General features: G+C 44.4%; 3 protein-coding genes across 3 annotated transcripts; all 3 read left to right on the forward strand.

Moving 5' to 3' along the window:
- Positions 1 to 20,547: 20,547 nt before the first annotated feature.
- On the forward strand, positions 20,548 to 24,079 carry LOC127348896 (clathrin light chain 2). The gene is made up of 3 exons (XM_051374761.2): positions 20,548 to 20,940; positions 23,029 to 23,182; positions 23,280 to 24,079. The coding sequence occupies exons 1-3, from the start codon at positions 20,630 to 20,632 to the stop codon at positions 23,724 to 23,726; spliced, it is 912 nt and encodes a 303-aa protein (XP_051230721.1). The 5' UTR covers positions 20,548 to 20,629; the 3' UTR covers positions 23,727 to 24,079.
- A 1,717-nt stretch (positions 24,080 to 25,796) lies between these two features.
- LOC127330879 (putative F-box/LRR-repeat protein 9) lies at positions 25,797 to 27,643 on the forward strand. The gene is made up of 2 exons (XM_051356951.1): positions 25,797 to 26,185; positions 27,025 to 27,643. Exons 1-2 carry the CDS (start codon positions 25,797 to 25,799, stop codon positions 27,641 to 27,643), a joined length of 1,008 nt encoding a protein of 335 aa, XP_051212911.1.
- A 4,754-nt stretch (positions 27,644 to 32,397) lies between these two features.
- LOC127348908 (dehydrin DHN4-like) lies at positions 32,398 to 33,384 on the forward strand. Its single transcript, XM_051374770.2, has 2 exons — positions 32,398 to 32,698; positions 32,788 to 33,384. The coding sequence occupies exons 1-2, from the start codon at positions 32,489 to 32,491 to the stop codon at positions 33,121 to 33,123; spliced, it is 546 nt and encodes a 181-aa protein (XP_051230730.1). The 5' UTR covers positions 32,398 to 32,488; the 3' UTR covers positions 33,124 to 33,384.
- Positions 33,385 to 72,089: the final 38,705 nt, after the last annotated feature.

Consider the following 72,089-nt stretch of genomic DNA (forward strand, 5'->3'; position numbering starts at 1 on the left):
CTGTGCTGCATGCACACTTGGTGACCTGCTGTTGGGCATGCACACTAGCTGTGTGAGCAGCTAGTGTGTGTGTGTGTACCAAGTGCTTGGTACCTGGTCTGGTGAAAGGATCAGCTCGGCAGAGCTGTGATATTATCCACCATTTTCACTTTCTTTTGCTAATCTGCCAAGTGGCTTTGCCACTTGGCATAACTTTTGATTTGCTTTGTTGGTGTGCAGGGATCAAGATGATGATCAAAGTGAAGATCAAGATCATCATGCACAAGCATTTCCTGAAGATTATTTTGTAGTTTAGGAATTTCATTAAATTGTAATCTTCTTTCTTTTTCTTTTTCCATTTTGCTGATTCTTGTAATGTGTTGTAATATCTTATATTCCAAATGAATATTGTAAAGACAGTGTATCTTGTGTGATTATCAATAAAGCTCAAATTTTCTTTAATGAGCTTTACTTAATATTTGTATTGTTTATATTGATTATTATTTATAATTTGGTTAATGAATTACCTCACATTTGAATTATGAGATATTCAATTGATGTTTGAACTTGAATTTCAAATGCAACTTAGGTTTGAATTCAATCATGCAACTTAAGTTTGAATTCAATCATGCAACTTAAGTTGTGATGCAATATCTCTCCTCTCTTCTCAAAACCCTAACTTAGTTGAATGAGAAACAAGTTTGTCGCACTCTCGAAACCCTAACCCTGTAAGGTGTCGAGAGAGAAACTTGCCCCCCTTCGATGCAGTTTTGTTTTAAAAGCGCGAAATTTCCCCAGAATTTACGATGCAATGCACATCCCTTTCTAAAATCTACCCCTCGATCGTCTCTAAACCTGGGACATTACAATGGAGCTCAATTTAATCATGCTCTAGCTTATCTGGTAACCAATGAATTATCAAGATATTTATGACAGAGTGTGGTGACCCTGCATACCACTGCATGTTGTAGTATGCCAGTCGTTGATATAACATTCACGAAGTACCATTCCGCAAATGTTACACCCCTCAGAGTAGTACAACAGAACATAGCAGGTCCATAACTCATTCACATATTATTACAAGTAACATACACATATCGTCTCGGAGCTCCTCTTGGGTCCTAAGAGGATCACTCCTGGGTTCGAGGCGAACCCAACTTAACTTACAATACAAGAGTCTCATTAAACTAAACATTTATTTCATCGAGCAGCTAAATACTAAGAGTTCGGGCTGCTCGGTTACTACTACTCATCAGATATCTCTAGGCTTGTTCTCCTCCGGAAGCCTCCCCGGATCCGTAGACTATGAGATAGTCTACGCCTTCAACTCCTCCTGAGAGGTCTGGTTCCTCGTAGCCGATGATCTCGGCTCCTTCATTGTTGTTGTAGTCCTCCTCCAGATGATTCAGACAATCTAAGCATGGGATTTAAGAGTGGTATGAGTACGAGCGTACTCAACAAGTTCATTATAGATAAGAGGTGTTTAATGCACTAACTACGATATTAGACCAGAAAGTCTAATACCAATGCAAGTTTTGATAAACATTTCTTCAAGAGATTGCTTTTATTTCAAAGAGCTATGTCCGTCAGCCTTCACCGGTTTACTAGAACTTCATGGAGCTCCTTTCCGGCCGCGTTCGCAGTTCCTCAATCCCGGAACAGGGAGTGACAGGTCACAGTTCTTTACACTCTGCAGAGGTGTGTTGCTTTACCCATAAGAGATCTTAACCTTGGTGCCAACCGGGCAGCTTTCCCGTCCACACTTCCTTTGGTGTGAGGCCCGGTATAAGGTCTAGCCAATCATGTTCCTCCGCTACCTCGAACACCCACCCTTTGTTGCATACTCCGACCCTGGGTCCACGCCGGCCCCATTATTCCCATATATTTCAGGGTGGACTCCGACCACGACGTCAATGCAGGGCTCTACCATACATTCCTACGCCGGCAGATGCAACCCATCATAGACCTCATTACCGTTGGGACTTCTACGGGTTCCCACCCCTGCATCAAGTCTCGCAAGATCATGAGCACCCGGTAATGAGCATCCGTTGATGAACGAGAGGTGGAAACACTTTTGACTACTCCGTCCCACTCCGGATCTTATGGTTAACACGGGTATTACGGCACAAGAATCACTGGCGACATTTGTTGTTTAATCCTAGATGGATACAAACCCGTGCAATGGAACCTCCACATAGTCATATTCATAGTTATGAAAGTAGTGGTTTTGATTTTTGTGCAATAGTGATAACCATAATACTTTGCAAGTAATTTGATAAAAATACTCAAATGACATGAGCAAGTGATGAACTTGCCTGAACACTGCAAAGTTTTGCAGTTGGAAGGTGTGGACTGACCCTTGTCCTCTGTCTCTGAAAAATAGCATCATTGTCCGATAAGGGCAATGGTTAAAGAAGCAATTATGCATGATTCCATTTTTAGGGTTTGTTTCCCCCCTTCCGATGTTGTTATTATTTCATGTAAGAGGTTAATACTAAGAATAATTTGAGGATACTTGATTTATAGTAAAATACAACCTTGAAATGTTGTCAAGGTGTTTTTAAAGTCCAAATACATTAATGGACTTATTTTCATTATAGAAAATTAGGTATGTGATTTAAATGATTATTTAAATCATCAAAATAGGACTTATTCTTAATTGTCTTCAAAAATTCTCTTTGATATTTTATTTAAATAGAGAATTTTATGCTGATCCTTTTTCATATTTTTAAGTTATTTTTAAGAGCTTTTAATAATTTTCTATTGAATTTCAAAGTTTCATGTTTTTGTTGAATTATGAAAAGTCCTTTTTGCCCACAGGCCCACTGTCGAGTTGGCCCAGTGGGTTGGGCTAAACCAGCTCGGGTCCAACCGACCCGAGCGGTCGCTCACTCGCCCACCACCTCGCGCCACCTCGACCTAACCCTAATCCTCAATCTCGCTCTGGCGACCCGCGTCGCCCGCATCGTCGCCGGCCGATTCCGGCGATCTCCGGCCGCCATGGCCCTCGCCATGGGGCGCATCTGCACCGCCACGCGACGGCGCACGGATCCACGGCATCGATCTGGTTCTTAGCCGCCCCTTCGCCGATCCCCCTCTTGTTTGACCGCACGGTGGTGCGGTGCTCACCGGCGCCTCAGGCGTGATGGCGCCGCCGGGCCTTCGCCGCCGAGGTGCGGAGCGCTGCGGCGCTCGTCGAGCCTGGCCTGGCCTGGCCAGGTGCCGCCGTGCCTTCGGCGCGCGCCGCCGTGGCCGCCACGGCTACGCCTGCCGTCTGCTCGCTCCAGGTACATGCGCCGCCTCGCTCTTACCCTCTGTGCTTGTTCTTCCTTCCCTTCTATGTGCTCTGGCCATGGTTTTCCTCCTTGTGGAGGTCCGCCATCTTTGTTGTTCTTTGCTCTGCTGCGCTTAGCTCACTGCTGCTACGTATGCTGCTTGCTGTGTTACTATTGCCATGCTTGCTCATGCTGTTCATGATACTGCTGTGCATTTGCCATGGATGCTGGCTACTGTGCTATGCTATTGTGTTCTATAATTTGCTGTTGTAACTCATGAGCTCTTGCTCATGAGCATACTGTGATGCTTTGCTTGATTCATTTATTACTGCTGTTGCTATCTTGCTTCTGCCTCTCCTGTGTGTGCAATTACTTCTCCCTGGCTTGATCATAATGCATGATCCTTGCCTTTGGCAAGTGCCAGTGTTCCTGGTGTGCTATCTCTGTGCTTTAAATCATGATCATGCTCAATTGAGCATTGTTACTGACTTGGCAGCTCCATCCTTTGATGGAGTGCTTCTGGATACAATCATAAAAATGGTTTATGGTTAGTCTGTGATTCAATTGTTGCTTATCTGTGGCTGTTTATTTTATGTAGTTCATGAATTGATGTCAGGTTTGTCTCTGACAAGCACTTGCTTAGTTTGACAAGCACTGATGATCCAGTGATCATCTGTTGCATGTTATTTTGCTCACTATCTACTGTCAGTGCCTATTTGATGCTCCTCTTGGTGTCTGTGTGACACACATACCTGTGCTAGTGTGAGCTGTGGTTGGCTCAAGCAATTACTATTGCTTGCAGTGATCAATTGGATCCACTGCAAGGCTCTGGTGTATTGATTACTGATAAATTCATTTATCTGTGTTGTCTTGCTTGGCTAAATGGATAATTGATGTGAACTGCTTGCAGTTGTGATCATCTGACAGTTAATTTGATTGAGCTAGAAGGATGCCAACATCTGTTGGGAACCCTGGCTCCATTTTGAACCCATCTGGGTGATGATATTAATGCATAACTTCTCTGTGGGGTTTGGTAAAGTGGTTGAGGTGGCCCTGTCAGCAATTCCTTGCTGCAAGGGTAGCTCCCACCTGTGTTGGCTTGCTGTGATTTGGGAAATATCTCACTGGAAGAATCCTTGTGGTTTTTCCAGTTTCCTTTGATGTTGATAAACAAGAATAGACACTTTATAGTCTATCTGTCTGATGGTGTAGTGGCTATAGGTGCTAAGTGAAACTGACTAGCTAGATAGGATTATCCCTTGTTGGATTTCTTTGATTATGTCACTGGTTTGGCATAGCCAATGTTCCCAGGGTGCTTTCCTATTTGTTTCTCTCTTGTTCACTTGCACCAATTTGGCCAGTAGCCATATGATGACTCACATATAGGGTTTCTACCCTTGTGGTGTGTTTGAGATCATGCCTGTGCAATTTATGAACAAAACCATCTGGTTTGTTCATGATGAAGTGTATACCTCACTCCAGCTCCTAGATTAAAGTGTTGTTGTAGAGGATTTGCTTCTGGTGATTTGCTTGACTTGCCCTGCTCCTCCTTGTGGCTTGTGATTCTTGGTTTGGTTCAGTGGTGAGGTTGGACAGGTTGAACAGCACTGGCTGTTCTTCTTGTTCTAGCTGTTCTTGGTGTTCTTGGTGACTTACCCTGTTGCTGTCGTTGGATGAAGCAAATGGCTAGGGTTTGGCTCTGAAAAGTTTAAATATGGTGCTCTTTTGCTCTCCCTGGTCGACAGCTTGGCCTGGTCATTTTGGTGACTCTCCCCGAACATGTGTATGTCTTTGGTGGACATGCACACTGCCTTGTGAGCTGCCTGTGTGGTTCCTGGTTGGAACTTGGTCCATTTGGTGGATCAGCTCGGCTGATCTTGATAATATCCTCTCAACTTCTCATTTTATTGCTAACCTGCCAAGTGGCAATGCCACTTGGCATAACACTTGTCTTTGGTCTTTGTTTGTGTGATTACAGGGAACAATGTGATACTCTGGATGAAGATCAAGATCCTCTTGGCAAGATCTCCATGATGATCATCTTGTGTAGTTTAGGATAGATCATTCACTTGTAATTTTCTTTTATTTTCTTTCTTCTATTTTTCCCATTTATGTAATGTGTTGTATTAATCATTTATTTCTCTTAAGAATATTGTAATGACAATGTAAATTGTGTGATGATCAATAAAGCTCAAAGTTTTCCCTAATGAGCTTTACTTTATTTTAATTGCTCATATTGTTTATTATTTATAATTTACTTAATGAATTTCCTCACAATTCATTATTTAGAGTAATTATTTAATATTTGAATTTGAAATTCAAATTCATCATTGGTTTGAATTCAACCATGTCACTTTATTTAGAATTCAATCATGCAAACTCTCCCCTCTCTTCTCAAAATCCTAAACTAGTGAAGTGAGATGCAAGTTTGTCGCACTCTCGAAACCCTAACCCTGTAAGGTGTCGAGAGAGAAACTTGTCCCCCTTCGATGCAGTTTTTGTTTAAAAGCGCGAAATTTCCCCAGAATTTACCATGCAATGCACATCCCTTTCTAAAATCTACCCCTCGATCGTCTCTAAACCTGGGACATTACAGCCTTTCCCCCTTAAAGAAAACTTCGTCCCGAAGTTGTGGTTGTAATACCTGAACAGCTCGGGGTATGTTTTCCTCAGGTCTTCCTCTTTTTCCCAGGTGGCTTCCCTCTCGGGGTGATGCTTCCATTGTATCTTGCAATACTTGATCGCTTTATTTCTGAGTTGTTTCCAGCTCTCCTCGAGAATCTTGGCTGGCTTCTCGATGTACGTCAAGTCTGGTTGTAACTCGAGCTCATCATGTGATATTGGTTCATCTGGGGTCTTCAAGCATTTCCGAAGTTGTGACACATGGAAAACATTGTGAACTTGAGCTAGCCTTCCAGGTAGATCCAATTCAAAGGCTAAACCTTGGTTCTGACTCAGTATCTTGAAAGGTCCTATATATCTAGGACTGAGTTTTCCTTTTACTCCAAATCTCTGGAGTCCTTTCATCGGGCTTACCTTAAGATAAACCATGTCTCCAACTTGTGGTTCCCATGTCCTTCTCTTCTGATCGGCATAACTCTTTTGCCGACTTTGGGCTATCTTAAGCCTGTCTCTGATAATGTCAATGATTTGTTGTTTTTCCTTGACATAATCAGGGTTGAACTCTTTGCTTGCTCCGGCTTCATACCAACATATCGGTGATCTACACTTTCTTCCATACAGAGCTTCAAATGGTGCCATTTTGATACTGCTTTGGTAGCTATTGTTATATGAAAACTCTGCTAGTGGTAAGTGCTCCTCCCATGATCCTCCGAAGTCTAGGGCACAAGCCCTAATCATATCCTCTAAGATCTGGTTGGTTCTCTCGGTTTGTCCACCGGTCTGGGGATGATAAGCGGTACTATAGTCCAACTTGGATCCTAAAGCTTCATGTAGTTGCTTCCAGAATGCTGATGTGAACACGGATCCTCGATCCGACACGATCTTCTTAGGCACTCCATGCTTACTCACGATCTCTTTAATGTAAAGATCGATGAGTTTCTCTCCTTTATCCTGCTGGTTTACTGCTAAGAAGTGGGCGCTCTTCGTCAACCGGTCCACGATTACCCATATCATGTCCTTCTTTTTATTGGTCATGGGTAGTCCGGTGATGAAATCCATCCCTATTTCCTCCCATTTCCACTCTGGAATAGGTAAAGGTTGTAGCTTTCCTGCCGGACTCTGGTGTTCAGCCTTCACTCTCTGCCAGGTATGGCATTCCGCCACGTATTGTGCTATCTCCCTCTTCATGCTATTCCACCAGAATAGTTCCTTTAAGTCCATGTACATCTTTGTACTTCCCGGATGTATGGAATATGGTGTTTGATGAGCTTCCCGGAGTATTACTTCCTTAATTTCAGCAATATCCGGAACGCAAATTCTTTTCTGGAACCATAAGGATCCAGATTCTCCGCGGTGAAATTCTGATGGTCTTCCCTCATCTATTCTTCTCATCTCCTCCACGATGAATGGATCGTCCAGCTGACCCATCATTATCTCATTCTTCAGGTTGACATTCAACTCATCGGCTACTTGCAACACCGATAATCCTTCATGGGCTTCCTTCTCCCAAAGTTGTATTTGGGCTTGACTTATTTCCTTCCTTAACTCCGGTGATATTTCTTGTTCCACTCCTCCGGTACTCTTCCTACTCAGGGCGTCTGCGACAACATTAGCCTTCCCTGGTGTGTTATTGATTGTCAGGTCATAATCCTTGATCAATTCTAGCCATCTTTTCTGTCTCATGTTGAGTTCCTTCTGAGTGAAGAAATATTTGAGGCTTTTATGATCTGTATAGAGCTCACACTTAGCTCCATAGAGAAAATGTCTCCAAGTTTTAAGTGCAAATACGACTGCTGCTAATTCCAAATCATGTGTTGGATAGTTTACTTCATGAGGTCTGAGTTGCCTCGATCCATAAGATATCACTTTCCGATCTTGCATGAGTACGCAACCCAATCCATGTTTGGATGCGTCACAGTACACGGTGTAATCCTTGCCAACTTCCGGAACTGCTAACACCGGTGCCGTGGTGAGTTTCTCCTTCAGAGTTTGAAAACTCTTCTCACATTCCTCTGGCCACACGAATGGTGTGTTCTTCCTTAATAGCTTTGTCATTGGTCCTGCTATCTTAGAGAATCCTTCAATGAATCTCCGATAATATCCTGCCATTCCTAGGAATCCTCGGATTTCCTTGACAGTCTTGGGTGCTTCCCATTCTAGAACTGCTGCTACCTTACTCGGGTTAACAGCTATTCCATCTTTACTAATAACATGACCAAGAAATTCCACTTGATCTAGCCAAAATTCACACTTACTAAGTTTGGCATAGAGTTGATGTTCCCTTAGTGTTTGCAACACTAACCTCAAATGTTCAGCATGTTCAGCATGTTCAGCCTTGTTCTTGGAATATATCAGAATATCATCGATAAATACGATGACAAACTTGTCTAGATATGGCATGAAGATCTTATTCATGAGATTCATGAATATTGCTGGGGCATTGGTCAATCCAAAAGGTACTACAAGGTATTCATGGTGTCCATACCTTGAGACAAAGGCAGTTTTCGGAACGTCTTCCTTCTTGATCTTTATCTGGTGATAACCGGATCTTAGATCAATCTTGGAAAAGACTCCCGCGCCTCTCACTTGATCAAATAGATCTTGTATTCTTGGAAGTGGATACTTGTTCTTGATTGTGACGTTGTTCAGATTCCGGTAGTCTCCGCACATCCTTCTTCCTCCATCTCTTTTATCCACGAAGATCACAGGTGATCCCCATGGTGAAACACTCTCTTGAATGAATCCCTTTTGTTCCAAGTCATCCAATTGCTCCTTAAGTTCTTTCAACTCCTTGGGCCCCATCTTATATGGTGCTTTGGCAATCGGAGCTGTTCCTGGGATTAGGTCGATAGTGAATTCTATCTCCCTATCTGGTGGCATACCCGGTAATTCCGCAGGAAACACATCCTGGAATTCATTTACTACAGGTATATCTTCTAACTTCACCTCCTTCATGCTGTTAAGCTGTAGCTCAACTTCAATCTGTGTATGTTTGTCGCCTTGGTAGATCATTCTACTTCCATCGGGACTTTTCAATGATACCGTCTTGTTTACACAGTCGATCAATGCTCCATTAGGTTCTAACCAGTTCATACCAAGAATGACATCAATGTCCTTCATCGGTAAAATGAACAGGTCCGCGTCAAACGCGCACTTATTGATCATAATGACTTGTTTTTGTTTGGCATGGGTTACTACTATCGTTCCCCCCGCAGAAAGTATGGTTATGGGTGTATCTAACTTAGTGCAACTAATCCCATGTTTGGTGATGAATTGTTGAGAAATGAATGATGTAGTTGCACCAGTATCAAAAAGTACTTTGCCAGGATGAGTGAGTATCTGGAGCGTACCTATCACCGCACAGTCGAGTTGACCACCTCCTCCCGGCCAGTACAGTTCAGCTTGCCGAAGGGCTTCTTATTCTTCCAGTTGCCTCCGGCGTTTCCTCCTCGACCTCCACCTCCTCCAGACTGTCCTCCTTTATTCCTATTCTTAGGGCAATCCCTAAGCATGTGTCCTTCCTCACGGCACCCGAAGCATATGATTCTGGGTTTCTTACAGTCCTTGGAGAAATGCCCCGTACCTCCACAGCTTCTGCAAACTATTTGATTTGCAGTTTGAAATGCTTGGTTCTTCCTACTACCGTAGTAGTTGCTGTTGTTGTTGTTGTTGTTGTTGTTGTTGTTGTTGTTGTTGTTGTTGTTGTTGTATCTGGGCTTGAAACTCAAGCTGGTATTAGGCTTGTTACTGACAAACCTCTTAGGCTCATACTTGGCCTTCTTCCGCTTCTCCTCCTGCAATTGCTTGAAATCATCTTCCAGAGTGATGGCTGCATCCACCAACTCTTGAAACTCCGTCGCTCTCATCATACGGAGCTGAACCTTGAACTGGGGACTTAACCCCCTCAGAAATCTCTTTTTCTTCTTGTCCTCGGTGTTGACTTCTTCAACAGCGTACCGGGACAGTTTAGAGAACTCCCTGACATAGGTCAGGATTGCCTTGTCCTTCTGCTCGAGACTCTCAAATTCTCGACGCTTCAGCTCCACAATACTTTCAGGGACATTGGATTCCCTGAATTTCCTCGTGAATTCCTCCCAGGTAAATACCTTTCCAGCCGGATAAACGGCTACAATATTGTCCCACCATGATGCGGCAGGTCCACACAGCAGATGTGTAGCATATCGAACCTTCTCTTGGTCGTTACATCCAACGGTGTTGAGCTTTCGCTCAGTATCCATCAGCCAATCTTCCGCGTCCATTGGCTCGGGTGCGTATGCGAAAGATATCGGCTTGGTGTTTTGGAAGTCCGCTAATGTGACTCCCTGGTTCTCAGGTCTCTCCACCCTGTTTTGCCGTAACAAATCCTGAAAGAATTTGTTCTGCTGCTCCAGTGTTACACGCTGTCGCTCCTCTACCAGCTGCATGTACTGGATAAAATTTTGCTGCGTCATGGGTGGTGGTGGTGGTGGAAACTGATCTCTGGCTGCACCCTCAGCCTCTTCCTTTTGTTTTGCTTCGCGCTCCATGCGCTGTGCTTCAGTCTCGTCTCCTAACGTTCCCGACATAACCCCCTAGTTCTGCAACACAAGATGATACTCATAATTACTCCATGCGCAAGTTTTCTGAGCTCAACTTTGTGCACAGAACTAGTCACGCAATGGAAATCAAGAAGCAAATCCAAATCATACAAAACATATACCCTGTATATACATACTTAAGTGGTCTTATTACAATACTCAAGTCGATGTGAGTATGCAAACTCACTTATTAAAGTATATGTACAAATTTATACAAATATTACAAACTATAATACACGTGGTACTTGTGTATTATAGCCTCGCCTCCCTTGGTGGACTCTAGTCGATCTTCACTCCCGGTACATTCCAGGCTTCCGTCCGGTCGAACGTGTCGTCCTCCTGATAGACCCTGGAACATAAGGTCTCCCCGTTGGCTTGTAATCCGAATCAGATGATGATCCTAAGGAGAAATCAGTGTTCACAAACTGATCGTTGAGTGCATCATAGTCCACCCATCGGGTGTACTCCCCTGCAACCCCACCATAAGGGTTACCAAAACTCATACCCGACTCAACCTGTGTCGGATATCCTCCATCCACTCCTTCATTACTAGGATAGCTCTGGTTCTGGGTTGTTGCGTCATCATTCATATCCCCATCATAATACACAGAAGTACTATGGGTTCCAGTATCATCTCCCCAACGCCAACCCCTGGAATTCTCGATAGGAGTCTCGGAACGCTGGTTGTTTCCGGATTCCTCTCCGCCCTCGTATCCCCCATAGGAACTACCCAGATAGTTCCCAGGTGTAACAGGTGTAGGTTCACGTGCAAGTGGATCAATACTGATGTAGTCACCAGCTGAATAAACTGGTGTGTGCACCACATTCTCCATAGGTTCTTTCCCCTACTCTCCTCCTTGGGTTCAGTGAATTCCTCAAGCATCGTATCAATTGCTCCTATCAGATGATGGTTCAGCTGAAAGAGTAATGATATGAAGTTGCGGCTATTATCCATATATTTTGCCGCTGCTATGGGTTTACGTTTAGCATATTTGTAGTGGTTGAGCATGGGATCTTCTTCCTCCTGATTATGAGGAATATGGGAGAACTCGGAATCCATAAGCTCTTTTGTCTTATGTTCCCGTATGTCGGTTATGGCTCTCATAACAGCTATATGGTAGGCTGTGTTGGTTGTCCTAGCTTCTCCAGCTGGCATGACTACGCTCATTCCCAAAGATTCGGGAAGTCGCAGTCCTACCCTGCACTTGGCCAATACCGGACCATCATAGAACATGTATTTCTTTACTGGAATCTGGGGATCGCACCCAAATTCCAGTAACATGGCTCGTAAGATATCTGCAAGTCCTCCTTGGTATTCGTTTAGTGTGGAATCCATAACTTTCACGTTTCTTCCTGGTCGTGAACTTGCCATGTTGGCTGTAGAAATAGAAAGATTATAAGATTAGTAATAATGCATCATAATAGAGATAATAAAGAATTATCGCACTAAAAGATATGATTGTTGTATTCTCAATTGAATATACACCATATTTTTAGAGAATTCTTTACTAATCCTATTTGACTCCAAACGTTTGGTCCCATTTACTAGGTTCCAACCTAAGGTCAAAGCTTTTGCTCTGATACCAACTGTGGTGACCCTGCATACCACTGCATGTTGTAGTATGCCAGTCGTTGATATAACATTCACGAAGTACCATTCCGCAAATGTTACATCCCTCAGAGTAGTACAACAGAACATAGCAGGTCCATAACTCATTCACATATTATTACAAGTAACATACACATATCGTCTCGGAGCTCCTCTTGGGTCCTAAGAGGATCACTCCTGGGTTCGAGGCGAACCCAACTTAACTTACAATACAAGAGTCTCATTAAACTAAACATTTATTTCATCGAGCAGCTAAATACTAAGAGTTCGGGCTGCTCGGTTACTACTACTCATCAGATATCTCTAGGCTTGTTCTCCTCCAGAAGCCTCCCCGGATCCGTAGACTATGAGATAGTCTACGCCTTCAACTCCTCCTGAGAGGTCTGGTTCCTCGTAGCCGATGATCTCGGCTCCTTCATTGTTGTTGTAGTCCTCCTCCAGATGATTCAGACAATCTAAGCATGGGATTTAAGAGTGGTATGAGTACGAGCGTACTCAACAAGTTCATTATAGATAAGAGGTGTTTAATGCACTAACTACGATATTAGACCAGAAAGTCTAATACCAATGCAAGTTTTGATAAACATTTCTTCAAGAGATTGCTTTTATTTCAAAGAGCTATGTCCGTCAGCCTTCACCGGTTTACTAGAACTTCATGGAGCTCCTTTCCGGCCGCGTTCGCAGTTCCTCAATCCCGGAACAGGGAGTGACAGGTCACAGTTCTTTACACTCTGCAGAGGTGTGTTGCTTTACCCATAAGAGATCTTAACCTTGGTGCCAACCGGGCAGCTTTCCCGTCCACACTTCCTTTGGTGTGAGGCCCGGTATAAGGTCTAGCCAATCATGTTCCTCCGCTACCTCGAACACCCACCCTTTGTTGCATACTCCGACCCTGGGTCCACGCCGGCCCCATTATCCCCATATATTTCAGGGTGGACTCCGACCACGACGTCAATGCAGGGCTCTACCATACATTCCTACGCCGGCAGATGCAACCCATCATAGACCTCATTACCGTTGGGACTTCTACGGGTTCCCACCCCTGCATCAAGTCTCGCAAGATCATGAGCACCCGGTAATGAGCATCCGTTGATGAACGAGAGGTGGAAACACTTTTGACTACTCCGTCCCACTCCGGATCTTATGGTTAACACGGGTATTACGGCACAAGAATCACTGGCGACATTTGTTGTTTAATCCTAGATGGATACAAACCCGTGCAATGGAACCTCCACCATATCAACACAATCCATGGTTCCATTGCCCACCACATAGTCATATTCATAGTTATGAAAGTAGTGGTTTTGATTTTTGTGCAATAGTGATAACCATAATACTTTGCAAGTAATTTGATAAAAATACTCAAATGACATGAGCAAGTGATGAACTTGCACAACACTGCAAAGTTTTGCAGTTGGAAGGTGTGGACTGACCCTTGTCCTCTGTCTCTGAAAAATAGCATCATTGTCCGATAAGGGCAATGGTTAAAGAAGCAATTATGCATGATTCCATTTTTAGGGTTTGTTTCCCCCCTTCCGATGTCGTTATTATTTCATGTAAGAGGTTAATACTAAGAATAATTTGAGGATACTTGATTTATAGTAAAATACAACCTTGAAATGTTGTCAAGGTGTTTTTAAAGTCCAAATACATTAATGGACTTATTTTCATTATAGAAAATTAGGTATGTGATTTAAATGATTATTTAAATCATCAAAATAGGACTTATTCTTAATTGTCTTCAAAAATTCTCTTTGATATTTTATTTAAATAGAGAATTTTATGCTGATCGTTTTTCATATTTTTAAGTTATTTTTAAGAGCTTTTAATAATTTTCTATTGAATTTCAAAGTTTCATGTTTTTGTTGAATTATGAAAAGTCCTTTTTGCCCCTGGGCCCACCTGTCAGGTTGGCCCAGTGGGTTGGGCTAAACCAGCTCGGGTCCAACCGACCCGAGCGGTCGCTCACTCGCCCACCACCTCGCGCCGCCTCGACCTAACCCTAATCCTCAATCTCGCTCTGGCGACCCGCGTCGCCCGCATCGTCGCCGGCCGATTCCGGCGATCTCCGGCCGCCATGGCCCTCGCCATGGGGCGCATCTGCACCGCCACGCGACGGCGCACCAGATCCACGGCATCGATCTGGTTCTTAGCCGCCCCTTCGCCGATCCCCCTCTTGTTTGACCGCACGGTGGTGCGGTGCTCACCGGCGCCTCAGGCGTGATGGCGCCGCCGGGCCTTCGCCGCCGAGGTGCGGAGCGCTGCGGCGCTCGTCGAGCCTGGCCTGGCACGGCCAGTGCCGCCGTGCCTTCGGCGCGCGCCGCCGTGGCCGCCACGGCTACGCCTGCCGTCTGCTCGCTCCAGGTACATGCGCCGCCTCGCTCTTACCCTCTGTGCTTGTTCTTCCTTCCCTTCTATGTGCTCTGGCCATGGTTTTCCTCCTTGTGGAGGTCTGCCATGCTGTTGTTGCTGCTCTGCTGCGCTTAGCTCACTGCTGCTACGTATGCTGCTTGCTGTGTTACTATTGCCATGCTTGCTCATGCTGTTCATGATACTGCTGTGCATTTGCCATGGATGCTGGCTACTGTGCTATGCTATTGTGTTCTATAATTTGCTGTTGTAACTCATGAGCTCTTGCTCATGAGCATACTGTGATGCTTTGCTTGATTCATTTATTACTGCTGTTGCTATCTTGCTTCTGCCTCTCCTGTGTGTGCAATTACTTCTCCCTGGCTTGATCATAATGCATGATCCTTGCCTTTGGCAAGTGCCAGTGTTCCTGGTGTGCTATCTCTGTGCTTTAAATCATGATCATGCTCAATTGAGCATTGTTACTGACTTGGCAGCTCCATCCTTTGATGGAGTGCTTCTGGATACAATCATAAAAATGGTTTATGGTTAGTCTGTGATTCAATTGTTGCTTATCTGTGGCTGTTTATTTTATGTAGTTCATGAATTGATGTCAGGTTTGTCTCTGACAAGCACTTGCTTAGTTTGACAAGCACTGATGATCCAGTGATCATCTGTTGCATGTTATTTTGCTCACTATCTAGTGTCAGTGCCTATTTGATGCTCCTCTTGGTGTCTGTGTGACACACATACCTGTGCTAGTGTGAGCTGTGGTTGGCTCAAGCAATTACTATTGCTTGCAGTGATCAATTGGATCCACTGCAAGGCTCTGGTGTATTGATTACTGATAAATTCATTTATCTGTGTTGTCTTGCTTGGCTAAATGGATAATTGATGTGAACTGCTTGCAGTTGTGATCATCTGACAGTTAATTTGATTGAGCTAGAAGGATGCCAACATCTGTTGGGAACCCTGGCTCCATTTTGAACCCATCTGGGTGATGATATTAATGCATAACTTCTACGTGGGGTTTGGTAAAGTGGTTGAGGTGGCCTGTCGGCAATTCCTTGCTTTGCAAGGGTAGCTCCCACCTGTGTTGGCTTGCTGTGATTTGGGAAATATCTCACTGGAAGAATCCTTGTGGTTTTTCCAGTTTCCTTTGATGTTGATAAACAAGAATAGACACTTTATAGTCTATCTGTCTGATGGTGTAGTGGCTATAGGTGCTAAGTGAAACTGACTAGCTAGATAGGATTATCCCTTGTTGGATTTCTTTGATTATGTCACTGGTTTGGCATAGCCAATGTTCCTGTGGTGCTTTCCTATTTGTTTCTCTCTTGTTCACTTGCACCAATTTGGCCAGTAGCCATATGATGACTCACATATAGGGTTTCTACCCTTGTGGTGTGTTTGAGATCATGCCTGTGCAATTTATGAACAAAACCATCTGGTTTGTTCATGATGAAGTGTATACCTCACTCCAGCTCCTAGATTAAAGTGTTGTTGTAGAGGATTTGCTTCTGGTGATTTGCTTGACTTGCCCTGCTCCTCCTTGTGGCTTGTGATTCTTGGTTTGGTTCAGTGGTGAGGTTGGACAGGTTGAACAAAGACCTTTGTTCTTCTTGTTCTAGGCTGTTCTTGGTGTTCTTGGTGACTTACCACTGTTCTTTGTCGTTGGATGAAGCAAATGGCTAGGGTTTGGCTCTGAAAAGTTTAAATATGGTGCTCTTTTGCTCTCCCTGGTCGACAGCTTGGCCTGGTCATTTTGGTGACTCTCCCTGGCTGTGTATGTGCTGGTGGACATGCACACTGCCTTGTGAGCTGCCTGTGTGGTTCCTGGTTGAAACTTGGTCCATTTGGTGGATCAGCTCGGCTGATCTTGATAATATCCTCTCAACTTCTCATTTTATTGCTAACCTGCCAAGTGGCAATGCCACTTGGCATAACACTTGTCTTTGGTCTTTGTTTGTGTGATTACAGGGAACAATGTGATACTCTGGATGAAGATCAAGATCCTCTTGGCAAGATCTCCATGATGATCATCTTGTGTAGTTTAGGATAGATCGTTCACTTGTAATTTTCTTTTATTTTCTTTCTTCTATTTTTCCCATTTATGTAATGTGTTGTATTAATCATTTATTTCTCTTAAGAATATTGTAATGACAATGTAAATTGTGTGATGATCAATAAAGCTCAAAGTTTTCCCTAATGAGCTTTACTTTATTTTAATTGCTCATATTGTTTATTATTTATAATTTACTTAATGAATTTCCTCACAATTCATTATTTAGAGTAATTATTTAATATTTGAATTTGAAATTCAAATTCATCATTGGTTTGAATTCAACCATGTCACTTTATTTAGAATTCAATCATGCAAACTCTCCCCTCTCTTCTCAAAATCCTAAACTAGTGAAGTGAGATGCAAGTTTGTCGCACTCTCGAAACCCTAACCCTGTAAGGTGTCGAGAGAGAAACTTGTCCCCCTTCGATACAGTTTTTGTTTAAAAGCGCAAAATTTCCCCAGAATTTACCATGCAATGCACATCCCTTTCTAAAATCTACCCCTCGATCGTCTCTAAACCTAGGACATTACACAGAGATACTATGATAGAGTTTGAGGAGATACAAGGCTAACCAAAACAAATACTGAAGATAGTATTTAAGTTGATCAACTCATGAAGAATAAAGAATCTACCACATAAGATCATATGATCGTGCGATATGGTAAGCTTTATCAATTATGTTTAATGAGCTAACCATTATATATGAGCCTTTGTGTTTTCTATATGGGTTATGTATTTTTTTCATGGACATGCATCAAAAGTAAGATCTCATATATGTCATAAGAGGATGACATCAAGTGGTGATCGTAATCAAGTTATGGAGCCTTAAGAAACTTCCACTCCTATCCTTCGTAATCTTGGTGGAAGAAACAGAGAGAACCCTAAGAAACTCTCAGCAAACATGTGTGTCCAAAGTGGAAACTGAAATTCATCATAAGAAATCCTCCTCCTTGTGTACCATATTGTCCACATTGTCACTACCATTGTTACAAACTCGTCGTGGATAGTGACTCCGGCATAAGAAACAACTATTGCATAGCCGAGGGGTCTTCCGATCTGCTCATGTGTCCGACCATTTCCTCATTAGCAAGAACCCAAACACATCCATGCTTTTATTTCATCAGTGATCATACTATAGCTTCAACCATATTCATATTGCAGATTGTCAACCACTTGGAGATAGTCTAAAACCACAATGACATGTTGAAGGTGTAAATCAACTGCTAGTGTCATTGCCTCCATGCATGCCATGACCTCGAGGGTCGGAGATGCCCTTGATCGCCAATGTCGATGCTCCACAGAACACACCATATGTCCCCCTAAAAGAGTGCCTACATAACCACCAATTTTTGTGTTGGAAACGACCACATAACATTGATCTTCATGAATCCATATCGCGGTGGTATCTATTTTTGATGGATGTACATGTTTAGCTCTAGTTCTATCATTCAAAATCCTGGTAGAAGAAACCAGAGAGATCCCTCAAGAAACTCTCAACAAACCATTGTGTCGATAGTGAGAATTGGAATTCATCATAAAAATATTCTCCTTCTTGCGTACCCGATTGCTCACATTGCCACTGCCGTCGTTACGAACTCCTCAGGAGATAGTGACTCCAACATAAGAAGCAAGCATTGCCTTGCCGAGGGGGTCTTCCCGATCCGCTCATGTGTTCGACCAAGTACTCATTAGCAAGACCCGAAACACATTCAGTGGCCGTACAATCAATTAATGAGTGTCTTCAAGAATCCTACTCACCACATATAGAGCATGAGCTCGTCTTAGCCATTTGTTGATGGCATCAAACATCTCCAAATGGGAGAGACTCGTGCTCGAGTCGCCATAAGAAGACATTTATAACTTGGCAGCAACCGTGACACCGTAGAGCCAATTGCATCATGTGGGCCAAAACATGTGACCCAAACCAGCCACCTCACACACACAAAATGATTCACGGACATGGCAATTCCATCTGGGAAATGGTAGGCCCAAATTTAAACCAAGTTGACCATAAAACTGATGCTTTGTCCATGGATCCTAAAGATAATGGCCTTCTGGCTCGGCCATTTTAACAAATCGGAATGGCTAGAAATTAGGCGTCTGATTTTTAGTATGTATCAGTCGACGCTTTTAGCCTTTGAATTTTGCCTCGTGATTTGTGCAGAACGTAGTGAGTTACCACTAGGTTGAAACTAAGAATTTAATGAGTTTCAACTAGGTTGAAACTGATAATTAGTACTATTTTTATAAGTTACAACTATATTGAAACTGAGATTTGTCACATGACATCAGCCGACTGAGACCTCAGTCGCCTGAGACCTAGACTCGCCCTTAACAAATATAAATTTTCTTAGAAACTTTATTACTCTCTCTGTTTATTAAATGAATGTATCTATGCATTAAAGTATGTTTAGATACATCTAAATTTAAACAAACTTAAAATATCTTTTATTTAACAAAATTAAATCTAACTTTTTTGGCATCGTCCATCCTCTCTCACTGTAGGGTCGAGTGGGCTACGGCTAAAATCTTTGGTGGTCTTGCCGTTGTACAGCTTGGGCTTCGCCGTTAGGGCATCTCCAAAGGGGCGACGTAAATCAGACGTCCAAACTGGCTACACACGTTTGTTTGCGTCGACCCGCAGACATGAAAATATTCACTTTTTACCGCATGCACGTTTGCGTCTAGAGGTGTCCCAGCGGCCCAACGCATTTGGCCCGCCGAAACAGAATTTAACGTTCAAACACCAAAATAAATAGGTTTAAAGTACTTATTTATTGCATCTAAATATTTAAAGTCTACATGAAAATGAGGTGATATTGATGACTACTCAATGTCTTCGTGGCTAGCCAATACCCGCTGGTGCTCAATTAAATCCTTATGTAGGCATTTGGACATGTTGTCGTCAGTGACTTCCACATTTATATCCAGATAATTCTGCCAGCTTGATTCCCCAGGATTTGGCGCAACCAGCTCACCGTGAAAATCCATATATGCTCATTATGGCCATGAGGACACTCATCCTCAACAATCATGTTGTGCATGATCCCGATGAAGAATTGCGCATCGAGCTTCAAGCACACCAAATACCCACTCTGCATCTTTCCTGGTAGCTTCGTGCATCTTGGCAAACCTCTTCGTTTTTTCCGTATTTGGATTACGGATAATCTTCACCAGTGTGACCCAGTCAGGATAGATGCCATCATCAAGATAATATGGCTTGTTATATGCATTTCCGTTGATCTCTTAGCTCACATGAGGAGCTTTGCCTTCTATAAGCCGGTTGAAAATCGGAGAGCGGTGCATCACATTGATGTCATTGTTGGAACCGGCCATGCTAAATAATGAATGCCAAATCCATAAATCTTGCGATATTTGCGGAACTTCTTGAGCGACTTTTATTTGTCTATTTCCGTGGGTAGCAACTACGAATCAATGGTGGCCTACAATGGCGCCCCAAAATGAATTCGGGAACCTACCGATGCAGTTGTCCGAACAGGTCCTGAGCGGCGAGGCGGGTAGCAGGGAGGTGCCCACCAAAGACGCGGAAGATGCGGTCAAGGGGCTAGAGATTCTACCCGGCTCTGATCATGTACTCCGGCCCGACGAGGGCCGACAGACGTTGGGTATTGCACTGCGGTGCGCCGGGGTGGGGGTGGGGTGGCGGCATCACCAAGGGCTGCAAGGAACGGGAAGAGGAAGCAAATTCGCACGGTCGATTTCGTTATTCCTGTTGTGCGAGGTAGGGTTGGAATACTAGATCACTCGGCACGACCACGCAGACGCATACACGACGTATTTGGACAGCGTTTACGTCTCAGCGGACAACTCGGTCACTATGCGTCGCGCCGCTAAATCTAGGCATAGTGTAACGCATATTTCAACTGCATGGTTTGAAATAGTCGCTCCGCATCCGTTTTGCATCGACCCATTGAATCTATAAGCATCCCGTTCAGCACAGGGAAGAAAAAAAAGAAAGTCAGATCCGTCTAAAAATTTGAAAAATCTTTAATTTTGTGCTGAAGTTTGACGAGAAGAGTGGAATTGTCTCTCCAGACTCCTCTCTCTTCCACGCCAAGCCACATAGATCACCACCACACCACAACCACCTTCCCCTGCATCCGAGCTCGCTCCAGATCCCGACCCGACGCCATGGCCACCGCCTTCGACTCGCCGGCCTCCTCCCCGGCCGCCGCGCCCTTCCACTCCTCCCCATTCCTCAGCTTCGACCCCGCCTCCCCCTCCGCCGCCGACGTCCCGGCCTCCCCCGACCCCTACGCCTTCCGCTCCGACGCCGACGCGCACCCCTTCGGCATGCCCGAGTCCAACGGCAACGGCCACTACGCCGCCGCCGCCGACGACGACGAAGGCCTCTTCACCGGCTCCCACGACGCCGGGCCAATCCTCCCGCCCCCAGCCCAGATGGGCCACGACGAGGGCATCATCCTCCGCGAGTGGCGCCGGTACGCCCCTTGCTTGCTTCCCTCTCTCGTTAGAACCCACGTCTCGGCCGGCTCCGTGGTTTGTTCTGCTAGATCGTGGCGTGGTGGGTTGGTTGGGGGTCCTAGATCTGCCGATCTGCGCGGCGATCTACATTTTTGGTTCACATTGCCGAGCTGCTGACCTTGCTGTAGCGTAGATTCGCTCGATCAGCTATATGATCATGTGATCCAGTGCCTTCGCAGCTTCAGGACACTAGGATCTTGGCTGATAGGTAGCAAATCAACACACAATTTGGTCAGCAAACAAGCTATGCCATCATGTTCCAGATCATGATGTGATCCATGGCAGTTACCGCTTCAATGGACTATGATTTTAGCTGGATAATAGGACCAATCGATGTACAACTGCAATGGCCAGCGCATCCGTGTTTTCTTGCTCGGAAGTAACTGCTGCGACATTTTGCATCATGGCTTGTCAATGCGATAAAATGGTTGAGCTTGCCGCAACATCTTCCCATGGTTCGCTAAGCTTTAAACATGCCATTGAAAACTAGGCTTTTAGTAGGTCCATCCGGATTTGTATGATGAAACCGCAAGTTCGAATGCCTAGGACCCTGTGTCTAGCTGTATTCTTTGTTTTTCGCCAATAGGGAAGTGAAATTGGCCTTGCTAGATCATGGTGGAAAGTACAAAGTCATGTTCATGCACATAAGCCTGTTTTTTATAATGTTAAAGGTTTTCTAGTTTTCAAACCAGGCTACTTTCTGAGACAAATATACACGTGGCTTCCAGTCATCAAATATAAATATGAAAAACAAATGCATAGGTAGTCAAAGTTTAGAAAGTCTGACTACTTTCATGTCCAAAATGACAGCTTTCTATAAATCAAAGAAGCTCTCCTGATTATGTGAATGTTGTTTTTCTCCAGCCGCGTCCCTCAAAGCGTCCCCAAAGGGATTTGGGGCGCGCCGGACAAAAAAACCGTTCCAGCCGCGTCCCCCAAAGCCCTTTTTTGTCCGGCGCGCCCCCATACGGTGTCCGGCGCCCCGAGCCCGTCCCCGTCCCACAGGGGACGCACCGGGCACGCCGGACACAACGAAAAGCGAGGCGGGGAGTGGCGGGGCCGACGCGTCAGCGGCTCGGAAGCCTAAAACCCGTCGCCTACCTTTAGTCAAGCGACGTTAATGGCGTCCCTGTTTTCCCAGGCGACGCAGGGACGCGTCTCGTCGTGCATGGCCGCGTGGCCGTCCGCGCCGGCGTTATTGCGACGACCCCGAGGACTGCCCAGGTCTGCGGGCGGCGTTCTTGGCGTCCATGAACGACAAGGACGCCTGGAGGGGCGACCTCGACGCGGCGATCGCCTTGTCCATCCGCGACTCCGGCAAGCCGCCGGTGGACCTCACCGACGACGGCGAGGCAGGACCAAGCGGCGCGGTGAAGGACGAGCCCGTCGGCGAGCGCGTCAAGCAGGAGGTCGTCACCGACGACATGTACAACTTCCAGCAGTACTACGACGCCTCCGGCCGCCGCAAGTGGTACTAGATTAGGTTTAGTTTAAATTTAGTCAAATTTCGTTCGAATCTATGTAAGTTTGGACGAATCTTAGTCGAATCTCGTTAAGTTTAAAATTTCCGAATTTTTGTTTGGGGGACGCGACTGGGGAGCGACGTCCCCCAAAGGCGGCACGAACGAAACACGTCCCCCAAACGCTCAATCCGGCGCGGTTTGGGGGACGCTTTGGGGGACGCGGCTGAAGATGCTCTAAGTGTTTTGCTTTCTAGTGTAGTTTGTCTTATGTTTCCTGCAGTGGCTCTATTTGTCTATTTTAACCCATGTGTACCAAGATTTTTAGTTTGCTCTAAAGCCATTAGGAAGTAAATTATGAGATATAGATGTGAGATATGACCCCAGTTCTGACTTCCGGACCACAGATTATTTCCATATAAATTGTTCTATGCCTTATTCTGTATCCTGAACTGCAATACCGGTGCTGCATTAATGGTCTTGCACAGACGTGGCTACTAGAGAATAAATACTGCTGTTTTTATTGCTTGATTTCATCTGCCCTGTGCAAAGTAGATAGATGCTAACACCAACAACTTTGAACAGTCAAAACGCAATCCTACTGGAGGAGAAGGAGAAGCACGAGAAGGAGCTGAGGAGCCAGATCATCCTTGAGGCAGAAGAGTTCAAGAAGGGCTTTGTTGAGAAGCGCAAGCTAAACCTTGAGACGAGCAAGGATCAGAACCGCGAGAGGGAGAAGGTAAGCTATGTCTTAAGATCATGACCTCATGTACTCTCTCTAGCTGTTTGTCAACAACATAGTTACCTGACAGTTTTTTTTTTCTTTCACATGTCAGCTTTTCCTATCCAACCAGGAGAAGTTCCACAAGGGTGCAGACCAGCAGTACTGGAAGGCAATCTCGGAGCTGATCCCGCACGAGATCGCCAACATCGAGAAGAGGACGGGCAAGAAGGACAAGGACAAGAAGCCCGGCATCGTCGTGGTGCAGGGCCCCAAGCCAGGGAAGCCCACCGACATGGCCCGGATGCGCCAGATTCTGCTGAAGCTAAAGCAGACGCCACCCCCGCACATGAAGCCGCCCACCCCACCTGCCCCCGCTGCGAAGGGCGGGGCCAAAGTGGCAGCGGTGCCTGGTAAGGACGCCCCTGCCAACGGTGTTGTCACCGAGACGGAGAAGGCTGCCGCTGCTGCAGCTGCTACCCCCGCGGCTCCAGCTGCTACCCCAGCTCCTCCAGCAGAGGCTGCTATGGCACCGACAGCTGAGCCCAGCGTTGCTGCTTGAGCGAGGAAGTTGAGCTCGGTTGGATGATGATGGTTCGCTGTGTAGTATTGTATTTCGGTGCCTGTAGAGTTGTTCTGGAAGAGAGGAGGAAGGAGGATGAAGAAGGGTGTATATGATAAGAGTTGTTCTGGCATGGTGGGGAGACTACGCGCAGTGTACTGTTAATTTGAGTTTGTTATTGTTGTTATTAAGAGGACTGACAAGCTTTTGTTCCTTAATTGTTATTGCATTTTGTAGAAAGGAAGATATTGGAAAAAATAAGATGTACGGATGCTGTATTAGAGGGTGTGTTTGGATATTTGTAAAAACCTCATCTTTTGCATATATTATATCATTTCGATTTTTCATCTCAATTTAGGTGATTTTTTTTTTTTGCTTACAGCTAAGTACTTGTATTACTCTCGCATTTACCTGGTGGAAGTTCAGTAGCATAATGTGTTATGTTTGCCATTTTGCTCTCGATTGTACATTCATGCCAAATCTTCCTGCTTGAATTTGATCATCCCCTTGCATATATCCTTTAGAGCATCTCTAGCCGCGTCCCCCAAAGCGCGCCGGATTGAGCGTTTGGGGGATGTATTTCGTTGGTGCCGCGTTTGGGGGACGTCGCTCCCCAGTCGCGTCCCCCAAACGCCGCCCCCAAAATTTAAATAGATAGAATAAAACTCTTTACTAATATTTAAATCGGTTCAACATAAACAAAATACATATAATACTTCGAAAAAACATAATTAAATTACATATAAATTATTGTAAACTACTACTTCTTCTTCTTCGATGATGGCCCTGCCTCGTCGTCGTCATCACGGTGGCGCTTCCTGCTCGTCACCTCTTCCGAAGAGGCGGTGTCGGCCGACGCATCGGAGTCCTCCTCGTTGTCGCCGGTGCTCGTCGGCTGCGCCTTGGCCTTGGCGGTATTGGCCTTCGCGTCCACCTCCGCTTTCGCACGGGCCACCGCCGCCTCCTCTGACCCTTGTTCCTCCGTGTCCTCCTCCACGCCCAGCCATTCCTCCGCGCTGTCAAGTGGCGGGAGGGAATCGTCACCGCTGCTGGGCGTCGGAGCTTTCTCCCACCAATGGCGCCATCCAGCAGGCTTTCCCTCGCTGGAGGTGTCGGACGGGAGCTCGGAGATGTAGGTCATCGTCGCTGGAGGTGTCGGATGCGGCCGGTGAAGATCCAAAAGCGCCGACGTACGGGTCTTATTGAGCGCGGGACGGTGGCGCGGAAGTCGAAAAGAGCAGCGGTTGCTCTTCCGAGGAGTCCCGACTCCATTCCGGAGGTTGCCGCGTCGAATGCGACGGTTCCGCTTCCCGCCAACTGCACCGTCGCTACGTAGGCGGTGGCTGAGCTTCCGAGCCGCTGACGCGTCGGGCCCGCGTCGGTTCGCCTCGCTTTTCGTTGTGTCCGGCGTGCCCGGAGCGTCCCCTGTAGGACGGGGACGTGCTCGGAGCGCCGGACACCGTATGGGGGCGCGCCGGACAAAAATAGGTTTTAGGGGACGCGGCTGGAACGGTTTTTTTGGTCCGGCGCGCTCCAAATCCCTTTGGGGGACGCTTTGGGGGACGCGGCTGGAGATGTTCTTAGAATGTGTTGATCTTCCTCTTGCATATATTCTTTAGAGCTCGTTTGGTATCCGGCAATTCATACCAGCCTGTTTGGCAAATGTAGCAACCTGTTTGGGAATTGGCCTTTGTTACATTTGCACTATTTGTTGTAATTTTCCTTAAACTACATAAATAAGACAAAAGATGGTCTTTGTTACCTTCGCTACCGTTGTGATGTTGTCCCACTATAATCTAGAGTACTACTTAAGAAGACAAAGAAGATCTCTGTTACCAAAGCTGCCATAGTCGTGATTTCCGTTAATCTAATGAAGAAGACAAAGCAGGCCATCGTTACATTCGCTGCCACTGTCGGGTTTTAATCGGCGCGCGACGCTAGCTTTCAGACAACCCAGTTTCCAAATCGATCTAAATTCAGATTACTGGATAGCGGTCGGGGATGAATTCTTGTCTCTTGGGTCCCTAGAGACCAGAGTCCAGCGGTTCCCGCCATCACCCGTCGGCGGCCATGGCTCCCGGTGGTCGCAGGAGAAGATCCAAGAAAGCCCTGGCTCTCCACATCTCGGTGTTCAACACCATGTCGTTTCCATGTGGAAGGGACTGGGCGGAGCTGCCCAAGGACGTGCTCCTGCACATCCTCCACAAGCTGGAGGACCAGGTGGAGCTCCTGCTGGGCGGCGCGGCGGGAGTGTGCCGCTCATGGCGCCACGCCGCGCGGGGCGAGCCCGAGCTGTGGCGCCACATAGATATGCGCGGCCAATCCGTCCCAGGCTCCTCGCCGGCGGTCAGCTTGAAGAAGATAGCGCAGGCAGCGCTGCGGCTGAGCGCGGGACAGTGCGAGTCCTTCGCGGCAGAGGATGACGTCAACGACGACCTCCTCCTCTTCATCGCCGATCAGTACGATTTCTCTTCTTAATACCATGCGCCATCCACCGTAGGGTTTTCATTTAATAACTCAGTTGATCAACCACAGGAATGATTCCGGAGATTATGTTTACCGCTTCACATGCCAACAATAGGAAACATATCCCTGAAGATTTCTTATGCCAACGTTCAGAATTAATTGTTGCAGGCTATCTTGCAGCAATTCAGGCATAACTAAAACTTGTTTGCATTTTTTTTTTGATAATGAACGCTTTATTACTCATAAAAAACAATTACACCCGACCTCTGCATAGCTAAGATGCACACAGCCGTTCAAAGAGTCTCAACAAAAAAAAAGTAATGTCTTATCACCTTCGTTCCAAGATACAAGGAGTATTTCGATTGCCTCCGCCAAGCCTTTGAAAGCACAACAAAAACTTATTTGCATAGTTAAAAAAAGAGTAAGGTCTTTACGACCTTCGTTCCAAAATATAATGAGTATTTCGTTTGCCTCCACCAAACCTTTGAACAATAATTAGTCTATCATTACGTACTTTATACTATGTAAAGTTGATATCATTGTATTCGTATCTAAAAGTACATTACTTATGATTATGATTTCTAACACAAACACTTGTTAAATGAGTAATTCTTGGACAAAGCCGTAGTCCAAACGAAATAAAATACTCCATATATTTTGGAATGGAGGTTGTACGTGGCAAATGAGATGAAATTGAATCATTCGACTATTTTTCTTATTCGTTCCTCAACAACAAAATGAGGAGATATTTGCACCCTTCAAATTTTATTCAAAGGGGGAAACATTGCTTCTTCTATTTGAATGCCATTAATACCATGTGCCATCCTTGCAGGGCACCTTTACTTAAGAGCCTTCGTCTGGTCTCATGCTACCGTGTATCCAATGAAGCATTTGTAGAGGCCATACAGAAGTTCCCCCTGATTGAGGAGCTGGAGCTGTCGTCTTGTGTCTGTATCAATGACACCGGCTTACTCAAGCTTGTCGCGAAAGCATGCCCACTGATAAAGCACTTAAAATATTACAAGATAGATGAAGCAGGCTATTCCAGCGACAATGAAGCCTTGGCAATTACAGGAATGCCCAATCTACGCTCCCTTGAGCTTTACAGCGAGGCTGTTAGGAATGAAGGTCTGTTGATCATCCTTGAGAACTGCCCTGGCCTAGAGTATCTTAACATACGCGGTTGCCCTATCAACATGGATGGCAATCTACGAAAGAAGTGTGCCCGAATAAAAGTGGGTGACTATGAGCACTTTCCACGCAACAAGCCAATTAGATTATTTCGTTCTACAAAAACATCTTCAAGTAGAACATACATTAAAAACTCCGGCGAACACGTTAGCGTTCCCCAGTCCCACTACGTCTGCAGGCATGTCAGTGGCAGTGATGATGAGATTGAAGATCAAATGAGGTTTCTTGACATCAAGAACATGCGTAGGTACGCGAGCTAACTTGCAGAATTAGAACTGTTGTGGATCGATCTGATGCATATTGTGCTGCAATTACATGCCTCGATCCGGTTGCTTCCCCCCTGGAATGTATATATGTCCACTCGCTGTGGACCGCCGGTGTTTATTTGTTGCTTCAGTTGTGGCATGATTTTGTTCTTGGGGATTCACTTTTTTCCTTGAAATTTTATACCCTTCTGGTTCCACTTTAAGCTGGAGTATTGCTGTCGTGATCAATAGCTGACCTCCGGAACATGTATAACTGAGAGCAAACAGGACCTGGTCACCCAAGGATGATATTTACTGAGAAAACATTGGAAGTGGCTGCTATTTGAATCGAGAGCCTTCCCAGAAAAAAAGACCTAGTTGACCGGTTGAGCTACATGCAGCTTATTTTTTTGGTTTTTAAAAAACAATATTTTAAAGTTTCAAAACATTCTGAATAAGATCCTGAATGTAGGCAATGATAGGTTCTATAAATGTTCAAAATCTCAACTCAAAGTATCTTGTATTCTTGGTTGTGCAAAAATGACAAATGTGAGAATATGAAGTACTGAGCAATGCAAAATTTGTAACCTCCAAATTTGTTAGATTGTGTCATCAGAAAATGAAAAGGCAAAAAATAAATAAAAATGAAGATGGTATAAAAAAGAAAAATAGAAACATAAGAAAATCGTCAAGACAAAAAATCAAAAGAGAAAAGAAAAAACGAAAAGAAGAAAAAGGTAAACATAAATAGAATGTAAAACATCAAGAAAAGAGCAAAAAAAAAAATACTACCTTGCTAGACTGGCCTGATCCGTAGGCCCCCTTGGTTCAGTGCCTACATGACTACATGTACATGCACTGTAAATTGACTTACCAACTTTTTTGGGTGCTCTTAAAAGATTTGCTTCATAACTTTGAACATATTTTTGACCCGCATTCCATTGTTAGCTACAGTTGAGAAGGTTGCATCGTGTTAGACAGAAACTCAATTCGGCTCCCGGGTGCGTATGATCCCTCTACCATAAAAACATATTTCCAAGTGTTAAAAAATTTTGACAAAAAAATTTACATGTACATCTCCATAACATATGTGTATTCGTCAAGTTTCACGAAAAAATGATATTTTTTTTAGTCTAAGCGAAAAAGAGAAAATTTATCTTGTGACAAGTCTTTGTTTCAGCACCGAATTTTGTCTTTTTTACACACGCCACATGACATGTGGATTTTTCATGAAACGACTTTGTGAGCGCGTAGCACATGAAGATGTACGTGCGAAATTTTTGTTTCAATTTTTTTGACATTTTAAAATGTGTCTAACATGTATTTCAAGATAAAGGGAGCATACGCTCCCATGTGCCAAAACATCACTCCCCGTGTTAGATACCTATTTCGTTTCTTGGGAAAACTGAAATTATTAATTGCACAATATTGAAATTTTATTACCGAACTATGATACATTACTATGTGTGCGTCTGAATATGACCAAAATAATTCTGAAATTATATTACCAAAAATTCCATTTCGAACATTACATTATCATACGTGTGAAAATAAAAAACTAGTGCAAGACCCACACCGCTAAAGAAAACAACCGAAGGGCATTAGCTAGTAAACGATCTGGCAGTGCAGCCGTCTCGTTCCTGCCCACATGTGCACGTCTACCATATAGAGTAGAGCCCAACATCCCCATTGCGGTCCCCAAAACAATGCCCAATGCACATCGATATCTCCCAACACGCCAGTGATGAGCTTCGTACACTAGATCGATCTGCCTCTCCAGCAACCATCGTCGTACAACATGATCATGATTACAATTGCGCATAGAAGAGAACCGGCCCAGCCGCGTCCGCCAACAGTGGGAACTTCCTTACCTGCATCTTCAAGTGGCGACAAGATGAGCAAGGAAGAAGGATTGGGTGACAGGCAGGATTTCACCCGTGCTATCCTCCATCCCCTTCGGACAACGAAAACTTTTTTCTTTGGAGAAAGCACAAGCGAAGCATCATCGTCATTTTCAATGACTCTCCAATACATACCAACGAATTATCCAAGGCTTTGGTCATCTTCCAATGCACGACATGCTATGCATTATCAAACACATAACAGTATGTGAAAATTGTAGCGGAACAAAATCTAACTCTAGCAAAACTAAAGCGGGACAAAATATAGATTTAGCACCAGCTATGTACTAACATAATGATCATTTCTCATCATGGCAGAAAACATTTGCAACTATATATGTGAAGTAACTTATCTTGACATTCCAGACAGTAACCGTCATATAATAATTTATGGCAATAATAATATTCTGATTGATGCCAAGGTGCTATAATCGTGATATAATCTATATCAGGGAGAAAGTACAATAATATTATGAACGACGCAATATAGTGTTGATGCAACATATCATGTTAAGTTTGTAATAGTTTTCGTATATACTCTCAGACTTAAATACAAGAAAAAACAATTTGTAGGGTAACTAAAAGGCTACAATAGTAACGAGTGCCAATCTAGCAACTTTTATGGATATATGTCAATGAACACAGTTTTTGTCCCGCTATAGCTCGGCCATAGCCTTTCATGATTGACCTTTGTCCCGCTAGGTTGGCATTGACCTTTTGGTATCCTCAATGCCATTGACCTTTTGGTATGATACACAAAACCTCTTTATTTTAAGACTTCTTGTATGAACAAAGTAAAATGGAAAAGAGCTTTTTTAAAAATAGCCAACGAAGAAAAGTAAAGAAATCGGGAAAGGTCCGATAGATTGCATTCTATTCCAATTATTCACTAGTTTTCTAGTCATGTGGCGATACCAGATGAGAGAGAGAATTATTTTCCATTTTCAAGACGAACCCTAAGCCCAGGATGGAAGATTCTTGATTTTCCTGTTGGTTCCTTCTTCATTGTTTATTCATAGTAAGTCTCTTTCATTTGGTTCACTAGCTTTAACAGATATAGAAGCTGCGAAAATCCTCGCTTCTAAAAGTCTTAACAAGTTCTGATCAATGCAAGGAATATTCTGCTCTTGGAAACTAATAACAGATGAATTTAAATCATATTTCAATGCAAACAATTCTCTTTTTAGAAGTGTAAAACTTTCCTTTCGATACTTAACCTTTGTTTATGATAAACAAAAACTTCCTTGAAACAAATTTTACACCATTAGGTGCATGCACAAAGTGCTCACAGTTACCCCTTTGTCATGACAGAGATAGTCCTGGGTGATTAAGGTTTGCCTGCTATTAGTGCTGCCTCTAATATGCCTTGTCTCATGTGCCCTTCGGGCCATGCATGGAGACGCGGTGGATCCGAGTCCTTGTTTGCTAGAGGGCTTCATTTTTTGAGTCTTTTTAGTTTCTTCAGGGTTTGTGTCCTATTTATAAAGGTGTAGCTGTGACAACTCGCTAAAGATGGAATAAAGTCCTTCACATCTAAATTCGCATCCTAATGGGTGCGTATATCGTCATTGAAGTGTGTGTGAAGGTTTGTCTCTGGCGGATCTAGCTGCATTTGATCGGTGTTTTTTCTGATCTATAGTTCTCTTTATCAGAAACGGATGCAGCTCTCGTGCGCAGGCTCTTTGGAGTCTTAGCACGACAACTTCTATGTACTACGACAAGCTCTACAATAACAAGCTTTGCCCAACTCCAGCAAGCTTTGCTCGAGTGCATTTAGTCATCGCTAGGTGGTTTAAAGACCTGTTTATAATTTTAATTATGTTTAAGTGTTCTTCTACTACTATTTAGATTTTTATGACTATTTAAAATTGTTATGAATAGATTGCTGGACTTTTCGCAATTGTATACCTTTTTTTACACAAGAGCGAAGTGAGGCCGCTCAAGCGATTCTTATACTGAAAATAGTAAGTACCAAATTTTTCTTCTGTAGGGGCTTGAAGCCAGGTGAAGAGCTAATCAGCTTTCCCATAATTAAGGTATTTTTTTTTGCAAAAAGAACCTGAAAATATCAAATGACGGTTCTTACGGAAAGATCCAGTACAAAGAGGAAAAATACAAATGAGCTCTTCTGGATCCCGTCTTCGTCAACGACGAGCAAGACGTGCCGATGACGCGCCGCCGCTACACCTCCCTTCAAACCTTGGATCGGAAGTGCCCCTCTGTGGAAGGGAAGTCATCGATCTTCGACTCCGAGAGCCTCCACCTTGCTCCGTCAACTCGAATGCCATATTTATTTTAAAGTGTGCTTTCGACTACAATGCTGTCAAATCTTAGATACGATATATGAGCTTGACGTAGCGATCAAATATTTTAATGATGAGGGTAGATAATCGCGGGAACGCACTGGTCGCTCAGCTAGTTGCATTTTAACATAAACGCTTGAGACACTCACTAATTTTTTTCGAAGAAATGTCTGAATATTTTGAAGCGTTATCCAATCTTTTTCTTCCAGCCGATTCAGTTTCACGATTGGTGGAGTATGCATCAACCAGAAGTCCAGAAGGAGTTAAATATGTTTCGAGAATGAACTGAGACGTGGCGACTCCGCCGCGCCCAGTGCCTACACACGTCCCCTTCTCTTTTTTTTTTTTTTTTTTTTTGAACAAGGAGAGGCGCCAGAGGCGCCAAATTCATTTAGCTCATGAACATAATACATCCACACGTCCCCTTCTCATTCTTGGCTAGTCACCGGCTTCGGCCTACCAACCCAACCATGCAAGCACACGTAGCGCCCTACCGTGGCGCCTCATCCGCGACAATCCCTATCCCCTCGCCCCAAACAGCTTACAAATAGTGCTTCGGGGCTTCTCCTGCTTACACACCCACGAGTCGCAGCGTAGTAGACCAACCAATCAAAGCAAACAGCACCAGATTTCCTGTAGCAAGCCATTTGTGCGAGATGGAGTACCAGGGACAGCAGCAGCACGGCCGCGTCGACGAGTACGGCAACCCGATCGCCGGAGCCGGACACGGTGGCCTGACCGGCGGCATGGGAGGGCACGGCGGAGTCGGCACGGGCGCGGCTGCCGGAGGGCATTTCCAGCCCATGAGGGAGGAGCACAAGGCCGGCGGGATCCTGCACCGCTCCGGCAGCTCCAGCTCCAGCTCGGTGCGTATATATATACTTCTTGCTGTCATCAGTTTTGTACACACACAATATCTCTGTAGGAAATAACTTAAAATGATTATTATTTGTAGTCTGAGGATGACGGCATGGGCGGAAGGAGGAAGAAGGGCATGAAAGAGAAGATCAAGGAGAAGCTCCCCGGCGGCCACGGTGGTGAGCAGCAAGCCATGGGTACCTACGGACAGCAGGGTCACACTGGCATGACCGGCACCGGGGCCACCGGCGGCACCTACGAACAGCAGGGACACACCGGAATGACCGGCACCGGAGCGCATGACACCATGGCTACCGGCGGCACCTATGGTCAGCAGGGACACGCTGGGATGACCGGCACAGGGACGCACGGCACCGGCGAGAAGAAAGGCATCATGGACAAGATCAAGGAGAAGCTGCCTGGCCAGCACTGAGCTAGCCCCTGGCCTTTCCACTACTTGTGAAGTTTGAGGCACCAGTTGGCCACCTTCGTCGAATACTAAGATAAACGGCAGAAAAAAATCTCCACCATAATAAGTGAGCTGAGTTCACTTGGTTGTTTCGGTGGATGTATCCGGGTTCATGTCCTCTGTGGGTTTTAGTTGTCGGGATTTTCTCGCACGGTTCTGTACTGTATATTTTGATGTGTAATTCTGTTGTTTCTGAATCGTATATCCAATATATGTTTCCCTCAACTCGCGCGCGGCGCATATATGTGTGGCGAGGCGGGCAACGGTCTCACTTAAAAGACTAGAACATCTTCCTTATAAACCACTTCAACTATCTTTCAACTAGTAATGTAGGATGAAACTTTATTTCCACCCATTGCCATACCCACATATGTTAAGAAAACTTTAGAATTTGTTTGAATTGTGGGATTTTTTTCCCAAAAAGAGCGCATTATTACTCTAAATGTTTGATGTAATTTAACCGACTTCTGCATAACTAGAATACACACAATCGTTCAACCAAGAGTAAAAAAACACTTTTTATTACATAAAAAACGACTAAGTAGTGAAAAGGTAATTCTCTGACTATGCAGCCACTCATGTTAGATAATATTTTTTTTGACCGAATTCTCCAATCATGTAGACACCCTCTATAAAGAAGTTGCGATCCTCCAAGTGCTGAAGCGACAACTATGAACGAAGCAAGGCATTACCTACATAAGAGAAGGATTTTTATCATTAAAAACCTTATCATTTCTACATAGCCACATCGAGCATATAACTGAAATTGCTCCTACCATGGTAAGATTCCTATACCTAACCTCAATCCCGTTTAGCCAATTGCCAAAAATATTAGCGATGTTTCGGGGCCGGTATAAGCTAGATCCTATCTGAATGATTGACCATATAGCACGTGCGAATCAGAATGGAAGAAGAGATTTTATTGTCTCGTCTTCGTGACAAAAAACACATTTCTTACAACCATGCCAATTTCGTTTTGCAAGGTTATCTTTCGTGAGGATAACACCACGGCGTAGGTACCATGCGAGCACCTTCATTTTTAGTGCTATCCTCAGCTTCCAAATGTTACTATTGTTCAGAACCGGTTGGGCAGGTGCTGATAATGCTTCATACATAGATCTTACCAAGAATATACCATTCTTGGTGAGTTCCCAGCGGAAATTATCTTTCCCTTCAACCACTTAGATTGAAGTTAATCTTTATAGCAGTTCTTTCCAAGTGGTTAACTGGTGACCGATTACATCGCGCCTGAATGTCATAGATGGTGGAGAAGTTTCCATCACTCTGGAGAGTATCATCCTTATGACGTACGATCGTGTACAAAGCTGGATATTGTTCCTGGAGCGTGGTTACTCCCAACCACTTATCCTTCCAGAACCGTATCTCCGACCCATCTCTAATGGCAAACGAACCATATTGGAAGAAGTGCTTCTTAGTTTTCATAATGCCAGCCCAAAAGTGTGAATCTCCGGGTTTCCAAATAACCTGGGAAATCTCCTTTGAGCCTACATACTTCCTCCTCAACAAGGTTTGCCATATCCCATCCTCACTTAAAAACCTGGCCAACCATTTACCTTATAGGGCCTTGTTTTTATGCTCTTAAGTCGTGGATACCAAGTCCACCTTGATCTTCAGGACATCATACAACATTCCATTTTGTTAACCGGTATTTCTTCTTCTCACTACCACCTTGCCAAAAGAATATTGATCGGAAATAATCCAATCTATGAAGAATTTCTTTGGGTAACTGGAAGAATGGATCATATACATTACCATGTTTGAGTACTGAGTTTATGAGGACTAATCTTCCACCCAGAGATAGTAATTTTCCTTTCCAATTACTAAGTCTTTTCTGCAGCCTTTCCTCGACTATTTTTCCTTCTGCTAGGGTGAGTATCCGATGATGAATCGGGATACCCAAATAGCTTATTGGAAAACTGCCAAAACCACAACCGAATAACTTGGCATATTGATTAGCATCGTCTTGGGCATCATCGAAGCAAAACAATTTGCTCTTATGAAAATTAATCTTCAAGCCGGAAAGTAGTTCGAACACTGATAAAATTAATTTCAGGTTTCGTGCCTTTTCCAGATAATGATCCATAAAAATAATTGTGTCGTCGGCGTACTGCAGGATAGACAGTCCCCCATTGACTAGATGGGGAACCACTCCTTCAATCTGACCATCTCCCTTAGCATGCTTAATTAAAATGGCAAGCATATCCGCCACAATGTTAAATAATATTGGAGATAGGGGATCGCCTTACCTCACCCCTTTGTTTGTTTGGAAGTAATTGCCCACATCATCATTAACTTTGATAGCACCACTTCCACCAAAGATAAAGTTATTAATCAACGCGCGCCATTCGGGAGAAAAGCCTTTCATCCGAATTGTTCGTTGTAGGAAATACCATTTGACCTTATCGTAAGCCTTTTCTAAGTCGATCTTGAGAATAACCCCATTCAACTTTTTGCGGTGCATCTCATGTATTGTTTCATGCAAAGTAATAACACTGTCAAGGATGTATCGATCTTGCATGAACGCAGTCTGAGTTGGTCGCTCCACGTGATCAGCCACTGAATTTAGTCTAATAGTAGCTACTTCAGTGAAGATTTTAAAACAGACATTAAGGAGACAGATCGGTCTAAATTGCTGAATCCGTTCACCATCGTTAACCTTAGGGAGTAATATGATCTCCCCAAAATTAATACGGAACAAGTCCAGTTGCCCTGCGTGCAGTTCTTCAAACAACTCCAGGAGATCTATTTTAATTGTATCCTAGAATTTTTGACAAAACCCGGCGGGGAAACCATCAGGCCCTTGTGCTTTGTTATGTTCCATCTGAAAGAATGCTTTCCTTATCTCCTCCTCCGTATATGGGGCGGTAAGAACAACATTCTCCCGAGGTGTCACCTGAGGAATGCTATCAATCCTGGATTCATCCAGGGTTATATCCGATTCCTTGGGTGCACCAAATAAACCTTTATAATAATATGTGATGTACGACTTTAATTGCTCATGTCCCTTGATCGTAGCATCATCCTAAAGTAGTGAGTGAATACGTTTCTTTCCGTGTCTGCCATTAGCAACACTATGAAAGTATCTTGTATTCAAATCTCCTTCCAACAAGAATTGAGCTTTAGATCGTTGGTACCATTTGTGTTCCTCCTCACGTAATAAGCCAACCAACTTCGCATTAAATTGATTCTTCAAATCGATCTCTTGCGTCTTTAGCTGTCTAATTTCCGCGATGGCATCTAAATCACCAATTGACGTTGAAAGGTTGAGTTTCTCTTTTTTTAGCTGTCCAGTGGTATGTCGCACCCATCCTCCAAGGTATATTCGCACACCCTGAAGCTTGTTATTCCACCTTTGAATAGGAGTGCCAACTACAAAATATTGTTCCCATATATTCTTAACCATATCTGAGAACCCCTCCCTCTGTAACCATCCAAGTTCAAATTTGAATGAACATTTATGAGGTGGAGAGGGGATGCCAGTGCTTAGCAGTATGGGAGAATGATCCAACAATGATTCAATCCTAGGTAGAGTATGCTCTAAGAATAGTGGGTATTTTTGTTCCCAATTCGAGTCCATTAGTACTCTATCGAGTTTCTCATATTGGATGAGGGAGACTATTTGCCAAAGTGAATTGCCTAACGATCATTGATATTTCTTTCAAACCCAAACTGTCGTTGACAGCATTGAATAGAAACGACCAATTATTGTCAACTCCGCTCTTACTCTTCTCATGTGGAAATCTGAGCAAGTTAAAATCCCCTCCTATAATAATAGGGTGTGGGTTATCCTTTGCTAGATTAACTAATTCACGAAGGAATGCATGTTCGAAGGAATCCTGAGCTGCCCCATAGACTGATACTAGACTCCAAATAAAATTATCGGATTAATTCCGAATGTGAACCTTTATATGAAAGTCACCTCCACAGATATCCAAAATTTCCATAGTCGAAGTCTGCACGCCTACGAGAAGGCCTCCAGAACAACCTCTAGGCGGGCCGGATACTCAAGCAAAATCTTCTCCGACAAAAAGACGGTTTAGTAAGCTTGTTGAGTAGTGAGTAAGTGTTTAGCCAAGTCACTAAGACCTCTGCTATTCTTAAACATGTCATTCATTTGGAAACATTATTAGATTTTGCCACTCTCACCTTTTTATTAGGCCAAGCGTTTCTTTTAAAAGATGAGGCACTAGATTTGCGTTCAGTTGCTTTAAGTTCATAGCATGAACCAAGCATCACATCATCTAGTCCAACCTCTGATACCTCCCCAACAATGTGCGTGAGAAGCTGGCCATCCGAAATGGCGTACGCTTCATCATCATCATCACTTGTAAGGGAGGTCTCCGACTTACTCTTACACATAGGGGTACATTTTAATCTATCGTACTCCATGTGTTTCAGGACCTTAGTCGAAACATAAACTAAACCAAATGAATTACCCAAAGAAACACCAACAATATTCAGCTTGGCCGAAATTTGAGGCGTAGAGAAAGCTAGAAATGATTTAACACTAGAAATATTACCTGAGGTGTCGAGATTAGACGCCGCCTTGCGTCTTATCGCCTTGGCAAGCGAGTCCTCATCTGTGGTCTCGGAACTGTCAGCCCCTACCACGTGCGACTCCTACGAGCTGGGGTTACCGGCAACGATCGACGCAAAGAAGCCAACACCTTGTGGGAAGGAGTTGGCGGGGAAGGCCCCCTTAAGCGGCAATAGCAGGCATCCGAGACGCCTCGACAGTTGACGCAACCTTGGCCGAGGGGACTGAAAGGACATTTCTTCTCCTAATGATTTTGATGTTTGTTAACAACACTTGGATACTAACCGTTTGCTTTAGTTGTGTCAAGTTTCTAGAGTTCGAGCAAACGGTGTGGTGGTTCCTCCGGTTTCGAGAAGCAAAAAGGAAGAGAAGCCTTGCGGATTAGTTTCGGTTTGAGCTAGGTTTCTCGTTTTGTTTACAGGGGTTTCCGAGAGGTTGTTGCGGTGGTTTCTGAGCCTATACACATCCTTATATCCCCACATAGTCTTCTTGTTAAGTGTCACCGGTGCTTGCATGTTGAAGAGGAAGCCGTGCTGTTCGTTGTGGTGCTGATCAGGCCCCGCCGGATTGGTCCAGGCAATGGCCAGAAGGTCCGGCCCCGCCGGACTGGTCCGGGGCTCGGTCCGGGCTCGCGGGTTTGAAACACTTCCTTGGTGCCGGCCCAGGTCTGGCTTCTGGCCGGACCATTCTGGCCGGTCGGATTGGTCCGACCGGACCCGGCCAGTCCGGCTGAGTGGAGATGAGCTTCTCCCTCCTCCAACGGCCGTTTCCCCCACCTACCTATATAATGCCCCCTTCTTCTACCTTGGGATGGTGACGACCTACACACTCTCTCCACCATTATTGCGCCTCATAAATTCATCTAGATCTCCTTGCTTCTCCACCGAAACACCTTGATTCTTTGAGGAGTGAAGGAGAAGCCCTAGATCTACAATCCCACCAAACCGATTTGCGACCACCGTTCAATTTCTTGGTGTTTACTTAGTGTGACTTTGTGGATCTTGGCGAGGTCATCCCGGAGCTAGTTCTGTGTGTAAAGCTCCGTGGGCGGCATTTGGGAGCCTCCAATTTGGTTGTGGATGTTTGCCCCAAGCTTTGAGTAAAGGTGCCGGTTGCGACCTCAAGGCAACCGCTTAGTGGAGCGTGGGCTAGGCCTTTGTGGCATTGCTCACCGGAGAATAGGGTGAGCCTTCGTGGCGTTGGTTGGCCTTCGTGGCACCACACCCCTTCAAACGTAGACGTACTTCCCTTTACAAGGAATGAACTAGGGAATCATATCATCGTCTCTCTGTGTGCTTCACCTCAGTTACCTCTATCCTCTCACCGCCAATACTACTTGTATCTCGTATTGTTGCTTGTATCTTGTCATATAGGTGAATTCACTTAGTTGCATATCTAGAGAATTTACCTTTGTTTCAAGTCTAATTTGAAAAAGAATAAAAATTTGAGATTACACCTATTCACCTCCCCTCTAGGTGTCATACGATCCTTTCAGGGATGTCACGGCCCAGAACGCCAGCACCCGTGCGGAGCTACTGCACTGCGTGATGGTCGGCCACCGTGCCCGATCCAGACCCAGCAACAGCAGCAGACTCCACGACCCGGCCCTCGGGGACCGCCCCACCACCTGGCTGCCTCTCGGCCATCCGGACAGTCGTGGCTTGCGCGACGGACAACGTGGTCTGGGGGGCCGGCAAGGCCACCGATGGAGCGGACCCACTAGGAGCACTGATGAGTGCAGAGCACACCGTTGAGAAACCCCAAGAGGAAGGTATGATGAGCACAGTGGCAAGTTTTCCCTCAGTAAGAAACCAAGGTTGAATCAACCAGTAGGAGAAATTAAAGGAATGACTTCTGAAGGTGTTGCTAGCCGGATTTTGGCAGGGCGCACTACCGGCGTCAGCAACAACGAAGAACCTACATACAAAACAACCAAAATACTTTGCCCCAACTTACAGTGAGGTTGTCAATCTCACTGGTTTTGCTGAAAACAAAGGATTAATCGTATAGTGCAGAAAGAGATGTTTGTTTGCAGTGGAATTAAAGAGAACAGTGCTTGCAGTAAGTAAACAGAACTTGTGTTTGCACTGGATGATTTTATCAGTGTAAAGAAAGGACAGGGGTCCACATTTCAATAGAGTTGTCTCTTGATACGTCGCAACGTATCTATAATTTTTGATGCTCCATGCTTGTTTTACAACAATTCTAATATGTTTTTTACACTTCGTGACACTTTTATGCATTTTATGGCACTAATCTATTGACAAGATGCCACAGTGCTAGTCCCTGTTTTCTGCTGTTTTGTATTTCAGAAAAGTTGTACAGGAAATATTCTCGGAATTGGACGAAACAAAAGCTGAAGTTGCTATTTTACCGAAACGGAGACGGAGTCCAGAGGAGAGATAGAGGGGGCCATGAGCCGGCCAAACCACCCCTAGGCGCGGCCTGGCCTTGGCCCGCGCCTAGGCATGGTGTGGGGCCACCTGGCGTCCACCAACCTAGCCCTTCCGCCTATAAATTCCCTTCGACGAGAAAACCCTGGGAGAAACCAGCCTCCATTCACGAAAAGTTCTGTCGCCACCGTCATCGTCGAGACGAGTTTCGGGGGTCAGAAGTTCCTGTTCCGGCACCCTACCAGGACGGGGATTGACCCCCGGAGCCATGTCCACCCACTCCACCACCTCCACTTCGACTCCATGATGGTTCGTGAGTAGTACCCCCTTGGACTATGGGTTCTAGGCTGTAGCTAGTTGGTACTCTCTCTCCCATGTACTTCAGTACAATGATCTCATGAGCTGCCTTACATGATTGAGATCCATATAATGTAATCGGTGTTGTGTTTGTTGGGATCCGATAATTTGTGGAATTGTGATCGGATTGTTCATCATATTATCATACTGTTGTTATTTAATATCTTGCATGCTCTCCGGTACTTGTAGTTACCTTGATCAAGTAGTTGCCTGTATCTCCAAGAGGGAGTATTTATGCTCGATAGTGGGTTCATGCCTCTAGTTTTCTGCAAGAGTGACAATAACTTCTAAGATTGTAGACGTGTTGTTTCTACTAGGGATAAAACAACAATGTTTTGTCTAAGGATAATTCTATTATTTACTTTACACACATTGCTTAATGCAATAATCTGTTGCTTGAAACTTAATACTGGAAGGGGTTCGGATGATAACCTGAAGGTGGATTATTAGTCATAGATGTAGTTGGATTACGGTCTATGTATTATGTTGTAATGCTCAATTAAATACTATAGTAACCTTTATCTTATCATAGTATGCATTGTCATGCCCTCACAATTATCAATTGCCCAACTGTAATTTGTTCACCAACACATGTTATTTGGAGAGTTACCACTAGTGTAGATAGCTGGGAACCCCGGTCTTTCTGTCATCATCATTGCTCTATAGTTAACTACGCACTGGAATATTATTCGGTGCCATCTCCACTGTGCTACTGCTGCTGTGTTACTATTGCCATTGTTCTCATTTTACTGTTGCTTTCACATCATCCCTGTTACTAGTGCTTTTCCAGGTGCAGCTGAATTGACAACTCCGCTGTTAGGGCTTATAAGTATTCTTTACCTCCCCTTGTGTCGAATCAATAAATTTGGGTTTTACTTCCCTCGAAGACTGTTGCGATCCCCTATACTTGGGGATCATCAAGACTATTTTCTGGCGCCGTTGCCGGGGCGGCATAACTCTACTCATAAGTTCACCCGGGGAGTACACTTTACCTGTCTCTCTGTTTTTATTTTGTCTTGTCTAGTTTATTTATGTTTAGTTTATTTCTGTTTAGTTTTGTTTAGTTTAGTTTACTTTTGTCTAGTTTATTTCCGTCTTGTTTTATATTTCTTATATACCCGAAAATCCACAAAAAATTGAAAAATCCAAAATCCAAAAAACTGTTGTTATGGAAGAACCTGCTAGGCCCTCTATGGAATATTTTATAAAGTATAGAGAATCATATAAGGGTAAAGTCATGAGAGGCGCGTTAAAAAGGTTGAATCAAATTGCTAAAATTTTGCTTAAACGCCATGATATAATTTGTTGCTCTGAACATGATACTAAACATCTTAAATTTCAATGTGGCTTTAATAAAGAAGTTGTAATTATGAACTATCATTGGATTAACTATATTCATCTTGGATTTGAATAAGTAGAAAAATTTGTCTTATTTATGGGAGCTTCTGAAATGAGGCTTCGGGTTGGCAACAGCCATTAATACCGGTTGCACAACCGGTATTAAACATGCGGGACTAAAGCCCCCCTTTAGTCGCGGTTGATTACGAACCGCAACTAAAGGCCCGCCCACGTGGGCGCCAGGTGATCGTCGGGGCGGAGGACCTTTAGTCGCGGTTCTTCTGGCCAACCGCGACTAAAGGCCGCCGCAGGTTTAGGGTTTTAGCCCCCCCTAAATCTGGTTTCTTTTTAATTTGTATTGTTTTATTTCTTTTGTGTTTTATTTTAATTTTGAAGGAGTTTCACATATTCTACGGTACTACATACATGCATATGAATCTACAATTTCAAACAAATTTGAAATTAGAACCAAAAAGAATTCAAGAGGAATATACAATATATATTCAATATCGGATGACCATATACAATTTTGAACAAGTTTCCATCCATAATTTACTGCATATGAAGTTCTACGTCCTCTACATAGTGTTCTCCTTTAGGATGGACGACTTCCCTCGCGAACCATCCAACTAGTTCCTCTTGAAGTGGTCGGAAGCGAGCTTCTGGACTAAGCATCTTCCGGAGGTTATTCCTCTTGACATTGTTATCACACGCAACCCGCTCAGAGGTGTATCTCCGGATCATCTCACAAACATAGTATCCACATAGATTGGTCCCCGGTGGCTGAATATCCCCAGTCCCAGCCACTGACCTTTTAAATTGTATCTCTTTTTGGAATTCACCGACCTTTTCATCTGCGAACCGTCTCCAAACCCTACGAGGCAAAGAAAATTAAATGAACAAGAGAGTTATTAGTTACTTGATATTAGGAAATGAACGAAATAGGCCGATCGATATAGAGCGCAAATGAATGAAAATAATTACTTCTGCATCATTCTTCTCATGTCGGCCCAAAGCTTTGCATCCAGAGTCAGAGAGTCGTGGACGAGAACTGTTGAAAGGATCGTATGCCGCACCTAGAGGGGGGGGGGGTGAATAGGTGCTAACCAATTTTTAGTTCTTTTCAATTTAGGCTTGACACAAAAGGTAAATTCTCTAGATATGCAACTAAGTGAATTTACCTATATGACAAGGCTAACAACTAAGCAAGATATATCTAAGCAAAATAGAGATAGAATAGGATAGAGGTAACCGAGAGTGGAGCACGCGATGACACGGAGATGATTCCCGTAGTTCCCTTCCTTTGCAAGAAGGTACGTCTACGTTTGGAGGAGTGTGGTTGCTACGAAAGCCAAACCAACAGCCACGAAGGCTTCACTCAGATCTCCGGTGAGCAACGCCACGAAGGCCTAGCCCACTTCCACTAAGGGATTTCCTCGAGGCGGAAACCGGGCCTTTACAAGGTTCTTGGGGCACACATCCACAACCAAATTGGAGGCTCCCAAATCTGTTACAACACAACAATCAACAACAATACATCAACACAAATCAACTAGGGAACCAAATAGGAACACTAGCATGAGATCCCTCAAACAAGAGAGGGGGAAATGAAGAACGCTTCGGTGAGGATGTAGATCGGTGTCTTCTCCTTCGAATCCCCAAAGATCAAGAGCTTTGGTTGGGGGAGGAAGGAGATCTTGCAAATCTTGTGTTCTTGAGGTGGCTCTAATGGTGGTGAAGCTTGGCAGATTTTTCTTGCAATGATTGAGCAACTTGTCCCTTTGGAGAAGAGAGCTATTTATATGAGTGGAGCTTTCAGATCTGACCGTTGGGGACGAATTCCACTTACACCGGAAGTTCCGGCCAGGATGGCCGGAAGTTCCGGCTTCCACCGGAAGTACCGGCCATTCGGGCCGGAAATTCCGCCCTTGATAAAATACCTGCAAAGCAAAAGAAGGGGCGGAACTTGGGCGGAACTTCCGGCGGCCGGAAGTTCCGGCCAAGTTCCGGCTAAGTTCCGGAAACTTGCGAAAACCTTACTGGACTATACTGAGCCACAAACACGGAATTTCGGAACTTGCCTGGAAGTTGGGCGGAAGTTCCGCTGACCGGAACTTCCGGCCAACTCCACCGGAACTTCCGGTCCTGAAGAGAAAACCTGAGCACAGACGTCGCTGAGAAGCTTCTGCTGAAAAAGTCAGGCCGGAACTTCCGCCAGATACAGAAAACCTGCAGAACTTCAGAACAGCTAAACCAATACACCGATCCAACATAATTTTTGATGGCTTGTACCTGTCTACATCAACACACATAAAAATATACATAGTGTTGACATCAAACACACAAAACCCAAGAGGGCGGGAAATGTTCTTTCAATCTCCCCCTTTTTGGTGTTTGATGACAACACAAGTATTTGCAAGGAATAGATAATGTAAACAACAATGTGAGAGATATAGAGGAGCTCCCCCTAGATATGAGCAATGGTACATAAGAAGCTCCCCCTATATCTTGCATCCGTCTTCCAAGGGTTAGCAATACAACATAGTGATAAGCATATGGATAATAAGATCATGCACACATAGATAACCAAGGAAGACTCACATACGGAGTTTACCATACACAAATAAGGTTCCAAGCACATAGATAGAGTTTACAAACCAAATAGCTAAGACATAGTTCGACACCATAAAGATAACTAGAATCACAAGCAAAGATAACTAGAATCACAAGCAATAAAAACCAAAGCCAACACGAGCTTGTGACTCCCCCATGCAAATACCCACCGAAGAGCAACCTAACAAGGTCTCACTCTCCCCCTTTGGCACCAAAGCACCAAAAAGGAAAAAGGAGAATCTACGCGCCCCAAGGGCCGGCGTTAGCCCAGCCGGGAGGGAGGTTCGATGAAGCGCCGGGATAGGGAGGAGTGTGAGGAGGAGACTCGATCTCAAGGCCATCCGGAGGAAGAGGAACACCATAACGAGAGACCCACTCAGCTTCCGGAGTGACATCCTCCTCAGATCCGGGGGGAGACACTTCCACCTCAAGTGCCCTCATGATGCTCTTCTGACGAACCCTTGACTTCTTGGCTTCAACATGCTGCTGATACTGACGTTGGTTGACTGCAGAGGTGAGGCAAAAGATCTGTCTCATGTGGCGTGCTAGCTTGGAAGCCCAACTCGGTGGCTTCTCATCCATGGGATTAACATCTTCAAGAGGAGAGTTGTGGCGCTTGGCCCTCAATGACTTCACTTCATGGGATGTGAGAGTGAGTGGAATGGATTGAACGAGTCTAGCATTGCAAGTATCCATCCAAGTGTCCTCAATGAGCTTCATAATGTACGGAGCAAAGGCGGGAAGCTTCTTCTCATACACACATGACCACATCTCATGATAGATGTAGTCCATCACATCAATCTTCTCACCGGTGCCCTTCTTAGCAAAAGAGTTCGCCGTAAGATCCACTTCATAAAGATGTAGCTCATCAAGGTTGCCACCCTTTGGTCCAATGGTTTCCCGGTAGACTCTAAGCATAATATCCCAAGTGGGGAGAAGATCCGCACTCTTGCCCGGAACACCCCAACCGGGGATGTAGAGGTGCTCCAAGACTTCCCTTGTTTGAGCCCATGAGCTATCATGGCACCTCCAACCATTTGCATTAACACCCGGGTAGCGAGGGTATCCAAGGGCGGCTCCAAACTTTGCCAAGTTAGACTCAAGGAGCCTCTCATGAGTCATCCACCGAAATGTTCTTGCTTCATCTTGCTCAAAGTGGACGGTGGTATAGAACTGTTGAATCAACCCAACATCATAGTCCTTGTTGAGCTCCATAATGGGATAGAGCCCAAACTCTCCACACATAGTATAAGCTTCTTCAAAGTACTTGTTAGCGGCCATCTTCCCGGTGTCAATAACATGTTGAGGGGCTACCCCCTTCTTGAATGGAATGTAGATCTCATAGAATATCTCCTCTTGGGACTTGTTGTGGAACCGCTTATCCCCAACCCTATTGTTCCGAGGGGTGAGGTAAGGGTTCATGTCACGGAGCTCCTTGTACTCATTATATTGCATGCTCTTCACGGATATATGTATGTTCTTCCCACGAACAGCCGGTGACTTGAGCCTCTGAGCAGCTGCAGCTTGCTGGCGAGCGGTGAGCTTGGATGGTCGGGTTTGCTCGAGTTCTTCCTCAACCTCATCCACATGATCCTTGCCTCTCTTCTTGGAACCACCTGATAACGGAATCGAAATGATAGGAATGATGAAAGAGAACACATTAGCAAGGAGGCCAAACACCAGAGCATGCACAGGATATCGGGTAACAGCAGAAAAAATCGCCAGGCCGGAAGTTCCGGTGAGAACCGGCGGAAGTTCCGCCCCGGGCGGAAGTTCCGGCGTGAAGGGCCGGAACTTCCGGCTGTTCGAAAACAGCGGCAGTTTCTCACCAGATCTGAGGCAATGGCTATGAGAACCACATTACCACGACATCCTAAGCACGATCTAGTAGAGAAAAGGCATCTAGAGGATTTCTACCATAGCTTTGCCTAGAGTATGCCCTATATTTCATCTAGTGAGGTCTACCCACACATAGAGAGGGAGAGGGCACAAACCGGGGGGGAGCCATGGAGGAGAAGAGGGAGAGGATGCCGATCCACGGAGATGATCCGGCGGGGAGCGACGGAGGAGGGAGATCCGGCCGGAGGAGCGGCAGCCGTCACAGGGGAGGAGCACCACCAAATAGATCTTGGAAAGGGGAAAAATGAGGAAGATGGAACTGCTCACCCGTTCGGCCCAGTTATATAGTGGCCACTTAAGGCCGGAAGTTCCGCTCGTTGGAGCCGGAACTTCCGGTCTCTCAGGAACCACCCAGGCTGGACACGAACAGGGCTGAACTGGCGAAAAGGATGCCGGCCGGAAGTACCGGTCGAAACGACCGGAACTTCCGGTGGAACAGGAAACTGTGCCCAAAAACAGGATTTTGACACGAACAAGGTTTACTTAGGAGAAGATGAAGGATACGTCTTAGATGAGATAGGCTTAGGACAGATACACCAAACTGTGAGATGGTACATGATCACTCATTTTTGCAAATAAATCAAATGAAGGCCAAAAATGAGTGATTTCCCATAAACAAGGAGATGTCAATAAAATCCAATGAAGATCCAAACAACTCAAACTCTTCACGAAGAAGAGTGCGGTGGCCTAGGCCACCATATATGAGTGTTATGATATGGCACCGCGAAGATATATCTTGGGTCCAAACCAATACTCATCATTTAAGCTCACATATCAACATATGATATAACGAGAATGAAATCTTTAATGTTGGCATTATGGGGGGGAGGGATAGCTCAATAATTTAAACCGCACTCCCCCTATCTCCATGCCCACATCTAAACCAAATAAAGTTTTGAGACGAAGGTGTGTTTGCAAGATGATCAAGCTATACTCCTTGAATCGATGATATTTAGCTCAATCCTCAAATAAGTGAACCTTGCTTCATCAAGAGGCTTCGTGAATATATCGGCAAGTTGATCTTTGGTAGGAACATAGATGAGTTCAATATCACCACGGGCAACATGATCCCTAATGAAATGGTTCCGGATCTCAATATGCTTCGTTCTTGAATGTTGCACCGGATTATAGGCAATCTTGATAGCACTTTCATTGTCACATAATAGAGGCACTTTGTCACAAATGACACCGTATTCCTTTAAAGTTTGCCTCATCCATAACAATTGAGTGCATCCACTTGCGGCGGCAACATATTCGGCTTCGGCGGTGGAGAGAGATATACAATTTTGCTTCTTAGATGACCAACACACCAAGGACCTACCAAGAAATTGGCAAGCCCCGGAGGTTGATTTCCTATCATCCTTGTCTCCCGCCCAATCCGCATCGGTGTACCCATTGAGAATAAAACTTGAGCCTTTGGGGTACCAAATACCATATTTTGGGGTATCAACCAAATATCGAAAGATTCTCTTGAGAGCTATCATGTGGCTCTCCTTAGGAGAAGCTTGATACCTTGCACACACACCAACACTCAACACTATGTCCGGTCTAGATGCACAAAGGTAAAGCAAGGATCCAATCATGGAGCGATATACCTTTTGATCCACCTCTTTACCATTGGGATCAAGTGCAAGATGACATTTGGTAACCATAGGAGTGGCAACACCTTTCATCTCGGTCATCTTGAACCTCTTGAGCATGTCTTGGAGATATTTTGCTTGGTTGATGAAGGTTCCTCCTCTCAATTGCTTGATCTCAAAACCAAGGAAGAACTTCATCTCTCCCATCATAGACATCTCAAACCTATCGGTCATAAGCTTTGAGAATTCATCATTGAAAGCTTTGTTAGTAGAGCCAAAAATAATATCATCAACATATAATTGGCAAACGAAAAGCTCCCCATTGACCCTCTTAGTAAAAACAGTGGGATCGATTAGCCCAACATCAAACCCACGGTCTACCAATAATTCCTTAAGGTGCTCATACCAAGCTCTAGGAGCTTGTTTGAGACCATAAAGAGCTTTATCGAGCTTGTAGACATGGTTAGGGAAGTTGAGATCCTCGAACCCCGGGGGTTGCTTAACATAAACCTCTTCATGTATAGGACCATTAAGAAATGCACTTTTCACATCCATTTGTTGTAACTTGAAGTTATGATGCGATGCATAAGCAAGAAGGATACGGATGGACTCAAGATGAGCCACGGGAGCATAGGTTTCTCCAAAGTCAATTCCCTCAACTTGAGAAAACCCTTGAGCCACCAATCTTGCCTTGTTCCTCACAACATTTCCAAACTCATCTTGCTTGTTCTTGAATATCCATTTAGTGCCAATAACATTGCGGCACCCCTTTGGCTTCTCTACTAATGTCCACACTTTGTTGCGCTTGAAGTTGTTGAGTTCTTCGTGCATAGCTTCCAACCAATCCGAATCTTCAAGGGCTTCAAATACTTTCTTGGGTTCCACTAAGGAGATATAAGCATGATGGTTGCTAAAATTAGCCAATTGCCTTCTTGTGGAAACCTTTGCCCTTATATCACCAAGAACCTTATCATGAGTGTGATCACGAAGCTCAAGGTTCCTTTCTCTTCTTGCTAGACAACGGGCCTCGATCTCCTCCTTGGTTCTTCTTGGCCTTGGAGGTATCACTTGATCAACTTGATCTTTTGGGTCCCCGTCTTGACCTTCAACTTGAGCAACTACAATCTCTTGTGAGTGCTCAACATCATGTGCTTGATCTTGGACATCATTTGGTGCGGAGCAAATATCAAATGGATACTCGTCGGAACCATCATGAATTCTTGATTGATCATGACCTTGATCTTGTCCTTGATCTTGTCCTTGATCTTGCACACTAGAGGGAGGGTTTTGTTCTTGTTCTTGGGTTGGTGCATCATTTGCTTCACTTGATGGGGTTTGTTGATGTTGAGAAGATGAGGGCTCCACCGTGGTAGAGCATAGTCCTTCCCGAGATGCCACACCGTGTCCCTCAATGGGGCGGAAAAATCCCACACCCATTCTTACTATGGCATCTTGAGGTATTTCATCACCTGCACAAACATCAACTTGCCCCACTTGGGAGCCATCATTTTCTTCGAACTTCACACTACAAGATTCAATGATAATCCCGGAGGATACATCAAAGATTCTATAAGTGTGAGATTCGGCACCGTAACCAACAAATATACCCTCCAAAGCTTTAGGAGCAAATTTAGACAAACGAACCCCTTTGATTTTGTAGAAACACTTACACCCGAACACCTTGAAGTATGAGATATTAGGCTTGTTCCCGGTGAGTATTTCATATGGAGTCTTGTTCAAGCCCTTGCGGTGATAGAGCCGGTTAGAGGAGTGGCAAGCGGTGGAGATGGCTTCCGCCCAAAAGTTATAGCGGGATTTATACTCCGCCATCATAGATCTTGCCATATCCATAAGAGTCCGGTTCTTCCTCTCCGCAACACCATTTTGTTGAGGGGTGTAAGCAGCGGAATATTGATGTCGAATCCCCTCATCACTAAGAAAATCATTGAGTGTATAGTTCTTGAACTCGGAGCCGTTGTCACTTCTTATTGCCATAATGAGGAGGTTGTGTTGGCGTTGCACCTCGGTAGCAAAGTCAATGAATATTTGTTGAGTCTCATCTTTCGTCTTGAGAAAGTAGACCCAAGTGTATCTTGAGTAATCATCAACTATCACCAAGCAATGTTTCTTCGCACCAAGACTTGCATGAGTAACGGGACCAAAGAGATCCACATGAAGGAGCTCCAAGATCCTCTTGGAAGAGATGATAGTCTTGCTTGGATGCAGAGAGTCATGCATTTTGCCTTCAACACAAGCCCTACAAACACGATCTTTGGCAAAAGACACATTTTCCATTAGTCCCACAATATGGTTCCCCTTGTGAAGACTTTGCAAAGTTCTCATGTTGACATGGGCTAGGCGGCGATGCCACAACCAACCCACGTCCGCCTTTCCGAATAGGCACATCGCACTTGTCGTGGTGGTCCCCAAAAAGTCCACCACATACAAGTTGTGTTCGCGATACCCAACGAATGCGACTTTTAGAGTCTTGCTCCACAAGAGGACCACAATATCTTTATCAATAAAGACGGCGAAACCCATCTTGCCAAGGGCGGAAACGGAAAGCAAATTGTAACCAAGGGTTTTGACAAGCATGACATCCACAAGAGTAATGTTGTGTGCAACCACAACCTTGCCAAAACCCAATACCTCGGATGTAGAATTATCGCCAAAGGAGACGGTGATATCATTTATGTTAGGCCTCAACTCCTTGACGAGGTTCTTGCCGCCGGTCATATGACTTGTACATCCACTATCAAGTACCCATTTTGAACCTCCGGCGGCATAGTCCTACATGAGATCAATTCTTGGATTTAGGTACCCATTTTTCAATGGGTCCTCTTTTGTTAGCAACAAGGGTCTTTGGAACCCAAATAGACCAAGCAACATAACCATCATATGGACCAACATATTTAGCATAAACATCACCATAATAATCTTTAAAGAGAACATAGTGAGGGTTATCTATTCCCGCACCATCATCATTAATGGTGTTGCCCTTTCGGGGTTCACCATTAGCTTTCTCATGTGCGGGCTTGGTCTTTTTCTTGTTTGCCTTTTTAGCCTTGGTATTAAAACCAAGTCCCTCCTTCCCATTGTTTGACCTTTGCTTACTCAAAAGATCATCCAAGGAAAGTTTACTTTGGGGAGAGGAGGTCCTAGCAAGTTCATCTTTCAACCTAGCATTTTCCTCAATTATATTTGCATGATCACATGAAGGAGTAGAGGTACTAGGTATGTCATATGAAGCAAGCCTAATTTGAAGTTGCTCATAAGACTCGGAGAGGAGAGAGTATTCACTCCTCAAGGCTTTGTGAGCCTTGTCTAGTTCATCTAGATCCTTCACAAGTTTCTCATGATCAACACCAAATTTGGCCTTTTCCTTTATAAGCACTTTAGTCTTAGCTCTAGCAAGATCTCTAGCTTTAGTGAGCTTGTTAATTTTATCTTGAGGCTCTTCAAGAGTTTCTAGCCTCTCCTCAAGAGAAGCTATAGTTTCTTGACTTTCCTCAAGAGCATTTTTAAGGGCATGGATTTCAAGAGAGTCTTCTCTCTCTATTTGACCCTTTTTCTCAAGCATATCACTTTGTTGAGCTATACGAACCATGAGGCTTGAAACATGCTTCTTAGTGTTACCTTGTAGGTTACTAATGAACTCATCAAACTCTAGCATCTCTTGTTTCACTTTTAGACTAGCGGGGTCAACCCCTAGATCATTAGCAATGTTAGGCATAGAGGGGTTAGGAGATGATACCTCGGAAGATTTAGCCATAAGGCAACTTTCTTCCTCCACATGAATGACCTCATTGGGGGATTCACTTGGTGATGAAGTGTTAGTGGAGAGGGAGGCAAGAGCGACCAATCCATTAGAGGTTGCATCTTCTTCATCATCAACATCATCATCTCCGGAGGTATACTCTTCTTGAGTTGATAGCACAATAGGTGTGTCCAAGGAGGACCTTGCCATGAAGCAATGTGCATTCTTGATATGAGGGTTCTCATTGGGAGATTCAAAGAGAGATGAAGAGGGTATGTTGGTGGTGACGATGGCGGCCAATTCCTTTGAGCTTTCTTCATCTTCATCACCACTAGAACTTTCAACTTCATCGGATGAATATTCTTCCCTTGTTACTAGCACAACTCTTGAGGGACTCTTGCCCTTCTTGGTCTTGTTGTTGTAGAACCTCTTGTTGAGGGGCTTTGAATATTTGCCCTTTGAGTCTTTGCTCTTGTCCTTGGGAATGAGCCTCCCATTATGAAGCTCTCTATTCTCATAGGGGCATTCGGCAATGAAGTGGCGCTTGTCATCACAATTGTAGCATGATCTTGTCTTTGGACCAAAGCTAGTGAACCCACTTTTGTTGTTCCTCTTGATGTTGTCTTCCTTGGCCTTGGAGGGATCAACCCAAAAGGATTTTGCATGGAAGGCCATGTGATCATGGTAGTGGCATTGCAAATCTTCCGGATAGGACATACTCCAAGATGCCCTATAAGATTCTTGAGGAATCACTTCTTCAACGGAGTTGACCACCAAGGCAAGGTTGGAACCTTTTACCATCCCAAGAGCACGATTGCGAGAATCATGAGAGGTTTCCTCAAGCACCTTGAGAGCTTGCATCTCGTGCACGACTTGTTGAGAGGTGAGAGAGGAATAGCATTCCCTTCCCATAAGAGTCTTGACATCAATGGGTACAAATGGCATCATGCATTCAATGTACTTCTCCTTGATCCAAGAGTCATTGATGTGGGTGGCACCAATAAGCCGGAAGGCATCGGCAACAGTGAGAAGTCTTCCATACATGTCTTCATGATCTTCATCCGGTAGCCTCATGAACCCTTCGGCTTTATTCTTAAGAGCATTATACTTGTTCCTCCTTGTGCTCTCACTTCCAATGCAACTAGCGGTCAAACCATCCCAAGCTTCCTTGGCGGTGGTGTAGTTCCGGACACGATGCAATTCCTTTGTCCCCACACTAGTTTGAATCATGTGCAAGGCGGTGTTGTTGAGTTGACTATCAACCGCTTCTCTTCTAGTCAACTTGTCGGGATTGTATGGCTTGAAGCCCTCCAAGATGATTCTCCATAATTCATTGGAGGCACTACAAACATGAGAGCGGAACTCAAATTGCCAAGTATCGAAATTATCAATAGAAAACTTAGGTGGGTCGCCCCGAATGTTCAAATGGGGATGGGGAACCGGTATATCGGGTGATTGGAAAGGTGGAGGTACTCGATTGTAGCTCTCACTCCCACTAGTTCCCTTAGGAGATGCAATGGGAGATTTGATAGTGTTTAAGTTATCACCTTCCACGGGTTTGGTAGATGAGGGTAAGTCCGAAGCCTCTCCCTCATCTAACGTACCCGTGTCTTTTACCTCTACACTAGGAGCCTTGGGAAGGGCCGGAGCCAAAAGCTCGGCAATCATCTTTTTCATGCTTTCCATTTGGGCTTCCATGGAGGACTTCAACGAATTGAAGTCTTCCACGGAGACCGTCTTGGCGGCCCCTTCCGAGGGCTCCTAGTCCGGCATACTCTTAGGCGGTTAAGCCCGAAATAAGAGCCGAGGCTCTGATACCAATTGAAAGGATCGTATGCCGCACCTAGAGGGGGGGTGAATAGGTGCTAACCAATTTTTAGTTCTTTTTCAATTTAGGCTTGACACAAAAGGTAAATTCTCTAGATATGCAACTAAGTGAATTTACCTATATGACAAGGCTAACAACTAAGCAAGATATATCTAAGCAAAATAGAGATAGAATAGGATAGAGGTAACCGAGAGTGGAGCACGCGATGACACGGAGATGATTCCCGTAGTTCCCTTCCTTTGCAAGAAGGTACGTCTACGTTTGGAGGAGTGTGGTTGCTACGAAAGCCAAACCAACAGCCACGAAGGCTTCACTCAGATCTCCGGTGAGCAACGCCACGAAGGCCTAGCCCACTTCCACTAAGGGATTTCCTCGAGGCGGAAACCGGGCCTTTACAAGGTTCTTGGGGCACACATCCACAACCAAATTGGAGGCTCCCAAATCTGTTACAACACAACAATCAACAACAATACATCAACACAAATCAACTAGGGAACCAAATAGGAACACTAGCATGAGATCCCTCAAACAAGAGAGGGGGAAATGAAGAACGCTTCGGTGAGGATGTAGATCGGTGTCTTCTCCTTCGAATCCCCAAAGATCAAGAGCTTTGGTTGGGGGAGGAAGGAGATCTTGCAAATCTTGTGTTCTTGAGGTGGCTCTAATGGTGGTGAAGCTTGGCAGATTTTTCTTGCAATGATTGAGCAACTTGTCCCTTTGGAGAAGAGAGCTATTTATATGAGTGGAGCTTTCAGATCTGACCGTTGGGGACGAATTCCACTTACACCGGAAGTTCCGGCCAGGATGGCCGGAACTTCTGGCTTCCACCGGAAGTACCGGCCATTCGGGCCGGAACTTCCGCCCTTGATAAAATACCTGCAAAGCAAAAGAAGGGGCGGAACTTGGGCGGAACTTCCGGCGGCCGGAAGTTCCGGCCAAGTTCCGGCTAAGTTCCGGAAACTTGCGAAAACCTTACTGGACTATACTGAGCCACAAACACGGAATTCCGGAACTTGCCCGGAAGTTGGGTGGAAGTTCCGCTGACCGGAACTTCCGGCCAACTCCACCGGAACTTCCGGTCCTGAAGAGAAAACCTGAGCACAGACGTCGCTGAGAAGCTTCTGCTGAAAAAGTCAGGCCGGAACTTCCGCTAGATTAGGCCGGAACTTCCGCCAGATACAGAAAACCTGCAGAACTTCAGAACAGCTAAACCAATACACCGATCCAACATAATTTTTGATGGCTTGTAACTGTCTACATCAACACACATAAAAATATACATAGTGTTGACGTCAAACACACAAAACCCAAGAGGGCAGGAAATGTTCTTTCAACTGTGGAGGTGTGAAATTGAATTACTAGCAGAATCCAGTGGAACCTGCGGACACGATACATGCACAGTCATGCATAACTCATCGATTAGCCACATACCATGCATGGAGTAAACAAAAGAGAATGTGCTCAAGACAGAAACACTCGCCCAAAATGGTAAGGAAATAGAATATCAATTTTGAGTTCCTGCTTTGTAAGAAACCGCCACAGGTCTTCCTCCACGTCGGCGGGGTGTTTTTCTAACACATATCCATTAACGATGTGTGGGTCAATGAACCCAACATCATGGATGTTCCTTATTCTGCATTCCTTAATCTTCATTTGCATAATAGCGTACACAACAATATAGTTAGGAAAATATATATATATATATAGTGCAGGCAATGAATGAGATGGGGTAGAAATAAATCACTTACAGAACGTAGCAACTGATGATAGATTTGTCGAGCTCGCGCAGATTGAAAAGCTGGAACAATTCACTCAGATGAACTGTTACATAGTAATGTTTGAAGTCATGCTCATGTCTAACTTCCGTATAAATATATTCTTTGGCGTTTTTATTTTTTATGTAACCCTTGTACCAATTTAGCAGACTTTTCATTTGTGGAGGTAGATCCTCTTCCTGCGCAGGCTCGACGAGAGGCCCATTCGGCACATATGTAATTACTACCTCCCTCACTAGAGCCTCATCAAGGCCTAACAGTGCACGAAGAGTCATACCGATCAGGGCCGCTTGTTCTCTGGCACCCGTTATGGTCATTCCCTGTTCTGCCGCAGCTGCTATGATTGTGGGGTCCATTAGTTCAGCATCCGGACCGGCGGCTTTCACTATAAGCGGAGCGATCAATTGTTTACTTTGTTCCCCGAGCTGGGCAACTCGTTTCCCGCTTTTTTTACTTGCTAATTCTTTCTCGGCCTCCTCCAAGGCTTTTCTCCTGCTCCTCCGCCAGCTCTTTCTTCTCCTTCAACATGAGTGCTTGCGTACGAAGTTCACGTGCATAGTCGTCAAGCAGATTCTTCGTGGCTTGGGATGGTGTGCTCAAAAATGACTTAGCCCACTTCTTTTCCTTGTCAGAATATACTGGCTTGGGCTCGGGCTCTCTTCTGGCCTTCGATTCCGCCCTCCATTTCTCATGGTGAGCAACCGCGGCCGCGTCGACTTCCTCGGCACTACGTTCCCAAGGCCTTGTGGGGAGAGGCTTCAGTGATGGCTCCGGTACCTTTATGGTCTTAGGTACATAAGGGTCCGGGTTAATAGTCCAGGACTGCTTCTGCTTCTTCGCTGGAGATGGATTGGGGGGCGGCGTCTGCTTACCCGCCCGGGGCGGACTGGGGGGGGGGGGGGGCGGCTGCTTACCCGCCGGAGGTGAATTGGGGGCGGCGTCGGCTGACGTGAAGGAGGTGTAGGTGAAGCACCACCACCACCACCACCACCACCACCACCGCCGCCACCGCCACCACCAGCGTAGGGGGGTGGACTTGTTGGCCTTGGCACCTCGCCTGGAAACTTGATAAACTTCTTTTGCCATAGAATGAACTGGCGCTTGACATATCCAAGTCTTCTCTCCCCTTAAGGTGTAGCAATGTCAATCTCCAGGTCCTCAAACCCTTGTACTATGTCCTCCACCGTGACACGAGCATAGCCATCTTGAATGGGGTTGTTGTGGTGGAGTGCTGCAGGTTCACATGGTAAAGCACTACCGATGGCTACCTTCATGGACATGTTCCCCATTGGATAATACAGATGACATTCTTTCATCTCCTTTACATCATCCACGGGGTAGCGAGGAGGCTCCAGTGCAGTAATATCGATCGTCGGTGCATGTGCACTAGCACCAGCCGGTGGGGGCTCCGTGGAAGCCACACTGCTTCTCCGCTGCTGGCTTCCGACATCCGGTGGATTATCTTCATGCGTCCGAGCTGCCTCTCTTTCTTGTACTAGTACATCCAAGGTTTTCTTCATCTCATTGAATTCCGATGCCAACCGCGCCACAACATCTTTTTCCCGATCCGCCTTTCTCTTACGACTTCTGTAACTGTAGGGGTCATTTTCCTGGGAAAACCCTTCTTTCCACGAAATGACGCCTTTGCCTCGTACACGTCCTCCATGTTCAGGATTCCCGAGGGCTTTTGTCAGCGCGTCATTCCCTCTGTTGAACTTGATCTTCCCTCTTGAGCACCCCTCATTGCGTCAATAAGGGCTTGGGTGGGTTTAAACTTTGTGTCTCGGTGGGTACACTCCCCTGTCACCGGGTCTAGCATTCCCCCATGCCCGTACCACCAGCTTTTGGCCCTAGGGTCCCATCCCTCTGTACCTAGAGGGATTCCTCGCGCCCTCAGGTCATCCTCCATCTTCTGCCACTTAGGCTCCGAAAGGCGGTATCCTCCTGGCCCCATAATATGATTGTACTGCTTCTTAGCCGCATTTGCCTTATTTTTATCCGATATGGCCTTGAATTCCTCTGATTTCTTTTGCCTCACAAATTCGGGCCAATCATCTTTCAGCTTCTCATACTGTCCGCTGAAATCCGGAGTCTTCCCCTTCTCGACATATTGAGCCGCTAAAATTTTCTTGTATGTCCGGAATGCTGTGGCCATCTTCTGAAGAGCAAACTCTTTGACCAGCCTCCTCCTCTTACGTCCCTCCGGATCGTCGTTACCGAATTCATCTTTTTTGTTGTATTCCGGAGGTAGAACGAAATGCTCCATAAGCGTTCTCCAGCATTCCTTTTTCTTTCTCTTGCTGACGAAACTGGAACCAACACGTGCCTTCACTGGCTCATGCCATTCTTGGACGGTGATCGGGACGCTGTCTCTAACAACGACTCCGCATTGGTTGATGAACTTGGTGTACGCCTCTTCGGGCTCCAGCGGCTTGCCTTTTGGACTGATAACATCAATGGTATATATTACTCCTTGTTTCAGCATCTTGGTTTTGCCACGCTTTGTCTTCACCGATTTTTTCGACGATCCGCTGGCCGAGGGCTAAAATAAGAAAGAGAGTCGAGTTAATACACATATTTATTGAAATCGGTAAATTTGTATCACCAGAGGCTCAATGTATATATATACCTCACCGGAGGTGGTGATTGCTAATTGCTTATCAACATCGCCAGAGGTGTTTGTCGATGGTTGACCTCCATCAACAGTGCCCGTTCCTTCGTCATCACCTCGCTGACGACCTTCATCTTCACCGCCAAGGTTCAGATAAGAAGAGATATCCTCTTCTTCATCTTCTTCGGCCGGCACATAAAGAATGTCACCGTTTATGATGCCGAAAAGATGTGCCTCAGCTTCCGGATTATAGTTATCCCTAATCGGGTCGGCTCTATCGTCCGCCATATGTGTCACTCCTGAAAACATGTAGTAAAAACTAATTAATTCTGGCGGTGGCGAAAGGGGGGCGGTGGCGGTGGTAAAAGGGCGGTGGCGGTGGCGAAAGGGCGGTGGCCCTCTCCACCCCCTCCGTATACGCGCGGGGTGCGTCGGTGTGCATGTTTCTCTCTCTCTCGCAAAAAAAACAAAAAAATTAACCCCGCGCGTATACGGAAGGGCGGCGAGGGGGGCGGCGCCTCGCCGCCCCCGCACCTCCGTATACGCGCGGGGTACAGATTAAGTTATTTTTTTACTTAACATGCCAAACTTCCAAAAATTCCAAACTTTGTAATTATTTGAACTTCCAAAAATTCCAAATTTTATTGCACATATTTCCTTTTGTAAAAATGATCCTTATTAAAATGTTCCTTATAATTAAGTTATTTTTTTAGTTAAGTAGTTAAAATTAAAAAGAACAAAAAAAACAAAAAAAATCGGCCAGCCTAGCTAGCTCCTTCTCCCTCTCTGCCTAGCTAGCTCCTTCTCCCTCTCTCCTTCCTCTGTGCGTGTGGCCGGCCCGCGGCCTCGATCTCCCGCGCGCGCGCCACCGGCGCCGCCCCTAGATCGATCTCTCTCCGGCCCGGCACGGCGCGCGGCGATCGTGCGGCGGCGGTCGTGCGGCGTGTGGCGGCGGTGGTCGTGCGGCAGAGGCCTCGTCGTGTGGCGTGTGGCGGCGCGCGGCGGCGCGTGTTCATGCGCGCGGCCGACGGCGGCCGGAAATGGCGAGGCGGCGCGGCGAGAGACGGTGAGAGGCGGCGCGGCGGCGTCGACGATGCTGGCTGTGTCGAGGGCGTCGGGCGTCTGAGCGGCGGTTTCGAGAGGAAGACGAACTGAATCGCGCCAGGCGCCCCACGCATATTTATAGCGATCAGCCTTTAGTCGCGGTTGGTGTGGCCAACCGCGACTAAAGGAACCGCGACTAAAGCCTTTTTTCGCCCGTTTTTGCGGTTCCTGCGGAAATGACCTTTTTCAAAATTCTTTCCATTTATAAATGTTAAAAATACAAAATAATATATCAACAAATTCAGAAAAATAAAACTAATTCATTTCTAAATGTGAAAAATACAAATAATATATCAAAAAATTCAGAAAAATAAAACTAATTCATTTCAAAATCTTAAATATACAAATTATATATCAAAAAAATCAGAAAAATAAAACTAATTCATTTCAATATGTTAAAAATACAAATAATATATCAATTTTTTTAAAAATAAAACTAATTCAATTCAAAATGTTAAAAATACAAATAATATATCAAAAAATTTAGAAAAATAGAACTAATTCATTTCAAAATCTAAACAATACAAATAATATATCAAAAAATTAAGAAAAATAAAACTAATTCAATTCAAAATGTTAAAAATACAAATAATATATCAAAAAATTCAGAAAATAGAACTAATTCATTTCAAAATCTTAAAAATACAAATAATATATCAAAAAATTCAGAGAAGTTCTTCCCGGCCGCCTCCGTCTTCCCGCAAGTTCTTCCCGGCCCGTCTTTCCGCCAGTTCTTTTCCGCCTATGTCTTCCCGCCATTTCTTCCCGCCTCTATCTTCCCGCGTATCGATGCTCCTTTTATAGGCACGGCGCCGCTTCTGCTTTGTCTTGTTCCTCCGACAGGGCATCGTGCGCTACCCACGCGTCCTTATCCTGCCGACAGCTTTAGTCACGGTTGCACCCTCCAGCTGGGACTAAAGCTTACCCAAACGTCCTTATCCCACCGACAGTTTTGTTAGATGACACAAAAACCACATTTAGTCCCGGTTGCACCCATCAGCCGGGACTAAAGGTTAGATGACCAGCTCTGAATTCCTCCTCTTCTTCCCGCTATTTCTTCCCCGTCTTCCCGCCTCTTTCTTCCCGCCACTTTCTTCCCGCCTCCTGTCTTCCCGCTCCCATTTTCCCGCCATTTCTCACTACATATATGTAGCCCGGCTTGGCCAGCATTATCACATCTCTACAATCTCTCATCACTCTCTCATGGCTTCCACCGCACACACTCTAACCTACCAGCAGGTGGAGGAGCTTTGCGCCTCGAACTACCCTTGCCCACCGGGCTACCGCGTCCCCGCCGGCTGGAGCCTAAGCGCCGGAGGTGTGCCGGTCCCTCCCGTCCCTCAGGGTACTACGCGCCGGGCGGCCATCACGAACCACTACTACCTCGATCTCACGCCGGAGCAGCGGATGAATCCCCGCTGGCATCCCGATAACCAGCATACTTAGGACGCCTTCTTCATCAATCGGCGTGATAGGGCGCTCGCCAGGTATGAGGAGGACGGTCTGCCTCCTGGGAACTTCCACGAGGCCGGCTGATACGTCCAAAACGTATCTACTTTCCCGAACACTTTTGCTATTGTTTTGCCTCTAATTTGTGTATTTTGGATGCAACTAACACGGACTAACGCTGTTTTCAGCAGAACTGTTCTGGTGTCTCGTTTTTGTGTAGAAATCCAACTTTCAAGAAAATCCTCGGAATTTATGCGAAAGGTCCTATTTTTCCAGAAGACTCACGGAGCCAGAAGGGCAAGCCAGGTGGAGGCCCGAGGGCCCCACACCCTAGGGCGGCGCGGCCCAGGAGGGGGGCGCGCGGCCCTAGCGTGTGGCCCCCTCGGCTGGCCTCCGACGCCCTCCTCTGGACTACTTAAGGGGTTCGATCTAAAAATCGCGACCAGGAAGTCGAAGTCGCCAGAAACCCTCCAGAACGCCGCCACATCGCGAAACTCCGTCTCGGGGGCCAGAAGTCTCTGTTCTGACACTCCACCGGGACGGGGAATTGGAGGAGATCATCGCCATCATCACCACCGACGCCTCTCCATCGACCATCAATGTTTCCCCCATCCATGTGTGAGTAATTCCCCCGCTGTAGGCTGAAGGGGATGGTAGGGATTGGATGAGATTGGTCATGTAATAGCATAAGATTGTTAGGGCATAGTGCATAGTGTCCGTAATTGGTACTTTGATGATATTGTTGCAACTTGTTATGCTTAATGCTTGTCACTAGGGCCCGAGTGCCATGATCTCAGATCTGAACATGTTATTGTTTCATCATGATATTCATTGTTTTATGATCTTACCTGCAAGTTGTATACACATGTCGCTGTTTGGAACCAATGGCCCCGAAGTGACAGAAATCGGGACAACCGGAGGGGATGGTAGTGATGTGAGGATCACATGTGTTCAAGGAGTGTTAATGCTTTGCTCCGGTACTCTATTAAAAGGAGTACCTTAATATCCAGTAGATTCCCTTGAGGCCCGGCTGCCACCGGCTGGTAGGACAAAAGATGTTGTGCAAGTTTCTCATTGCGAGCACGTACGACTCACATGCCTATTGATTGCTTTGTACTTGGACACCGTTTTATTATTATCTGCAAATGCCCTGCTATGATTGTTACATGAGTTTCTCTCATCCATGCAACGCCCGTCATCCGTCCCCGTGCCTACAGTATTTTAATCCTGCTGTTTACTATAATTACTACTGCCGTCTCTGTTACTCTGCTGCTGTTATTTTACTACTGCTACTGCTATAAAACTGTTACTACTGATAAACTCTTGCGAGCAAGTCTGTTTCCAGGTGCAGCTGACTTGACAACTCCGCTGTTAAGGCTTTCAAGTATTCTTTGTCTCCCATTGTGTCGAATCAATAAATTGGGTTTTACTACCCGCGAAGACTGCTGCGATCCCCTATACTTGTGGGTCATCAAGACTGTTTTCTGGCGCCGGGGAGCATAGCTTTATTTGGAAGTTCACTTGGATTGATATTGTTCGCTGCAAATTCTCCATCATGGGTAAACCTCGCGATCCTAACCATATTACCATCCACTACAAGAAAAGGTACAACTCTGAGTACCTCTGCTACTCTTGATTCACCATCTGTGATAAGTCAACTTGTTTCACCGCCGCAAGCTTCACTTGCTAGTACTTCTGCTGAATCTGAAAACTTTCATAATATTGATAATGTTTCTGCTGTGTTTGATGATAATGGTTCATTGGGATCCTTTCTAGATGCTACAATTGCTAGGTCTAGACAAATTGAAAATACTGAAACTCCTAATGCTACTACACCTGTTAATTCGCCTGAACTTGATTATATTCTAGTGATGATCCTGATGAGGATTATGTGGAGCTTAATGATGATTTTATTAATAGATGCAATGCTACTGCTGATGCAAGAAAAAATAAAAAGTTTCTCACACAATATACTGTTAGGCATAAGCTATCTCCTGATCCTAAATTTGCCACATCTCCTATATGCATTAAAGATAAAGATGATTTTTCTCTTGATCTATCTCATATAGCTATTGTTGAGAAAACACCCTTTTGTGGTACTAAAAAAGAAAGTGCTGTAGAACACATGAATGAACTCTCTTCTATGAGTAGCTTGTTTTCTGATGATGTTAAGATGCGTATTTATTTCGTTGCTAAAATTTTTCCTTTCTCATTAAAGGATGATCCTAAAACTTGGTATAATAATTTGCCTCCTGGTTCTATTAAAAGTCCAGGTGATTGCTTGATGTTTTCTTTCGGAAATACTTTCCCGCTAGTGCTCAACATGCTGCTTTACAGAAAATTTATAGCTTTGACCAGGAAGATGGAGAGAAATTGCTTGAAGCATGGGCAAGATTTTGCTCTCTTATCAGGGCTCGACCTAGACATGAATAGGAAAAGCATGATTTACTTGATATATTCTATAGTGGACTAACCGTTGAGTCTAGGGAATATTTGGATAGTTGTGCTGGTTGTGTTTTCAGGAAAAGAACTCCAGACGAAGCTGAAGAATTATTGGCTAAAATAGGTCGGAATCATGATGATTGGACTATACCTGAACCAACTCCAACGCCAATATTGAAGAAGAGGGGTTTAATTAAATTGAATGATGAAGATATGAGGGAAGCCAAGAAGTCTCTCAAGGAGAAAGGTATTAAATCCGAAGATGTGAAGAATCTACCTCCCATAGAAGATATATGTGAGATAATTCCCCCTTCATCCATGATTGAGGTAAACTCCCTTCAACGCTTTACTAGGGAAGATACTCCGTATTCAAAACCTCCTGCTCAATGCTTAGATGAGTTTGATAATTATATTGTTAAGCAAGAAAATTTTAATATGAGAGTAGAGAATCATCTAATGGAAAATTCTCAAGCTATTAGCAATTTGCATGATATTGTGGAGAGAACCTCCAATGATGTTAAGATGCTTGTTAAACATTTTCAAATGGTTCAAACTCAAATTGATCAACTCACTAAAGTGCAAAATGACTTATTAAAAAATAATCCTAAAGTGAAACATGCTTATGAAGTAACAACTAGAGGTGGTGTCTCTACCCAGGATCCTCTATATCCTGAAGGGCATTGATACGTCTCCGACGTATCGATAATTTCTTGTGTTCCATGCCACATTATTGATGATATCTACATGTTTTATGCACACTTTATGTCATATTCGTGCATTTTCTGGAACTAACCTACTAACAAGATGCCGAAGTGCCAGTTCCTGTTTTCTGCTGTTTTTGGTTTCAGAAATCCTAGTAACGAAATATTCTCGGAATCGGACAAAATCAACGCCCATGTTCCTATTTTGCCCGGAAGCATCCAGAACACCCGCGAGCCGCCAAAGAGGGGGCACAGGCCCACCAAACCCTAGGCCGGCGCGGCCAGGGGGGGCCTGCGCCACCCTATGGTGTGGGCACCCCTTCGACCCTCTGGCGCCGCCTCTTCGCCTATTTAAAGCCTCCGTCGCGAAAACCCTGATACGTTCGACGAAACCCACAGAAACCTTCAAGAGCCGCCGCCATCGCGTAGCCAAGATCTGGGGGACATGAGTCTCTGTTTCGGCACGCCGTCGGAACGGGGAAGTGCCCCCGGAAGGCTTCTCCATCGACACCGCTGCCATCTCCATCGCCATCTTCATCACCGCTGCTGCTCCCATGAGGAGGGAGTAGTTCTCCATCGAGGCTCGGGGCTGTACCGGTAGCTATGTGGTTCATCTCTCTCCTATGTGCTTCAATACAATAATCTCATGAGCTGCCTTACATGATTGAGATTCATATGATGATGCTTGTAATCTAGATGTCGTTATGCTAGTCAAGTGAATTTTACTTATGTGATCTCCGGAGACTCCTTGTCCCACGTGTGTAAAGGTGACAGTGTGTGCACCGTGTGGGTCTCTTAGGCTATATTTCACAGAATACTTATTCACTGTTATGAATGGCATAGTGAAGTGCTTATTTATATCTCTTTATGATTGCAATGTGTTTTGTATCACAATTTATCTATGTGCTACTCTGGCAATGTTATTAAAGTAGTTTTATTCCTCCTGCACGGTGTAATGGTGACAGTGTGTGCATCCGTGTTAGTACTTGGTTTATGCTATGATCATGATCTCTTGTAGATTGCGAAGTTAACTATTGCTATGATAGTATTGATGTGTATTATTCCTCCTACATAGCATGAAGGTGACAGTGTGCATGCTATGCTAGTACTTGGTTTAGTCGAATTGATCTTTCATGCACTCTAAGGTTATTTAAATATGAACATTGAATTGTGGAGCTTGTTAACTCCGGCATTGAGGGTTCGTGTAATCCTACGCAATGTGTTCATCATCCAACAAGAGTGTAGAGTATGCATTTATCTATTCTGTTATGTGATCAATGTTGAGAGTGTCCACTAGTGAAAGTCTAATCCCTAGGCCTTGTTCCTAAATACTGCTATCGCTGCTTGTTTACTGTTTTACTGCGTTACTACTGCTGCAATACTACCACCATCAACTACACGCCAGCAAGCTATTTTCTGGCACCGTTGCTACTGCTCATATATATTCATACCACCTGTATTTCACTATCTCTTCGCCGAACTAGTGCACCTATTAGGTGTGTTGGGGACACAAGAGACTTCTTGCTTTGTGGTTGCAGGGTTGCATGAGAGGGATATCTTTGACCTCTTCCTCCCTGAGTTCGATAAACCTTGGGTGATCCACTTAAGGGAAAACTTGCTGCTGTTCTACAAACCTCTGCTCTTGGAGGCCCAACACTGTCTACAGGAAAAGGAGGGGGCGTAGACATCAAGCTATTTTCTGGCGCCGTTGCCGGGGAGGAAAGGTAAAAGGTACTCACACTCCGGATCTCGGCTACTAAGTTATTTTCCGGCGCCGTAAGTACTCGAAGCTATTTCCTTTAGATCCTGCAATTGCAACTTTTTGTTTCTTGTTTACACTAGTTTGGCATAATGGACAAGAATGATCTTCTTATTCTATTTCCTGATTTAAAACATGGATTGTTTGATGCGAAAATTAAAAAACCTATGGAATCTTATTTGCATGCTGGTAGTAATATTAGTATGAACGCTTTGAACACCATTGTTGATAATGATATAGAAAGTTCTAAGCTTGGGGAAGCTGGTTTTCATGATCTTTTTAGTCCCCCAAGCATTGAGGAGAAAATTTTCTTTGATGATACTTTGCCTCCCATATATGATGATTATAATGATAGTGGTCTTTTGGTGCCACCTACTATGGAGAGTAAATTTTGTTGTGATTATACTATGCCTCCAACACTTGATGAGAATAATAATGATACCTACTTTGTTGAATTTGCTCCCACTAGAACTAATAAAATTGATTATGCTTATGAGGAGAGTAGTAATTTTATGCATGAGACTCATGATAAGAATGCTTTATGTGATAGTTATATTGTTGAGTTTGCTCATGATGCTACTGAAAGTTATTATGAGAGAGGAAAATATGGTTGTAGAAATTTTCATGTTACTAAAACACCTCTCTATGTGCTGAAATTTTTGAAGCTATACTTGTTTTGTCTTCCTATGTTTGTTACTTTGCTCTTCATGAACTTGTTTATTTACAAGATTCCTATGCATAGGAAGCATGTTAGACTTAAATGTGTTTTGAATTTGCCTCTTGATGATCTCTTTTTGCTTCAAATACTATTTCTTGCGAGTGCATCATTAAAACTGCTGAGCCCATCTTAATGGCTATAAAGAAAGAACTTCTTGGGAGATAACCCATGTGTTATTTTGCTACAGTACTTTGTTTTTATTTTGTGTCTTGGAAGTTGTTTACTACTGTAGCAAACCTCTCCTTATCCTAGTTTTGTGTTTGGTTGTGCCAAGTGAAGCCTCTAATCGAAGGTTGATACTAGATTTGGATTTCTGCGCAGAAACAGATTTCTATCTGTCACGAATCTGGGCGGTTTTCTCTGTAGAAAAATCAGAAAAATATGCCAATTTACATGCGTGTTCCTCAGATATGTACGCAACTTTCATTAGTTTTGAGTTTTCTGATTTGAGCAACGGAAGTATTTATTAAAAATTCGTCTTTACGGACTGTTCTGTTTTGACAGACTCTGCCTTTTATTTCGCATTGCTTCTTTCGCTGTGTTGGGTGGATTTCTTTGTTCCATTACCTTCCAGTAGCTTTGAGCAATGTCCAGAAGTGTTAAGAATGATTGTGTCACCTCTGAACATGTGAGTTTTTGATTATGTACTAACCCCTCTAATGAAGTTTATGAGAAGTTTGGTGTGAAGGAAGTTTTCAAGGGTCAAGAGAGGAGGATGATATACTATGATCAAGAAGAGTGAAAGCTCTAAGCTTGGGGATGCCCCGGTGGTTCACCCCTGCATATATCAAGAATACTCAAGCGTCTAAGCTTGGGGATGCCCAAGGCATCCCCTTCTTCATCGACAAATTATCAGGTTCCTTCTCTTGAAACTATATTTTTATTCGGTCACATCTTATGTGCTTTACTTGGAGCGTCTGTATGCTTTTATTTTTGTTTGTGTTTGAATAAATTGGATTACATCATGCTTGTGTGGGAGAGAGACACGCTCCGCTGGTTCATATGAACACATGTGTTCTTAGCTTTTAATTTTCATGGCGAAGTTTCTTCTTCGTTAAATTGTTATATGGTTGGAATTGGAAAATGATATATGTAGTAATTGCTATAATGTCTTGGATAATGTGATACTTGGCAATTGTTGTGCTCATGTTTAAGCTCTTGCATCATATACTTTGCACCTATTAATGAAGAAATACATAGAGCATGCTAAAATTTGGTTTGCATATTTGGTCTCTCTAAGGTCTAGATAATTTCTAGTATTGAGTTTGAACAACAAGGAAGACGGTGTAGAGTCTTATAATATTTTCAATATGTCTTTTATGTGAGTTTTGCTGCACCGCTTCATCCTTGTGTTTGTTTCAAATAGCCTTGCTAGCCTAAACCTTGTATCGAAAGGGAACACTTCTCATGCATCCAAAATACTTGAGCCAACCACTATGCCATTTGTGTCCACCATACCCACCTACTACATGGTATTTCTCCGCCATTCTAAAGTAAATTGCTTGAGTGCTACCTTTAAACAATTCAAAATTTATTACCTCTGATTTGTGTCAATGTTTTATAGCTCATGAGGAAGTATGTGGTGTTTATCTTTCAATCTTGTTGGGCAACTTTCACCAATGGACTAGTGGCTTCATCCGCTTATCCAATAATTTTGCAAAAAGAGCTGGCAATGGGATTCCCAGTCCCAAATTAATTAATAAAAATAGACACTCCTCCATGGTATGTGATTGTTGGACGGCACCCGAAGGATTCGGTTAGCCATGGCTTGTGTAAGCAAAGGTTGGGAGGAGTGTCATCATAATAAAACTAAAATAAAAAGGCACTCCTTCATGGTATGAGATTGTTGGCAGGCACCCGAGGATTCGGTTAGCCATGGTTTGTGAAAGAAAGGTTGGAAGGAGTGCCACCCAAAATAAAATAAAATGGGAGCCGCTCTTTGAAGGTTTGTCTGGCAAGGGGGTTAGAGTACCCGCTACCATTCGTTGACAACAACATACACCTCTCAAAACTTTATTTTTATGCTCTCTTTATGTTTTCAAAATCAAAGCTCTAGCACAAATATAGCAATCGATGCTTTCCTCTTTGAAGGACCATTCTTTTACTTTTATGTTGAGTCAGTTCACCTATTTCTCTCCATCTCAAGAAGCAAACACTTGTGTGAACTGTGCATTGATTCCTACATACTTGCATATTGCATTTGTTATATTACTCTATGTTGACAATTATCCATGAGATATACATGTTACAAGTTGAAAGCAACCGCTGAAACTTAATCTTCCATTGTGTTGCTTGAATGCCTTTACTTTGAATTATTGCTTTATGAGTTAACTTTTATGCAAGACTTATTGATGCTTGTCTCGAAGTACTATTCATGAAAAGTCTTTGCTTTATGATTCAGTTGTTTACTCATGTCATTACCATTGTCTTGGATTGCTGCATTCACTACATATGCTTTACAAATAGTATGATCAAGGTTATGATGGCATGTCACTCCAGAAATTATCTTTGTTATCGTTTTACCTGCTCGGGACGAGCAGAACTAAGCTTGGGGATGCTGATACGTCTCCGACGTATCGATAATTTCTTGTGTTCCATGCCACATTATTGATGATATCTACATGTTTTATGCACACTTTATGTCATATTCGTGCATTTTCTGGAACTAACCTACTAACAAGATGCCGAAGTGCCAGTTCCTGTTTTCTGCTGTTTTTGGTTTCAGAAATCCTAGTAACGAAATATTCTCGGAATCGGATGAAATCAACGCCCAGGTTCCTATTTTGCCCGGAAGCATCCAGAACACCCGAGAGCCGCCAAAGAGGGGGCACAGGCCCACCAAACCCTAGGCCGGCGCGGCCAGGGGGGGCCCACGCCACCCTATGGTGTGGGCACCCCTTCGACCCTCTGGCGCCGCCTCTTCGCCTATTTAAAGCCTCCGTCGCGAAAACCCTGATACGTTCGACGAAACCCACAGAAACCTTCCAGAGCCGCCGCCATCGCGAAGCCAAGATCTGGGGGACAGGAGTCTCTGTTCCGGCACGCCGCCGGAACGGGGAAGTGCCCCCGGAAGGCTTCTCCATCGACACCGCTGCCATCTCCATCGCCATCTTCATCACCGCTGCTGCTCCCATGAGGAGGGAGTAGTTCTCCATCGAGGCTCGGGGCTGTACCGGTAGCTATGTGGTTCATCTCTCTCCTATGTGCTTCAATACAATAATCTCATGAGCTGCCTTACATGATTGAGATTCATATGATGATGCTTGTAATCTAGATGTCTATATGCTAGTCAAGTGAATTTTACTTATGTGATCTCCGGAGACTCCTTGTCCCACGTGTGTAAAGGTGACAGTGTGTGCACCGTGTGGGTCTCTTAGGCTATATTTCACAGAATACTTATTCACTGTTATGAATGGCATAGTGAAGTGCTTATTTATATCTCTTTATGATTGCAATGTGTTTTGTATCACAATTTATCTATGTGCTACTCTGGCAATGTTATTAAAGTAGTTTTATTCCTCCTGCACGGTGTAATGGTGACAGTGTGTGCATCCGTGTTAGTACTTGGTTTATGCTATGATCATGATCTCTTGTAGATTGCGAAGTTAACTATTGCTATGATAGTATTGATGTGTATTATTCCTCCTACATAGCATGAAGGTGACAGTGTGCATGCTATGCTAGTACTTGGTTTAGTCGAATTGATCTTTCATGCACTCTAAGGTTATTTAAATATGAACATTGAATTGTGGAGCTTGTTAACTCCGGCATTGAGGGTTCGTGTAATCCTACGCAATGTGTTCATCATCCAACAAGAGTGTAGAGTATGCATTTATCTATTCTGTTATGTGATCAATGTTGAGAGTGTCCACTAGTGAAAGTCTAATCCCTAGGCCTTGTTCCTAAATACTGCTATCGCTGCTTGTTTATCGTTTTACCGTTACTATCGCTGCAATACTACCACCATCAACTACACGCCAGCATGCTATTTTCTGGCACCGTTGCTACTGCTCATATATATTCATACCACCTGTATTTCACTATCTCTTCGCTGAACTAGTGCACCTATTAGGTGTGTTGGGGACACAAGAGACTTCTTGCTTTGTGGTTGCAGGGTTGCATGAGAGGGATATCTTTGACCTCTTCCTCCCTGAGTTCGATAAACCTTGGGTGATCCACTTAAGGGAAAACTTGCTGCTGTTCTACAAACCTCTGCTCTTGGAGGCCCAACACTGTCTACAGGAAAAGGAGGGGGCGTAGACATCAGGCATCCCAAAAGAATTGAACAAGATTCTCAACGCATTGAACCTAGTGCTCCTTCTAAGAAAAAGAAGAAGAAACATAAAAATGTTGTAGAATCCTCTGAACCTGTTAGTGATCCTAATAGTATTTCTATTTCTGATGCTGAAACTGAAAGTGGTAATGAACATGATAACAATAATGATAATGATAAGAATGATGCTTCTGATAAATAAGAAGTTGAAGATGAACCTGAAAAGCATGCTAAAAATAAAAAGTATACTAAAGAAGATTTTATTGCTAAGAAACATGGTAATGAAAGGGAACCTTGGGTGCAAAAGCAAATGCCTTTTCCTGCTAAGAAACTAAAATCAAAGGAAGAAGAACACTATAATAAATTTTGTGATTGGATGAAACCTTTATTCTTGCAAATCCCTTTGACTGATGCTATTAAATTACCTCCTTATTCAAAGTATATGAAAGATATTGTCACTAACAAAAGGAAAATCCCCAATGAGGAGATTTCCACTATGCTTGCTAATTACTCTTTTAATGGCAAAGTTCCAAAGAAGTTGGGCGACCCAGGTATACCTACTATTCCTTGTTCTATTAAGAATAATTATGTTAAAACTGCTCTATGTGACTTGGGAGCCGGTGTTAGTGTTATGCCCTTTTCTCTTTATAAGAGACTTTATTTAGATAAGTTGATACCTACTGATATATCTTTGCAAATGGCTGATAAATCTACTGCTATTCCTGTTGGTATATGTGAGGATGTTCCTGTTCAAGTTACTAATAAGTGCTTGATATTAACTGATTTTGTTGTGTTGGAAATGCCGGAAGATGATAATATGTCTATTATTCTTGGGAGACCTTTTCTTAACACCGCAGGGGCTGTTATTGATTGTAATAAAGGAAAGGTTACTTTCAATGTTGATGATAAGGAGCATACCGTCTATTTCCCCAAGAGGATTGATCAAGTGTGTGGAGTTAATACTATTTCTAATGTGAGAACTATCAAAGTTGGGACTATTGATTGTCCTATATATGAGCCTAAAGAAGGATATCAAAGTCTTATGATTGGATCCATATCAATACAATTCAAGGTAACATGATTGATTTGAGGTTTATTTCTTCTTATGCTATGTAAAATTTATTTGGTGGCAAGACTTGATCAACCTTGTTAACAAATACTTTTTATATACATAGAAGAGGTAAACAACATCTCTCTCTTCCTCCACTTGTTCTACTTGCTGTAGCACTTTTGATTTGCAAAGTTCCCTAGTTAATTAGAGATTTCAAAAAATTTCTTGGCCAGTAATAATAAACTTAATACCCAGAAATGTGCATTTTTCAAAGTTTTCAAAAATTCACAAAAATTATACCGTTGGTCCTATTTTTTGAAAATGCACCTGGGAGCACCTGGGGATGACCAGTGGGGCACCCCAGGGTGGCACCCCACAGGCCGGCGCGGCCAGCAAGGGGGGCGCGCCACCCTGGTGTGTGGGTCCCCCTTTGCCCCACTTTAGCATCTCTTCCTCCCACACTCTTCTCTCTCCCGAAAAAATCAACACCAGCTTTCTCTCACTCGCGTTTTTGCTCAAGAGCTCAGGATTTCTTGATCTCTTTGCTCAGCCCAGATTTCTGTCTGAAATTTGGCACATTTGCTCTCCGGTATGTGACTCCTCCGATTATCCAAGTAGAATTTTGTTTGGTTGAGTATATCTTGAATATTTTGCTGCTGTAGGTAACATGTTTAGTGAGCTTGCATGCTTGTTCTAAGTTGTATAAACTAGTTTTGATGCATGA

The sequence above is a fragment of the Lolium perenne genome, chromosome 1, assembly GCF_019359855.2.
Source record: "Lolium perenne isolate Kyuss_39 chromosome 1, Kyuss_2.0, whole genome shotgun sequence".
Classification (NCBI taxonomy): domain Eukaryota; kingdom Viridiplantae; phylum Streptophyta; class Magnoliopsida; order Poales; family Poaceae; genus Lolium; species Lolium perenne.

What these genes read in the sequence shown, in the direction of transcription:
- LOC127348896 (XM_051374761.2), top strand. Translation starts at nt 20,630, where the DNA reads ATGGCCACCGCCTTCGACTCGCCGGCCTCCTCCCCGGCCGCCGCGCCC. An exon ending in ATCCTCCGCGAGTGGCGCCG is followed by an intron (nt 20,941 to 23,028) that starts GTACGCCCCTTG and finishes AACTTTGAACAG; the next exon opens with TCAAAACGCAATCCTACTGG. An exon ending in AGAACCGCGAGAGGGAGAAG is followed by an intron (nt 23,183 to 23,279) that starts GTAAGCTATGTC and finishes TTCACATGTCAG; the next exon opens with CTTTTCCTATCCAACCAGGA.
- LOC127348908 (XM_051374770.2), top strand. Translation starts at nt 32,489, where the DNA reads ATGGAGTACCAGGGACAGCAGCAGCACGGCCGCGTCGACGAGTACGGC. An exon ending in GCAGCTCCAGCTCCAGCTCG is followed by an intron (nt 32,699 to 32,787) that starts GTGCGTATATAT and finishes TATTATTTGTAG; the next exon opens with TCTGAGGATGACGGCATGGG.
- LOC127330879 (XM_051356951.1), top strand. Translation starts at nt 25,797, where the DNA reads ATGGCTCCCGGTGGTCGCAGGAGAAGATCCAAGAAAGCCCTGGCTCTC. An exon ending in CTCCTCTTCATCGCCGATCA is followed by an intron (nt 26,186 to 27,024) that starts GTACGATTTCTC and finishes CCATCCTTGCAG; the next exon opens with GGCACCTTTACTTAAGAGCC.